Consider the following 72,089-nt stretch of genomic DNA (forward strand, 5'->3'; position numbering starts at 1 on the left):
GGTGGGAGGGATGGAGGAGGGGCCTCTTAGTGTAATAGCAATCAGTGTGTGACGGCTGGGGCGGGAGGGATGGGGAGGGGCCTCTTAGTGTAATAGCAATCAGTGTGTGATGGCTGGTGTGGGAGGGATGGGGAGGGGCCTCTTAGTGTAATAGCAATCAGTGTGTGATGGCTGGGGTGGGAGGGATGGAGGAGGGTCCTCTTAGTGTAATAGCGATCAGTGTGTGATGGCTGGGGTGGGAGGGATGGAGGAGGGGCCTCTTAGTGTAATAGCAATCAGTGTGTGATGGCTGGTGTGGGAGGGATGGGGAGGGGCCTCTTAGTGTAATAGCAATCAGTGTGTGATGGCTGGGGTGGGAGGGATGGAGGAGGGGCCTCTTAGTGTAATAGCGATCAGTGTGTGATGGCTGGGGTGGGAGGGATGGAGGAGGGGCCTCTTAGTGTAATAGCAATCAGTGTGTGACGGCTGGGGCGGGAGGGATGGGGAGGGGCCTCTTAGTCTAATAGCAATCAGTGTGTGACGGCTGGGGTGGCAGGGATGGGGGGCGCACTTTGGTGTTTCAGCCTTGGGTGCTGGAGGACCTTGTCCCTGCTCTGATCTGAGCTACAACGTTAGAGAGCAATACAGTACCTCCTCCCGAAGAGATGAGTAGATGGATAGTTGGTACCTTTAAACCGTATAGAAAGATCTTGATGTAATCCCAATTCTTCAGAGCGGGTGGAAAACTCCGCTCGGCAAGAACTCAGCAAGACCAGCTGACCCCCGAACTTCCTGTTTCCGGCTCCTATGCGTTCCACCAGTGGTTACGTCTCTACGCCAGTGAGAGCAGCAGCTCTTCCTGGCTAGGAGACAAAAATAGCAACAATAGTGCACACTGTGCGCAATGAAGGGCCACGCAGTGGAGTATAACTTACAAAATCGGAACTTGGTTTATTGCACATAATAAGTGTAGCCTCACTACCCGACTCGAGTTTCGGCCATTCTGCCTTCGTCAGGGGGCTTTCTAGCCAGGAAGCGCTGCTGCTCTCACTGGCGTAGAGATGTAACCACCGGTGGAACGCATAGGAGCCGGAAACAGTAAGCTCGGGGGTCAGCTGACCGGAGTGAGACGGTCTTGCTGAGTTCTTGCCGAGCGGAGTTTTCCACCCGCTCTGGAGAATCGGGATTACATCAAGATCACATTTGATGGTTTAACCCACAGAGACCCAAATATAGAAAAAAAAACTTCAAAAAATGTTTTCAACCTTTCACATGTTGTTGTTATAGGAGGCTTGTGATGCCTAAATCAGTGGTTTTTTTTTTCATTTTTAATATTTTAGTAACTTTTTGGGAGGATGTTGTAAAATTGCAACGCTGAGCTTGTAGAGTAGCAGAATTTCAATAGTATCACTCACACTCTGAACACATGTAAGGAACAATTAAAAGTTATTTTTTACTTTACAGTTTATAAAGACCCACATAAGTTTATGTATATGCACAATAACAACAGTATAATAAAGAAAAAAAATAATTTTTATTATCAATTTAATACAAAAAATGAGTATCATATAAAAAAACCCCCACTGGATCCAGACTATGGCCTCGATTCATCAAGTGTTACCGAACGCTCTCCGAATGCTTTATCCAGCGTTCGGTAATTTAGCGCAAGCATGTAGCGGAAGTTAGTATTCATGAATGACATCGCAGGCCAATATCGTGCGTGCGGTAATTGTGCGGTAAATTTTCCGAAACTAGTATTCAAGAAGCAGAAAGGGGGCATGTCAGGGCGGTAAATTCCAAGTACAGTATCGCCTGCACTGCCCTGTCGTTATTTATGTTTCTGCTGTCGGTGTATTTAACAGGAACCTGTACTGAGTAAAATTATTTGAAATAAACACATGATGTAGCTGCAAATGAATATTACATCCTTACCTTTCCTCTCAGAAGCTCACCGTTTTCTTCTTACAGTGATCCTGTAACGATTGGTGTCAGCACACAGAGGATCTCTGATTATTGGTGATCTGCAGTATCACCAATAATACAGACGCTATACCCGATTATGTGTGATCTGCAGAATCACCAATAATACCAGTATAGCTTAACACAGGACACCAGTGTGGTTAAGTGTTTGGTGCAACAGTAAGAAAGGTTATCTCCCGAGGAGCGGGAGATACAGACACTACTGCAGCCAAGGATTCCCTGAAGGATTGGGAATCAGATTGTACTGCAGCCAGTGGACTCCTATGAGGTAGAGCCCCCTGACTGAACTGCAAGAAGGACTTCCTGAGGAGCAGGTAGCCCTTGCAGCTACTTGACACCTGGAGGGTTAGTGTCACTAATAGTACAGTAAGACTGATCACTCGAGGGATGAGTGACAGCCAGAAGGGTCAGACAGGCCAGGTTGGCAACACACAAGCAGATAAGGTACAGAGACAGAAGGCTGATTCGGTAACCGGGTACAGGCAAGGTTGGCAACTGATAGACAGATGGGCGGAGGTACCGAATCAGAAATCAAGAGAGAGGTCAACAGAGCCAGAGGTCATAACAAATATCAATAAGCACAATCCTAGTCTGAGGTGTGAGGTCCTTGGTCTCGACACCCGGGAACTAGTCTAAAGTATAACACAGTATCCTATGCTAGGGTGTGAGTTCCTTGGTCTCAACACCCCGGAACTGGTCTAAAGTATAACACAGTAATGACACAGTAATCCTATACTTGGGTGTGAGGTCCTTGGTCTCAACACCCCGAAACTGGTCTAAAGTATAACACAGTAAACTTCAAGAGCGGAATCTAGCTAAGTGTGAATTCCCAGTTCCAACTGGTTCTAACACACTGTAGGATCTGACTGAGGTCTGAGTGCTCGCACGTTAGTATTCGCACCAGCAGACAACCGGCAACTGCCAACCAAGTACTATATATACTCACGGTGCTCCGCAGCGCCGCCCCAGCCACTCAGCCAATCAGAAGTCCAGCCGGGATCAGCTGATCTGCCTGATCAGCTGATACCTCTCCTGCTGGCATAAAGGTCCTGTCTTCTGGCGCGAGCACGCGTAGCTCTCCATCTGTGTGCACCAGAAGGCCCAGGCAAACTAGACACATGTTGCTGCGCGGAAACCGCCGGTCTGAACGCGGAGATAGCCGCCCTGCCGCTAGACCACGTGGCGGCATATCCGCTATTCCTTACAGTACCCCCCCGAGGAGTGGACTCCGGACACTTCCCACCTGGCTTCCCAGGATGTGAGTCATGAAATTCTTTCTTTAATTCTTCCGCATGCATGCGACAATCCGGCACCCAAGTTCTTTCCTCCACACCATATCCCTTCCAGTGGACCAGATACTGCACAGAATTTTGCACTAAGCGAGAGTCCAGAATCTTTTCAATCTCATATTCAGGTTGGTCATCAACCATCACAGGAGGTGGGGGGGGAGAGGAATCCACGTGCCCTGCCGGCTTCAACAGAGACACATGGAATGATCTCACACCTCTCATACTGGCTGGGAGATCAATTGCATAAGAGACATTATTCATCTTTCTGGTCACTGGGAATGGTCCTATGAATCTAGGTCCCAGTTTGGGTGATGGTTGCTTCAAGGTCAAATGCTGAGTATATACCCATACCATGTCTCCTGGAGAAAACTTCCATTCTACAGACCGCCTTTTATCTGCCTGTTTCTTCTGGGTCTGGAAAGCTTTCCCCAAGTTCCTCTTAACCATTCCCCAAATCTCCCTCAATGCTCTCTGCCAATCCTCCAAGGCCGGGAATGGTGTAGACGCCACAGGCAACGGGGCAAACTTGGGTGATCTTCCCGACACTACCTGAAATGGGGAAAATCCTGAAGAGGAACTCTTCAGATTGTTGTGCGCAAATTCCGCAAATGGTAAAAATTGTACCCAATTGGACTGAGCATCTGCGACATAACATCTGAGAAATTGCTCCAGGGACTGGTTAACTCTCTTGGTCTGGCCATTGGTCTGTAGGTGGTAGCCTGATGAGAAAGCAAGGTCCATATCCAGCTGATGGCAAAAGGCTTTCCAAAACTTTGATACAAATTGGACTCCCCGATCTGACACCACATTCTCCGGAATGCCATGCAGCCGGAAAACGTGCTGGATAAAGAGATCAGCCAACTCCTGGGCTAAGGGGAGTCCTTTTAATGTAACAAAATGGGCCATCTTACTGAATCTATCCACTACCACCCAAATGACTGTTTTGCCCTCCGACCTGGGGAGTTCTCCTACAAAATCCATGGACAGATGAGCCCATGGTTCACTTGGCACTGGTAAAGATTGTAAAGTACCCACAGGTGTCTGGCGAAAGGGCTTACTTCTAGCACATACTGCACATTCCCTCACAAACTCCTTACAATCTGTAGCTAATGTAGTCCACCAAGCACATCTGGCCAACAAATTCTGAGTTCTGGTGGCCCCAGGATGACCTGCATTCTTATGAGAATGAAACAGATGTAAGAGTTGCAGACGAAAAGGTAGTGGTACAAACATCCCCCCCCCCCTCGGGCTTCCCCTCTGGAACATCCTGTTGGTAAGGGCTCAGAGTGACCGTCCAATCTTTCCAGGTCTCAGTAGCTGCCAGGACTACCCTCTGAGGTAGAATGGTCTCAGGGGCTGAGGGTTGTACTGTCTCGGGCTCAAAACACCTGGACAAAGCGTCAGCTTTGATGTTTTTACTACCTGGGGTATACGTTATAACAAATCTGAATCTTGGAAAGAACAAAGACCACCGGGCCGACCAGGACTAAGTCTCTTGGTGCCCTCTATGTACTCCAGGTTTTTATGATCTGTATAAACTGTGATAGTATGCTCTGCCCCTTCCAGCAAATGTCGCCACTCTTCAAAAGCTAATTTAATAGCCAAAAGCTCCCGGTTGCCAATATCGTAGTTTTTCTCTGCGGGTGAAAACCTACGGGAAAAGTAAGCGCATGGGTGAAGTTGGCCCTGCAAACCAGAGCGCTGAGACAATACAGCTCCCACCCCAACCTCCGAGGCATCGACCTCCACAATAAAGGGGAAGGTGACATCCACATGTCTTAAAATGGGTGCAGAACAGAACCGTTTTTTCAGAGTAGAGAAAGCAGAATGTGCCTCTGCTGACCAGTGGTAAGTATCAGCTTCCTTCTTGGTGAGACTGGTGAGAGGTGAGACCACTGAGGAGTACCCCTTGATAAATCTCCTGTAGTAATTAGCAAAGCCCAAAAATCTTTAAAGTGCCTTCAATCCCACAGGCTGAGGCCACTCCAAAACAGCTGAGACTTTTCCTGGATCAATGGAGAGGCCAGACGTAGAGATAATATACCCCAAGAAGGCAACGGATGTTACCTCGAAGAGGCATTTTTCCAGTTTAGCATAAAGTGAATTCTGTCTTAATTTCTTTAACACAAACTTGACATGTTTTCGATGTTCCAACAGATTGGAAGAGAAGATCAGTATGTCGTCCAGATATACTAAGACGAACTTCCCCTGTACCTCCCTGAATACCTCATTTATTAACTCCTGGAAGACGACAGGAGCGTTACACAACCCGAAGGGCATCACCAGATATTCATAGTGCCCGTCGGGTGTGTTGAAGGCCGTCTTCCATTCGTCTCCATCTCTAATTCGAACTAGGTTGTATGCGCCCCTTAAATCCAGTTTAGAGAAAATCTTGGCGTTGGTAACCTGAGTGAACAAATCGTCAATCAAGGGCAACGGATAACGATTTTTTACTGTAATTTTGTTCAACCCTCGATAATCAATGCAGGGACGAAGGCCTCCATCTTTTTTTTTTTTTTTTTTTTTTTTTTTTTACAAAAAGGAATCCTGCCCCTGCTGGTGAACGAGAGGGACGGATGAAACCCTTGGCCAAGTTCTCTTTGATGTATTCCTGCATTGCTATTTTTTCAGGTCCAGATAGATTATAGAGGTAACCCCCTTGGGGGCATACAACCAGATCTTAAATCGATGGGACAATCGAAGGTACGGTGAGGGGGGAGTTTATCTGCCGATTTAGGACAGAATACATCATCAAATTCTGCGTACTGAGGTTGCACACCTTTAACCTGAATCTTGGTGTTTCCTACGGTTACTTTCGCTAAACAGTGATGATGACAATGGGTAGACCAGCTCTTTAGCTGACCTGTAGCCCAGTCAATATGAGGGGAGTGAAGTTGTGTAACCATAGCATACCAAGAATAATGGTGGAGGCTGTCATACGCAGGACCAGAAATTGTAAACTCTCTTTGTGTAGCACCCCTACATTACACACCAACTCAGGGGTCCGAGAAAGGGGTTTTCTACTTTGCAGAGGAGAGTCATCTACTGCAGTGACCAAAAGCTGTTGGTCTAACGGGAGTAAGGGAATCCCCAAATTTTTTGCAAATTCGTAATCTATAAAGTTGGCCGCTGAACCAGAGTCTATAAAGGCTTCAGTAGGAACAGTCTGACCCTCCCAAGTGACAGAACAGGGAAGGAGCAGACGATTATCGTTTAGAGGTAAAGACTGTGCGCCTAGGGCATTACCTCTGACTACACCTAGGCGGCAGCGTTTCCCGACTTTTTAGGACAATTCTGTACCTTGTGACCCTCCTCCGCACAGTACAAACAGAGTTTTTCTGTTTTCCTGCGATTCTTTTCCACCTGTGTCAATCTTGAATGTTCAATTTGCATTGGCTCAGGCGGAGGCGACACAGGTGGAGGAGAGGCGTAAGAGACATATCTTACAGTATTCTTACCCCGGGTCTGTTTTTGATAGCGTAAACGGCGATCGACCCGTACTGCTAAAGAGATTGCCTCATCAATGGATTTAGGTTCAGGATGTCCCAACATCAAATCAGAAACTGCATCTGATAAACCTGATAAAAAGCAGTCTAACAGTGCAAATGTTCCCCACCTAGCTGACACAGCCCACTTCCTGAATTCAGCTGCGTAAACTTCTACCGGATCTTTGCCCTGACGCAAAGTCTTAAGCTTCCGCTCAGCGGTAGAAGCAATGTCCGGATCATCATATATTATGGCCATAGCCTTAAAAAATTCCTGAACTGATGATAAAGCCTCATGCCCTGCATGGAGGCTGTATGCCTATGTTTGCGAATCCCCTGACAAAAGGGTCTTTATAAACGTAATTCTCTGTGTCTTAGTTCCCGACAAATTAGGTCTTAACTCAAAATAAGACAATACTCGATTTCTAAAGTTCTGAAAGTCAGATCTATGCCCAGAAAACTTTTCTGTACAGACATTCGCAAGTCTGTAACTGGAGGGGATCGCACTGCATTCACAGCCGTTTGGAGGACTTGTATGGACCCAGACAAAGCGGTGATCTGGGTCTGTTGACCATCCAACACCCTGATGAAATTTTCCACCGAGGTAGTTAGTCCATCAATTCGGCTGTGGAATGCGTCCATATTGTTTTTTGGGTCTGCCGTTCTGTAACGATTGGTGTCAGCACACAGAGGATCTCTGATTATTGGTGATCTGCAGTATCACCAATAATACAGACGCTATACCCGATTATGTGTGATCTGCAGAATCACCAATAATACCAGTATAGCTTAAAACAGGACACCAGTGTGGTTAAGTGTTTGGTGCAACAGTAAGAAAGGTTATCTCCCGAGGAGCGGGAGATACAGACACTACTGCAGCCAAGGATTCCCTGAAGGATTGGGAATCAGATTGTACTGCAGCCAGTGGACTCCTATGGGGTAGAGCCCCCTGACTGAACTGCAAGAAGGACTTCCTGAGGAGCAGGTAGCCCTTGCAGCTACTTGACACCTGGAGGGTTAGTGTCACTAGTAGTACAGTAAGACTGATCACTCGAGGGATGAGCGACAGCCAGAAGGGTCAGACAGGCCAGGTCGGCAACACACGAGCAGATAAGGTACAGAGACAGAAGGCTGATTCGGTAACCGGGTACAGGCAAGGTTGGCAACTGATAGACAGATGGGCGGAGGTACCGAATCAGAAAGCAAGAGAGAGGTCAACAGAGCCAGAGGTCATAACAAATATCAATAAGCACAATCCTAGTCTGAAGTGTGAGGTCCTTGGTCTCGACACCCGGGAACTAGTCTGAAGTATAACACAGTATCCTATGCTAGGGTGTGAGGTCCTTGGTCTCAACACCCGGGAACTGGTCTAAAGTATAACACAGTAATGACACAGTAATCCTATACTTGGGTGTGAGGTCCTTGGTCTCAACACCCCGAAACTGGTCTAAAGTATAACACAGTAAACTTCAAGAGCGGAATCTGGCTAAGTGTGAATTCCCAGTTCCAACTGGTTCTAACACACTGTAGGATCTGACTGAGGTCTGAGTGCTCACACGTTAGTATTCGCACCGGCAGACAACCGGCAACTGCCAACCAAGTACTATATATACTCACGGCGCTCCGCAGCGCCGCCCCAGCCACTCAGCCAATCAGAAGTCCAGCCGGGATCAGCTGATCTGCCTGATCAGCTGATACCTCTCCTGCTGGCATAAAGGTCCTGTCTTCTGGCGCGAGCACGCGTAGCTCTCCATCTGTGTGCACCAGAAGGCCCAGGCAAACTAGACACATGTTGCTGCGCGGAAACCGCCGGTCTGAACGCGGTCTAGCCCTGCTGCTAGACCGCGCGGCGGCATCTCCGCGGTCTGAACCCGGAAACTGCTGGTCTGAACGCGGTCTAGCCCTGCCACTAGACCGCGCGCCGGCATCTCCGCGGTCTAAACGGGGCATCTCCGCGGTCTGAACGCGGTCTAGCCCTGCCGCTAGACCGCGCTGCGGCATCTCTGCTATTCATTTCAGATCCCTTTCAGTTCTAACAAGATTGTCAGGACTGAAATATACCAGTTGTTGTCAGTTATATATCAGTTATATATCAGCTGCTGTCAGTTACAACTGAATGTGCAAGGTAATGTCCACGTTTCTCTATGGCTCAAGTGGGCAATATTACAGTTTAACAGTGTGCTGACCAGGAAGCTGTTATGGAGTAATGGCCTTTTGGCCCATGAATTTACTCTAAAAGCTCTATACAGTAGGTAGAGACATACCCAAGTTAAACAAATTAGCTAATTGCCAGCACCTAACCACAGGTATAAAAAACTCTAATTAAATTAGCTGTTAAAGCAGGTGGTAACAGGTGATAACAGTTGATACAACAGGGCACAAAAAAGGTTAGGAAGTCTGCCAGCAGGACCCTGTGATGTACAAATTGGGTGCCTGTTTACAGTGGATGCATCAAACAATGAAAATGTCATCAATTACCATATGTATTGGCAGGTCTGAGGGCTGCAGGAGATAGGCATTTGTGAAAGTTCCAATGACTTTCCTGTCAGGCAGGAACAGCCAGGTTTGATATTAAGGCCTGGTGCACACCAAAAACCGCTAGCAGATCCGCAAAACGCTAGCGCTTTTTGAAACGCTTTTTCTTATTTTTATGAAGCATTTCACCTAGTGTTTTGCGTTTTTGGGTAGCATTTTTGGTGTAGTAGATTTTATGTATTGTTACAGTAAAGCTGTTACTGAATAGCTTTTGTGACAAAAACGCCTGCAAAACTGATCTGAACTGGCGTTTTTCAGAGCGGTTTGCGTGTCTCCTATACTTAACATTGGAGCCAGAAACGCCTCTGCAATCAAAAAAATGCCTCAGCCCGGGAGTATGTGTTTCAGCAAAATGCCTCCTGCTCTGATGTGAACCACCCCATTGAAATACATTACCCACGCGTTTCCACGGCCGCAAGCGGCTGTAAAAACGCGGGAAAACCCGCTCGGTGTGCACCAGGCCTAATGCTGGGCATTCACGGCTCGATGCCCCCTTATCAATCGAGCCATCATCCGACGTGTCCAATCACCGCGGGGATCGATTCCGCGCTCGATACCCGCGGCCGGAGAATTGCGGCGAATCGAGCGGGAGATAAGAAGCGCCGGCGGGGACGTGGCGGGAGTCGATCCGGCGGCTAATCGGCAGCCAGATCGACAAGTGTATGCCCAGCATTAGTCCAAGTTTCATGTTTCAACTTCACACTTTCCATTGCACAACTCTTACAATCCGAAACAGTATGTATGCATGTTAGATTATTATGGCACATAATAATGGTACAAATTAACAAGCTGACACATCATTGCATTCCAGCAGTTCTGGAGGTGTGCTTAGCTTCTAAGGGTACAATGGTTAATTTGCATATATTCAGCAGTAATGCACTGGGAGACATCTCAAGCTCACTCCAACCTGAATTATCGCAAATTCTTTCTGTTTTAAGAAAACAAACTTTTGTTTTTCTTAACATCTCAGTAAGGGGGCTTTTAGGACCATTGTAGTCCCTTACACACTCCAATGAGTTCTGGGTCACCATGAGCTTGCTGGTTAGTCTGTACCTCTCGGTGTTACAAGCCCTACTCCATAGAGCCAAATTAATCCATGCCATGCACTGATGAGGATCAAACAATCCGAAACAGTCTGTATGCATGTTGGATTATTATGGCTCTGTACAAATTAACAAGCTGACACATCATTGCATTCCAGCAGTTCTGGAGGTGTGTTTAGCTTCTAAGGGTAACAATGGGTAATTTGCATATAGTCAGCAGTGTTGCTCTGGGAGACATCTCAAGCTCACTCCAACCTGAATTATCGCAAATTCTTTCTGTTTTAAGTAAGCAAACTTTTGTTTTTCTTAACAACTCTTATCAGGTAGACATATTATTCAATTAGTCATGCAAACACTTTCATCCTCGCCTCAAAGAAAACTATCACCTTCTCAAGTTTACTGTGCAGACCAAATCTTGCTACCACTATGACCCACTCTTGTAAAATGACAACATAGAAATAACCATCTCTAAATCTCTCAATATCAGTATATTTGATGATGTCACAAAATCTGCATGATCTACACACATTAATTATCACAGAAAAAAATATTTCAAACTTTTTATTTACTTGAGTCTTGATGTATCCCGTCCAAAACAACCAGATGATGTACTGCAAAGCAGGCAACAGAGTTGTATGACTTCATGGCCAGATAAACAGACCTATTTATCCATTCAATGTTGCAGAACTGAACAATAGGTCCTATTAGTGATATACATGAGGTTTTAAAAAGAAGAGAATGGGGGAGGGTTTTTTTTTAGCCTTAAATATGATGTAATATTACAACACTGGGTCTCTGTGCGTTAAAGGTACCAGCTATCCATCTACTCATCTCTTCGGGAGGAGCTACTGTATTGCTCTCTAACGTTATAGCTCAGATGCTGTGTAACATTGTCTCTGAGCCTTATTAACAGCATACCACACCTGAGCCTTATTAACAGCATACCACACCTGAGCCTTATTAACAGCATACCACACTTGAGTCTCCATTCATCTGGGACCTTGTTACAGCTGCCATTTATGCGCTGAGATTTGTGAATTCAATTGATTTTGTGTAATCATTTGTAATTTCACGCAGAGTTCGTGTAATTTCATGCCGACCTTCGCAGCAAATAGCAAAGCTGCCATACACGCTATTGTTGCTAAAATTGCTATATATGTTAAGGAGAATAGTCGTTTTTGTTGACACGTTGTTTTTAAGAAAATTGATTTTGAAAATGCGTAGGAAAGATGTCATTTAAACAGTTTAAAACCATTTTCCTTTACATATTTAACCACTTGAGGACCACAGTCTTTTCGCCCCTTAAGGACCAGAGCCTTTTTCTCCATTCAGACCACTGCAGCTTTCACGGTTTATTGCTCGGTCATACAACCTACCACCTAAATGAATTTTACCTCCTTTTCTTGTCACTAATACAGCTTTCTTTTGGTGCTATTTGATTGCTGCTGCGAGTTTTAGTTTTTATTATATTCACCAAAAAAGACATGAATTTTGTCAAAAAAAATATTTTTTTTACTTTCTGTGCTGACATTTTCAAATAAAGTAAAATTTCTGTATACATGCAGCACAAAAAATGTGGACAAATATGTTTTTGATTAAAAAAACCCATTCAGCCTATATTTATTGGTTTGGGTAAAAGTTGTAGCGTTTACAAACTATGGTGCAAAAAGTGATTTTTCCCATTTTGAAGCATCTCTGACTTTTCTGACCACCTGTCATGTTTCATGAGGGGCTAGAATTCCAGGATAGTATAAATACCCCCCAAATGACCCCATTTTGGAAAGAAGACATCCCAAAGTATTCACTGAGAGGCATGGTGAGTTCATAGAAGATTTTATTTTTTTGTCACAAGTTAGCGGAAAATGACACTTTGTGACAAAAAACAAAAAAGTTTCCATTTCTTCTAACTTGCGACAAAAAAAAAATGAAATCTGCCACGGACTCACCATGCCCCTCTCTGAATACCTTGAAGTGTCTACTTTCCAAAATAGGGTCATTTGTGGGGTGTGTTTACTGTCCTGTCATTTTGGGGGGTGCCTAATTGTAAGCACCCCTGTTAAGCCTAAACGTGCTCATTGGACTTTGGGCCCCTTAGCGCAGTTAGGCTGCAAAAAAGTGCCACACATGTGGTATTGCCGTACTCAGGAGAAGTAGTATAATGTGTTTTGGGGTGTATTTTTACACATACCGATGCTGGGTGGGCGAAATATCTCTGTAAATGACAATTTTTTTTTACACACAATTGTCCATTTACAGAGATCTTTCTCCCACTCAGCATGGGTATGTGTAAAAATACACCACAAAACACATTATACTACTTCTCCTGAGTACGGCAATACCACATGTGTGGCACTTTTTTGCACCCTAACTGCGCTAAGGGGCCCAAAGTCCAATGAGTACCTTTAGGATTTCACAGGTCATTTTGCGACATTTGGTTTCAAGACTACTCCTCACGATTTAGGGCCCCTAAAATGCCAGGGCAGTATAGGAACCCCACAAATGACCCCATTTTAGAAAGAAGAAGCCCCAAGGTATTCCGTTAGGAGGATGGTGAGTACATAGAAAGTTTTTTTTGTCACAAGTTAGCGGAAATTGACACTTTGTGAAAAAAACTATTAAAATCAATTTCCGCTTACTTGTGACAAAAAATAAAATCTTCTATGAACTCACCGTACTCCTAACGGAATACCTTGGGGTGTCTTCTTTCTAAAATGGGGTAATTTGTGGGGTTCCTATACTGCCCTGTCATTTTAGCGGCCCTAAACCGTGAGGAGTAGTCTTGAAACCAAATGTCGCAAAATGACATTTAAACACTGCACTTGGGAGGTGATCTGATGTCAGATCTACGGGGGATCTGATGGTGTGGGTGGGTGATCAAATTGCCCGCAAGGGGCAGGTTAGGGGCTGATTGATGGGTGGCAGTGACAGGGGGTGATTGACGGGTGATTGACAGGTGATTGACAGGTGATCAGGGGGGATAGATGCATACAGTACACGGGGGGGGGGGGGAGGTCTGGGGAGAATCTGAGGGGTGGGGGTGATCTGGAGGGAGCAGGGGGCAGTTTAGGGTTAAAAAAAATAGCGTTGACAGATAGTGACAGGGAGTGATTGATGGGTGATTAGGGGGGTGATTGGGTGCAAACAGGGGCACCTGCCACTTCCTGTGACCCCTCTCTCTCACATCTCAGCTTACCAAACGAACCATGGGGAGGAGCTAAAGCTACTTCCTCCCTCGGGCAATGATTTTACCGTGAGTAGGTTTGATGAAGAGGAATCGGGGAGAGATCAGGAAATGCCCAGGCTGAGTCTTGTTAAATTCAGCTGTTTTTCTTGTCATTGCTCCAAAATCAATTTTGAGCTGCAGTAAACACTAATAAATCTGTTTAAGACTTCAAATATGTTTTATTTATTGTATGTGGGTGGAGGGATTGGGAGAAAAGTAGAAAAATACTGAGAAAAACTCTCCATATTTTAATCCGAAAAGAGGCCTACTCACCTCCAACTGTACCTAAATCGCAGTGTTACATTGTACACCCCACCCCATTCAAAACACACAGCTCCTCCCATGTGTGTCTGCTTGTCCCAGACCTGCTTGCTCCTCCCACATGTGCCTGCTCTTCCCACACCTGCCTGCTCCTCCCATGTGTGCCTGTTCTTCCCACACCTGCTTGCTCCTCCCACGTGTGCCTGCTCTTCCCACACATGCCTGCTTCTTCCACATGTGCCTGCTCCTCTCACATATGCCTGCTCTTCCCAGGCCGCTTGCTCCTCCCACGTGTGCCTGCTCTTCCCATGTGTTCCTGCTCTTCCCACACCTGCCTGCTCCTCCCATGTCTGCCTGTTCTTTCCACATCTTCCATCTCCTCCCACGTGTGCCTACTCTTCCCTTCTTCCTGCTCCTGCCAGATCTGCCTGCTCCTCCCATGTGCGTCTGCTCTTCCCACCTGTGCCTGCTCTTCCAATGTGTTCCTGCTCTTCCCGTGCCTGCCTGCTCCTCCCACATGTGCCTGTTCTTTCCACATCCTCCAGCTCCTCGTACGTGTGCCTGTTCTTCCCTTCTTCCTGCTCCTCCCACATCCGCCTGCTCCTCCCAAGTGTCCCTGTTCTTCCCACACCTGCCTGCTCCTCCCACATGTGCCTGTTCTTTCCACATCTTCCAGCTCCTCCCACGTGTGCCTACTCTTCCCATGTCTGCCTGCTCTTCCCATGCCTGCCTGCTCTGCCCACGTGTGCCTGCTGTTCCCAGCCCTGCCCACTCCTCCAACATTTGCCTGCTTCTCCCACATCTGTGCTCTCCTCCCATGCCGGTGCAGTCTTCCCATGCCTGGTCGCTTTAGCCATTAAATATACAATCAATTATCCATCAATATTTTATCATGTTTCATATTCTTTTCAAATCTAACATCTAACCTATTGGAAATAGTGTATTGTGGCCTTAAAGTAAGCAAAGAAAAAAATGCCCATTTACTTACCTAAGGCTTCTTCCAGCCCCCTGAAGTCCTCGGACACTGTAACTCGGCGCTCAGCCATTCCTCCGCGGTCCCCCTGAAGAGTTGGGCAGCTAGTACGCATGCGCGGAGCTGGCCACATGCGTTCTCTATCACGCTCTTGCAGCCTGGGCCATTTTGTGCATGCGTCGTAGTAATTTTCGCTTACTGGGCAAGCACAGAGCCCTCCTGGCCATGGGCATGTGTAGGAGGAGGTGGCAGGAGGCCAAGCATCCATCAATGGATGGGAACACCGGAGGAATGGCAGAGAGCGGGAAGACGAGGGACCAGTAAACTTCAGCCCCAGATATGTAATTGGGCATTTTTTTTTAATTTGCTTTAGGTTCACTTTAAGGCCACAATACTCTGTTTCCAAGAGATTAGATGACAGATATAGATATGTCAAGACAGACAGAACAGCAAGCATAACTCAATATCAATTTAAGAGTTTATTGAACACAGTATGGTCACCGTCATATGACGCGTTTTGTGGGCATTTCCCGATTCCTCAGGGCAATAATAATCACAAAAAGTGCCGTTATCCAGAGAAAGTCAGACTCGAGTGCTTTGGCTATCTGTGTAGATATTGGTTGGTAATCATGAGCAGATCTCTGTACAGCATTACTAATTTTACTGGGTAATGAATGAGATCCGTTTCATAAAAAAAATTGTTGTGATGATATAAAGACAGAATTTTTCACTTCATAATCTTACCCAGTTGGATGGAATCATTTTTCTATTTTTTCGTTCTCCAGGACTTGATTGGTTACTTGAAGAGAAACTGGACAAGATGGAAATGTATTTATTTATTGCATAAGGGCGATCATTGAGAAACACTGGTGCACATCCTGCAGTTCATAGTAATGTCCGTAGCACTTGTATCAGCGCCAGCACAGCGCCCCCTGTGATGTACGCACTGCTGCGCGCCTGGTGTGATCCTGCTGTGACGTAATTGGTGATGGTCCCGTCATTGCACATGTTGCCCTGACAACAGTACAGCTTCTGGCTGGCCTGGAGGTTCATAAAAGATGACAGACCGTAGCACACATCTGTAGAGACGCAGCCCCGCATCAGCGTATTCCCCCGAGGAAACCCTGGACAAAGACAGAATGAGGCAAGCATTGGTGGAAACATAACAATACTTCTATTATAACTCTGCGGGGGTGGAGCTACAACGTATTAGCGTATTCCCCCGAGGAATCCCTGGACAAAGACAGAATGAGGCAAGCATTGGTGGAAACATAACAATACTTCTATTATACCGCCTAGCAGTTCAGCAGGGGCGGAGCTACATCGTATTAGCGTGTTCCCCCGAGGAAACCGTGGACAAAGACAGAATAAGGGAGGGATTGGTGGAAACATAACAATAATTCTATTATAACGCCTAGCAGTTCAGTGGGGGCGGAGCTACAACGTATTAGCGTGTTCCCCCGAGGAAACCCTGGACAAAGACAGAATGAGGAAGGCATTGGTGGAAACATAACAATACTTCTATTATAACTCCTAGCAGTTCAGCGGGGGCGGAGCTACAACGTATTAGCGTGTTCCCCCGAGGAAACCCTGGACAAAGACAGAATGAGGCAGGCATTGGTGGAAACATAACAATACTTCTATTATAACGCCTAGCAGTTCAGCGGGGGCGGAGCTACAACGTATTAGCGTGTTCCTCCGAGGAAACCCTGGACAAAGACAGAATGAGGCAGGCATTGGTGGAAACATAACAATACTTCTATTATAACGCCTAGCAGTTCAGCATGTTGGGAGCCGCCCACATCCAGGGCCAGTATCGGCAATTGTGGAGGCTCTCCCCATCCTCCCACCCTCTAAATCTTCCAAATAGGAAGATTGTAAATTAGTTAAAGAGGAATAACGTAATAAATGAAATGGCTTATTTTTTTATTTTACAGTATTCATTTGTAAATTATTTAGTCAGCAGGAAATTTGGGTGCCCGTGGCTAATGGACGATTTGTGTGCTGAAAGCAGAATATATAAATATTGTTTTTGACATTTTTCCCGTTTTAAAAATGATAAAGTTATAGTTTTTGAATTGTTTGGTCCTTTGTATATAGCAATTTTTCTTTTTATGAAAATTATTGTTTTTAAATTTAAATAGAAATATATACATATTAGAATTTTAGGCTTAGGCATCAAGAAGGGGAGCTTTTAGGGTCAGGCGTCAGGAAGGGAGTTTTAGAGTTAGGCGTCAGGAAGGGAGGTTTTGGCGTCAGGAGTCAGGAAGGGGGGTTAGGGTTAGGCATCAGGAAGGGGACTTCAGGGTTAGGCGTCAGGAAGGGGGGTTTTAGGGTTAGGCATCAGGAAGGGGGGTTTAGGGTTAGGCATCAGGAAGGGGACTTCAGGGTTAGGCGTCAGGAAGGGGGGTTTTAGGGTTAGGCATCAGGAAGGGGGGTTTAGGGTTAGGCATCAGGAAGGGGACTTCAGGGTTAGGCGTCAGGAAGGGGGGTTTTAGGGTTAGGCATCAGGAAGGGGACTTCAGGGTTAGGCGTCAGGAAGGGGGGTTTTAGGGTAAGGCATCAGGAAGGGGGGTTAGGGTGAGGTATCAGGAAGGGGGGGGGGGGTTAGGGTTAGGTGTCAGGAAGGAGGGTTTACGGTTAGGCGTCAGGACGGGGGGTTTAGGGTTAAGCGTCAGGAAGGGGGGTTTAGGGTTAGGTGTCAGGACGGGGGGTTAGAGTTAGGTGTCAGGAAGGAGGGTTTAGGGTTAGGTGTCAGTAGGGGGAGGGATTCTGTGAGAGATTAGGGTTAGGTTTAGCTGTAGTAAACTATCGGTAATATTTACCAGTAATATACCAGTAATATACCGGTAATATTTACTATTGTCGTTACCATTGTAAATATTTTTCGTTTTCATCTGGCGCCCGATTCACAAAGGTATTTTTCATTTAGTCTTTACCCAGTGCCCATTTTTCCTTGCGCCCCTATTTCATGCACTGGGGTATATTAACAAGTGAATGGGCGGGTAACCGTTACAATGTTATTTTTTTTATTCTTTCTTTTTCAGTATTGACATTAATGAGGTATTTACTTCACTTGTCGGTAATCTTAGTATTCCATAGTACTCCATGCGGTGACAGCCTTAGTGAATTGCCATTTCACAAAATGTTCAGTAGAATCATCTGTTTTCTTTTTTCCACATGTGAAAGAAAGCCATAGTGTCAGACATGGCCGGATTTCAGGCAAGGCCACAAAAGGCCATGATCTAGGGCGCCAGGAAAGCAGGGGGCGGGCTGTGGGCAGCAGGGTGACAGTAGCAGCTAGCCGGCCGAACATTCATCCTGCTACACAGAGTCTGCACATAGCAATGGCCGGCTTCCAAGAGCCGGATCTGACACTCAGGGGATGAAGGGGCAGCGAACAGGCAGTGATCTCTGAGCTTCCGGTCACTCACCGAATGTGCCGCTCACCCAAGAAATTGCAATCTAATCCCTGCCATCATGTCACTAACTGTCCTCAGAGGAGCTTATAATGTAATCACTGCAATCATGTCACAAACTGTCCTCAGAGGAGCTTACAATCTAACCCCTGCCATCATGGATGACCAAGGTAAGGCAGAGTTATTAAATGCTTTTTTTGCTTCTGTCTTCACAAAGGAAACAGCACTGTTGCAAATTACAGAGGCAGAAGAGTCTCAATCTTCTAACTGTAATATTAAATACTTAACGCAGGAAGAAGTAAAGGCAAGACTAAATAAATTCAAAATAGACAAGGCACCTGGCCCGGATGGCATGCATCCTCGGGGCCTAAGGGAATTAAGTTCAGTTATAGATAAACCCCTTTATCTTATCTTTTGTGACTCTCTTTCAACTGGCAGAGTCCCAGTGGATTGGCGTACAGCCCAAGTTTTCCCATTATTTAGGAAGGACAAAAAATCAGATCCAGGAAATTATAGACCTGTAAGCTTAACATCAGTTGTATGCAAACTATTTGAGGGGTTACTAAAAGATACTATACATGATTTCATAGTAGAAAATAATCTTATTTCTCAGCATCAACATGGGTCTACTAATGACAGGTCCTGTTTGACTAACATGCTCAGCTTTTATGAGGTAGTGAATGCTAATAATGATATTGGGAATGCTGTAGATGTGATATACTTGGACTTTGCAAAGGCCTTCGACACTGTTCCCCACAAAAGTCTGGTGCAAAAGTTGAGGATGCAAGGACTGGGGAAGAGTCTGTGTTCATGGATAGGGAACTGGCTAATGGACAGAAAACAAAGAGTTGGGGTCATTGGATCGTACTCAAAATGGGAGACTGTTAGCAGTGGGGTCCCTCAAGGGTCTGTACTGGGTCCAGTGCTCTTCAATTTATTTATTAATGACCTAGTAGATGCAGTAGTGAGCAATGTTGCTATTTTTGCAGAGGATACAAAATTGTGCAGAATCATCAACTTTCAGGAAGATAGTGTCATATTGCAACAGGATCTGGATAGGATGGCTATATGGGCACATAATTGGCAGATGAAATTCAATGTTGAAAAATGTAAAGTCATGCATTTTGGTCGTACCAATGGTCTAGCACCATACAAAATAAATGGGATACAGTTGGGGACATCAAACTTGGAGAAGGACTTAGGAGTACTCATCGAAGTTAAATAATCGTACTCAATGCCAAGCCGCTGCAGCTAAAGCTAACAAAATTTTGGGATGCATTAAAAGGGAAATAAAAACTCGAGATGCTAGCATAATATTGTCCCTGTTTAACTCTCTAGTAAGGCCACAACTGGAATATGGAATTCAGTTCTGGGCACCACATTACAAAAAAGATATTGCAGTTTTAGAGCAGGTGCAGAGACGAGCTACAAAATTGATACGTGGGATGGAAGGTCTCACTTACCAAGAAAGGTTAGATAAACTGGGTTTATTCAGTCTAGAGAAAAGACGCCTTAGAGGAGATCTAATTAACATGTATAAATACATCAGAGGGCAATATAATAGCTTGGCAGATGAGCTTTTTGTCCCTAGGCCTTCTCAAAGGACTAGAGGACATGATCTGCACATGGAGGAAAAACGTTTTAGCCATTTATTTAGGAAAGGGTTCTTTACAGTAAGAGTGATTAAGATGTGGAATGCATTGCCACAGGAAGTCGTTATGGCAAACTCTATACCTGCATTTAAAGGGGGCTTAGATGCTTTCCTTGCGTTGAAAGACATCCATGGCTACAATTACTAGGTAATGCCTAATGATGTTGATCCAGGGATTTTATCTGATTGCCATCTGGAGTCGGGAAGGAATTTTTCCCTTTTGGGGCTAATTGGACCATGCCTTGTAAGGGTTTTTTTCGCCTTCCTCTGGATCAACAGGGATATGTGAAGGAGCAGGCTGGTGTTGTACTTTGTACTGGTCGAACTCGATGGACGTATGTCTTTTTTCAACCAAAATAACTATGTAACTACCATGTCACTAACTGTCCTCAGAGTAGCTTATAATGTAATCACTGCAATCATGTCACTTACTGTCCTCAGAGGAGCTTATAATGTAATCACTGCCATCATGTCACTAACTGTCCTCAGAGGAGTTTACAATCTAACCCCTGCCATCATGTCACTAACTGTCCTCAGAGGAGTTTATAATCTAATCCATGCCATCATGTCACTAACTGTCCTCATATGATCTTATAATGTAATCACTGCCATCACATCACTTACTGTCCTCAGAGGAGCTTATAATGTAATCACTGCCATCATGTCACTTACTGTCCTCAGAGGAGTTTATGATGTAATCACTGCCATCATGTCACTGTCCTCAGAGGAGCTTATAATGTAATTACTGCCATCATTTTCCTAACTGTCCTCAGAGGAGTTTTTAATCTAATCCCTGCCATCATGTCACCAACTGTCCTCAGCGGAGCTTATAATGTAATCACTGCCATCATGTCATTAACTGTCCTCAGAGGAGTTTACAATCTAATCTCTGCCATCATGTCACTAACTGTCCTCAGAGGAGCTTATAATGTAATCACTGCCATCATGTCGTTAACTATCCTCAGAGGAGTTTACAATCTAATCCCTGCCATCATGTCACTAACTGTCCTCAGATGAGCCTACAATATAATCTCTGCCATCATGTCACTAACTGCCCTCAGAGGAGTTTACAATCTAATCCCTGCCATCATGTCACTAACTGCCCTCAGAGGAGTTTACAATCTAATCCCTGCCATCATGCCATTAACTGTCCTCAGAAGAGCCTACACTTTAATCCCTGCAGTGTTGAGGTGTGGGGGGAAGGGGGGGTGATGTTAGGATAATGTCGGTCCGGGGGCAGCTGGTGATAGTTGGCCTTGGGCAGTAAAACATACACATCCAGCCCTGGTGTCAGACAAGAGGTTAGATATATGACAGTGGAATGTATACATAGCATTACCTAGGGCATCCATACAGGAGGTCATATTTCCGGTACAAGAGACGGTGGTTGGTGTTTTACACTCTCCTGCGCCCGTCTCGTTACACCCGTAACACTTCATGCCGTTTGGAGTGTTGTCGACAGTGGCTGGGGGAAACAAGGAGTTTATTAGCAGCATCTTGTCCATGGCTTATGAGTCCAGCCTTACCCAGCATGTCTACCCCTGCTTCTGTATAGAATAGATGTCTTACCTAATTGTCTGAAATGTTCCTGAACATCCCCAGTATCTGTGCGATTGTCAATGTACCTGCCTGCCTAGGGAGCAACTGTGGACACTGCAGGTACTGGTTAATATATCATATAATGTATAGAGACCCTTAAAGGGAACCTGAAGTGAGAAGAATATGGAGGCTGCCATATGTATTTCTTTTTAAACAATACCAATTGCCTGGCAACCTGTTTGGCTGCAGTAGTGTCTAAACCACACACCAGAAACAAGCATGCATCTAATCCAATCAACCCTTAGTCCTGTATGCTTGTTCAGGGTCTATGGGTAAAAATATTAGAGGCAGAGGGTCAGCAGGGCTGCCAGTCAACTAGTATTGTTTAAAAGGAAATAAATATGTCAGCCTCCATATCCCTCTCACTTCAGGTGTCTTTTAACTAGTTACCCTCCCCTGGGACAAGTATCTACGTCCCTGAAAATCTCACTTGAGCTCCAAGGGGTGTCGATCCTCGCCCCTGTCTGCCTGCTCCCATCGCGTGTGTGCACATGCGCGATCCCGCGCCCCCGTGGTAGTGCACAGATTGGGGAATATTAACATACGTTCTTAAACCCAATCTAAGCGTTTAAAGTTGAAATGATTGCTGTTGCAGCGAGCAACAGTAATCATTCCATTGTGAATGGCAGTCACTGTAATTTCCTGTTGGCTGGAATGCAGCTTTAGCTACGTTCTAACCAGTAAAATGTATACATATTTTATCCTTATAACAAGCCCATTGTAAAAGAAATAACAAAACAAAATAAAACAAACAAAAAAGATGAAAGAGAAAGTTTAAAGGACCACTATCGTAAAAAAATGATGAAACAGTTTAAATAAATGTAAACACATAGAAATAAGAAGTATATTTCTTCCAGAGTAAAATGACTTATAAATTACTTCTCTCCTATGGTGCTGTCACTTACAGTAGTTAGAAAAAATCTGACGAAGCTGGTTTTTGACTAGTCCATCTTTTCATGGGGGATTCTCAGTATTTCATGTATCCTTAAAGCGGTATCGTCACCATAAAATCAAATTTCAACAGCAACTGGTCTGAGTGTATTAAGTGATAAAGATGCTAATCCTGCATTTAAAACTTTAAAAAAGTTTTCTGCTGTTATGATTTGGAGTTATCATATACCTTAGGAGCACTGGCTCTTTAGTAGTCGGTGCCATAGAATTGCATGCTGGGGGTTCTTTTTATCTATAATATATTCCTCCTCTTCCCTTTATTTCCCTGTCTGCTGCTTATCTGAAACCTGATCCCCTACTCACTTGTGTTTACAAGCAAGGCTGAGGCGATTCAGCGATTGGAGGAGACAAGAAAAAGAGTAAAGGGCAGAAATGACATCACGAGTTAGCCTTAACTGTGGGCAAAAGACATGGCCCCCACCACTAACAGAATTCTCGTCATTTACTATATAACATTCACTGAAATCAAAACGTGGACAGTACAATACATGTGTTATGTAAGTAGATCAAGTATTTATCTACTTATGTATGTGTTTTTTTTCCCTGGAATAGTATGGCTGATCCTACTGCTTTAACAAAAGCACTCCATGGAAAGGAGGTATACAAAGATGCAGGCTGCCCCTGTTTGCATTATTCTGGCAGCTGGATTGAGCAACTGTTGTTCATTTAGTGCTTTTTGAAAATAAAAAAAAAAACCTGAGAATCCCGCATGAGGAGATAGGATAGTCCAAAACCTATCAGTTCTGTCAGATTTCTACTACCTACTGTAAGTGACAGCAACATAGGAGAGAAATCATTTTTAGCACATTCACAGAAATGTACTTTTTATTTATGTGTTTTCATGTATTTTAATTTTTTTTTGTGATAGTGTTTTTTTTTAAAAGACGTTAGATAAATTGTTACATTAGGGACTTAGCTTGAGGATGCTATGAGGATGTATTACTGTCATTTTTTGCAAATAACAGCTTATATTATTGTTAGGGTACCCACAATCACATAATGGAAAAAATACACCTTTATTTCCAAATAGAATATTGTCCCCATACATTGTACTAGGAACTTCATTTATAGAGAGTCTGAGGTGTTTTTTCTCATTATTAATCAACCATCTTCAGCATTTGGATAGAGGGTAATTAGCACACCCCCATGGCAGAACAAGGTATTTATCTCCCTGAAATACCGGGGCAAAATTCCACGACTTTTGAAGTCGCAGATTTTGCTGCCCGGTAGAGGCAGAGCTGTGTGCAGTAGTTCTGCCTCTTATCCAGTTGATCTCCACCTCTCGCCGCCCCTCTCAGTGAAAGAAGACTGAGAGGGGCGGGGAGACAAGGAGATCGGCAGAGATTGACTGGATAAGAGGCAGAGCTACTGCACACAGCTCTGCCTCTACCAGGAAGCTAAATTCTGCAATCGCAGAATTTTGCCCCAGTATTTCATGGGGATAAATACCTTGTTCTGTCCCAGGGATGTGGCGAATCAGCTTGTATCTTAATGCTGAAGATGACTGATTAATAAAAAGAGAAAAAAATAACACTTCAGACTCTCTTTAAACGATGTAATAAGCGGGACAAATGGGAAAATAAAATGGGCGGGGTTTAATTACAGCAGCATTTTTTATTTTAAAACTATATTAGCTGAAAACTGAGAAATATTTTTTTCTTTTTATTTACCATATTTTTCACCGTATAAGACGCTCTGGCATATAAGACGCACCCAGATTTAGAGGGCAAAAATCAGGAAAAAAAGAAAAAACTAAACCTAGATGTGTCTATGATGCAGGGGTGTCTTAAGGACTTTTTACCCCCCTTTCCAGTTACACTACATACTATTACACCACATAAGGGGACAATGTAATGATTGGTTGTTCCCATGTTGCCTGCCTATGTTCCTCTATGTGGTCAGTGTAGTGATTGGCTGTTCCTGTGTCCCCCTGTGCTGGTCCTGTGCCTGCTGTGTCCCCCTGTTCTGCCTGCCATGTCCCCCTGTTGTGCCTGTGGCCCCCTGTGTCAGTGTCCCCCTATTGTGCCAGTGTCCCCCTGTTGTGCCAGTGTCCCCTGTGGCAGTGTCCCCTGTGCATGCCATGTCCCCCTGTTGTGCCAGTGTCCCTTGTGCCTGTGGCCCCCTGTTGTGCCAGTTCCCCCTGTGCCTGCCATGTCCCCCTGTGCCTGCCATGTCCCCCTGTTGTACCTGTGCCCCCCTGTTGTGCCAGTGTCCCTTGTGCCAATGGCCCCCTGTTGTGCCAGTTCCCCCTGTGCCTGCCATGTCCCTCTATTGTGCCTGTGCCCCCCTGTTGTGCTAGTGTCCCCCTCTGTTAGTGTCCTCCAGTGCCGGTGCCCCCCCCCCCCTGTGCAGGCAGCGTGAGTACACTTAATACATTACCTGCTCCTGCCGCCGCGCTCCTGGCTCCAATCCTGCCCGATCCTCTTCTTCCATCTACCGCTGCCCGCTGCTGCCCCCGCCGAACATCGCTGGCTGGATCTAATTAGCCGTGCAGGGATACGTGATCAGCACACCATGAGCGCCGGGGTCACGCATACGCATGCGTGACCCGGCGCACGCTGATCTCGTATCCCTGCGCAGCTAATTAGGACCGGCCAGCGTTGTTCGGTGGCATGCGTGTGATGATAGCGTATCCCTGCGGCTAATTAGGACCGGCCAGCGAAGTTCGGCGGTGGCAGCAGCGGGCAGCGGAAGAAAAGGATCGGGCAGGACTGGAGCCAGGAGCGCGACGGCAGGAGCAGGTAATGTATATTCTACTTCCCTGCGCACCTCTGCACCCCAAAATCCGTACCTTCGCCGCATAAGACGCACTCACTTTTCCCATAACATTTTGGGGAAGAAAGCGTGCGTCTTATACGGCGGAAAATACGGTACTTTAAAGACGCGCTTAAGCCAAACTTTTTTTTTCAAAGCAGATAGTGTGCACAATAGAGGAGGCTGATAAGAGACTTACGGCTGTGTCTGTTCTCTTATCAAGTCCTCCGTTTCCCATAAATCCTCCCTGACAGCCGGCCCTGTCGGTGCCTGACGGCGAATGACCCAGGATTATAATCATGTAAATCTTCCCTCCCTCGCTGGGTCCTACTGCCGCCCGCGCCGCTGAATATACTATAAATATTTTTTTTTACCCAACAGATTTCATCCTCGCTGGAGTGCTCTGCTATCTGAGGATTGCGAAACTCAGCCGGCCACTAAATGAAGTGTCTGCGCATGCTCTGGCTATGCCTCGGGAACAGCGTTTTGTGGACACTATGCTCGTGCACTGAAACAGACAAGGCAGTGCACGAGCGAGCGTAGCAACGAGGCAGGAAGAGACATGACGCTAACAAGCGCTGGCTGACCCAGAAATAGTTCCGGCCAGCAGCACCATTTTGAATAAATTATAAATATTTAACCTGCCGGTAACAACGAAAATAAACGCTCCACAGCGGCACAACATAGGCGAAATTGCAGGGCTGATACACAGCTTTAAGGTAATATCTCCATATTGGAAAATGATCTTGGCTTAAGGTTCACTTTAAAGTGGGATTGTCTAATTTCAACAGCAACTGGTCTGAGTGTATTAAGTGATAAAGATGCTAATCCTGCATTCAAAACTTTCAAAACTTTTTCTGCTGTTATGGTTTGGAGTTATCCCATACTTAAGGAGCACTGGCCCTTTAGTAGTCAGTGCCAAACAGTTGCATGCTGGGGGTTCTTTTTATCTATAATATATTGCTCCTCTTCCATTTATTTCCCTGCCTAGCTGCTTATCTGAAACACAATCCCCTGCTCACTTGTGCTTACAAGCAAGGCTGAGGTGACTCAGCGATTGGAGGAGAAAAGAAAAAAAGTAAAGGGCAGAAATGACATCAGGATTTAGCCTAAACCGTGGGCAAAAGAAATGGTTCCCACCAGGAACAGAGTTCTTTTCATTTACTATATAATTCACTGAAATAAAAATGTGGACTGTACAATACATGTGTAATGTAAGTAGATCAAGTATTAATCTACTTGTATATGTGTTTTTTCCCTGGCATAGTATGGCTAATCCTACTGCTTTAAGATGCATATAGAATTAAATAATTTTTAGCAAAAAATAACACCCAAAAAAGCCAAATTTGTGTAAAAAAAAACCAATTAAGGCCAGAAACCCACTAGGAGCGATTTTCTGAGCACTTTGTGATTTGAAAGCTCTTGCTAATGTAATGCTATGAGTGTGATCCCACTGGAGCCATGTGATTTTATAAAAATCCCCCATAGCATTGCATGAGCAAGAGCTTTTTACAATCACCAGCAATTACAAATCGCTTCTAGTGGGTTTCTGGCCTGATGGTTCATTACAGTGTGATAAGTAGCGATAAAGTTATTGGCGAATAAATGGACACAGTGAAATGTGAATATTGCTCTGGTGTTTAAGGGGAAAAACCCTTAGAAGTGAAGTGGTTACAATGTCAGTGTCTGTTGGTGGATTACCTGTTTTGACTCCCTGGTTGCAGTTGGGGGCTCCGCAGCACGACACCTCTGAATAGATCCTTCCAGCTCCCGTGTTATAATACAGCTTCCGGCCGCATAGATTGCCAGTGCCGCACCCTTTCACCACCACGTCTGACCTGGAGGCTGCCGGGAGAGGAGAGTCAGTACAGAGAATACACACATGGCGACTGGCTTACATCTTACAGTGGATCTCACCATTGATGCCGCTGACACCAGTGACATAGGCGGTGCTGATGGTCATACAGCGATCCTGCAGTCCCACACACTGGAGGGAAGTCAGGTTGGAGCTGGCGCAGGATATGGAGTTCCCCTCGCATGACAGGCATTTGAAATTGGCGACAGGCGTATAAGCTGGAAGCAAAACCAATCCGTGTTATTGAAGGAAAACGTTACAGTATCGGTTCAGTGAAATGGCGTGACTACAGGGGGTGACAATGGAAGCTATCATTTCATGCATGGTTTTAATGTTAGACCTGAACTTGTCCCTAAAGTCTGATCTTACCCTTCATCACTAGTTAACGGTGAAACTAAGGAGACTATTCCATCAGTCCCACACTTTTCATATTTGATGCAGCCGTTTCAGAGAAATGCCCTTTGTATACGTCAGTCACATGACCAGTGATCCCTCCAGCAAGGCTGGAGCTGGCGACAGAGTGGGTGTTGCCCAGCTAAAGTGCAGCCCTTACTCTCCAGCCCCTCCCACTGAAACATTGCAGCTAGGGAGATTCTTATCACTGTGAGCTGTAGCTGCATTGCTGTCCACAAATTCTAGCCCCTTATCAGAAGGAGGAGGTAGGTGAGGTCAGATGATCTATACTTACAGAGAGGCACTTGCTGCTGCCCCCTGTGCAAATTACAAGTTCCCAAAGTACAGTTTATTTGCTCTGAAAGCTGCCATTGCATTTTATTCGTAGCTGCATTACTCATATATTGTAATGTACCCAGTGATTTTTTCTGAGCTGTGTCTGAATTGACAAATAAATTGAATAAGGGCAAAAGTATGTTAGTGCTTTGTAAAGAACACATCATAGTAATGAATGAAGGGGGAGGGGGGGGGGGGGGTGGAAGGTGGGCTGCTGTATGCAGAAATTATGTCTGGTATACATGAGACTGGGGGGCTGCAATACATTGCTGCTTACCATAGAATGTGTCGTTGTTACACAGAGGTACATTGCTCCTTACTATAGAATGTGTCGCTGTTACACAGAGGTACATTGCTCCTTACCATACAATGTGTCGTTGTTACACAGAGGTACATTGCTCCTTACCATAGAATGTGTCGCTGTTACACAGAGGTACATTGCTCCTTACCATACAATGTGTCGTTGTTACACAGAGGTACATTGCTCCTTACCATAGAATGTGTCGTTGTTACACAGAGGTACATTGCTCCTTACCAAAGAATGTGTTGCTGTTACACAGAGGTGCATTGCTCCTTACCATAGAATGTGTCGCTGTTACACAGAGGTACATTGCTCCTTACCATAGAATGTGTCGCTGTTACACAGAGGTGCATTGCTCCTTACCATAGAATGTGTCGTTTTTACACAGAGGTACATTACTCCTTACCATAGAATATGTCATTGTTACACAGAGGTACATTGTTCCTTAGCATAGAATATGCTGTTGTTACACAGAGGTGCATTGCTCCTTACCATAGAATGTGTCGCTGTTACACAGAGGTACATTGCTCCTTACCATAGAATGTGTCGCTGTTACACAGAGGTGCATTGCTCCTTACCATAGAATGTGTCGTTTTTACACAGAGGTACATTACTCCTTACCATAGAATATGTCATTGTTACACAGAGGTACATTGTTCCTTAGCATAGAATATGCTGTTGTTACACAGAGGTACATTGCTCCTTACCATAGAATGTGTCGTTGTTACACAGAGGTACATTGCTTCTTACCATAGAATGTGTCGTTGTTACACAGAGGTACATTGCTCCTTACCATAGAATGTGTCGTTGTTACACAAAGGTACATTGCTCCTTACCATAAAATGTGTAGCTGTTACACAGAGGTACATTGCTCCTTACCATAGAATGTGTCGCTGTTACACAGAGGTACATTGCTCCTTACCATAGAATGTGTCGTTGTTACACAGAGGTACATTGCTCCTTACCATAGAATGTGTCATTGTTACACAAAGGTACATTGCTCCTTACCATAGAATGTGTCGTTGTTACACAGAGGTACATTGCTCCTTACCATAGAATGTGTTGTTGTTACACAGAGGTACATTGCTCCTTACCATAGAATGTGTTGTTGTTACACAGAGGTACATTGCTCCTTACCATAGAATGTGTCATTGTTACACAAAGGTACATTGCTCCTTACCATAGAATGTGTCGCTGTTACACAGAGGTGCATTGCTCCTTACTATAGAATGTGTCGTTTTTACACAGAGGTACATTGCTCCTTACCATAGAATGTGTCGTTGTTACACAGAGGTACATTGCTCCTTACCATAGAATGTGTCGTTGTTACACAGAGGTACATTGCTCCTTACCATAGAATGTGTCGTTGTTACACAGAGGTACATTGCTCCTTACCATAGAATGTGTCGCTGTTACACAGAGGTACATTGCTCCTTACCATAGAAAGTGTCGCTGTTACACAGAGGTACATTGCTCCTTACCATAGAATGTGTCGTTGTTACACAGAGGTACATTGCTCCTTACCATAGAATGTGTCATTGTTACACAAAGGTACATTGCTCCTTACCATAGAATGTGTCGCTGTTACACAGAGGTACATTGCTCCCTACCATAGAATGTGACGCTGTTACACAGAGGTACATTGCTCCTTACCATAGAATGTGTCGTTGTTACACAGAGGTATTTTGCTCCTTACCATAGAATGTGTCGTTGTTTCACAGAGGTACATTGCTCCTTACCATAGAATGTGTCGTTGTTACACAGAGGTACATTGCTCCTTACCATAGAATGTGTCGTTGTTTCACAGAGGTACATTGCTCCTTACCATAGAATGTGTCGCTGTTACACAGAGGTACATTGCTCCTTACCATAGAATGTGTCGTTGTTTCACAGAGGTACATTGCCCCTTACCATAGAATGTGTCGTTGTTTCACAGAGGTACATTGCTCCTTACCATAGAATGTGTCGTTGTTACACAGAGGTACATTGCCCCTTACCATAGAATGTGTTGTTGTTACACAGAGGTACATTGCTCCTTACCATAGAATTGGTTGTTGTTACACAGAGGTACATTGCTCCTTACCATAGAATGTGTCGTTGTTACACAGAGGTACATTGCTCCTTACCATAGAATGTGTCGTTGTTACACAGAGGTACATTGCTCCTTACCATAGAATGTGTCGTTGTTTCACAGAGGTACATTGTTCCTTACCATAGAATGTGTCGTTGTTTCACAGAGGTACATTGCTCCTTACCATAGAATGTGTCGTTGTTACACAGAGGTACATTGCCCCTTACCATAGAATGTGTTGTTGTTACACAGAGGTACATTGCTCCTTACCATAGAATTGGTTGTTGTTACACAGAGGTACATTGCTCCTTACCATAGAATGTGTCGTTGTTACACAGAGGTACATTGCTTCTTACCATAGAATGTGTCATTGTTACACAGAGGTACATTGCTCCTTACCATAGAATGTGTCATTGTTACACAGATGTACATTGCTCCTTACCATAGAATGTGTCGTTGTTACACAGAGGTACATTGCTCCTTACCATAGAATGTGTCGCTGTTACACAGAGGTACATTGCTCCTTACCATAGAATGTGTCATTGTTACACAGAGGTACATTGCTCCTTACCATAGAATGTGTTGTTGTTACGCAGAGGTACATTGCTCCTTACCATAGAATTGGTTGTTGTTACACAGAGGTACATTGCTCCTTACCATAGAATGTGACGCTGTTACACAGAGGTACATTGCTCCTTACCATACAATGTGTCGTTGTTACACAGAGGTACATTGCTCCTTACCATAGAATGTGTTGTTGTTACGCAGAGGTACATTGCTCCTTACCATACAATGTGTCGTTGTTACACAAAGGTACATTGCTCCTTACCATAGAATGTGTTGTTGTTACACAGAGGTACATTGCTCCTTACCATAGAATGTGTTGTTGTTACGCAGAGGTACATTGCTCCTTACCATAGAATGTGTCGTTGTTACACAGAGGTACATTGCTCCTTACCATAGAATGTGTCGTTGTTACACAGAGGTACATTGCTCCTTACCATAGAATGTGTCATTGTTACACAGAGGTACATTGCTCCTTACCATAGAATGTGTCGTTGTTACACAGAGGTACATTGCTCCTTACCATAGAATGTGTCGTTGTTACACAGAGGTACATTGCTCCTTACCATAGAATGTGTCGTTGTTACACAGAGGTACATTGCTCCTTACCATAGAATGTGTCGTTGTTACACAGAGGTACATTGCCCCTTACCATAGAATGTGTCGTTGTTACACAGAGGTACATTGCTCCTTACCATAGAATGTGTCGCTGTTACACAGAGGTACATTGCTCCTTACCATAGAATGTGTCGTTGTTACACAAAGGTACATTGCTCCTTACCATAGAATGTGTCGCGGTTACACAGAGGTACATTGCTCCTTACCATAGAATGTGTCGCCGTTACACAGAGGTACATTGCTCCTTACCATAGAATGTGTCACGGTTACACAGAAGTACATTGTTCCTTACCATAGAATATGCTGTTGTTACACAGAGGTACATTGCTCCTTACTATAGAATGTGTCGCTGTTACACAGAGGTACATTGCTCCTTACCATAGAATGTGTCGTTGTTACACAAAGGTACATTGCTCCTTACCATAGAATGTGTCGTTGTTACACAAAGGTACATTGCTCCTTACCATAGAATGTGTTGTTGTTACACAGAGGTACATTGTTCCTTACCATAGAATGTGTCGTTGTTACACAGAGGTACATTGCTCCTTACCATAGAATGTGTCGTTGTTACACAGAGGTACATTGCTCCTTACCATAGAATGTGTCGCTGTTACACAGAGGTACATTGCTCCTTACCATAGAATGTGTCGCTGTTACACAGAGGTACATTGCTCCTTACCATAAAATGTGTCGTTGTTACACAAAGGTACATTGCTCCTTACCATAGAATGTGTCGTTGTTACACAAAGGTACATTGCTCCTTACCATAGAATGTGTTGTTGTTACACAGAGGTACATTGTTCCTTACCATAGAATGTGTCGTTGTTACACAGAGGTACATTGCTCCCTACCATAGAATGTGTCATTGTTACACAGAGGTACATTGCTCCTTACCATAGAATGTGTCGTTGTTACACAGAGGTACATTGCTCCTTACCATAGAATGTGTCGTTGTTACACAGATCCGATAAGCAGCACTCAGAGCTGATATAGGTCCTCTTGAATGCCTGGTCCAGATAGACTGACTGATTACATCGGAGACCCTGGGAGCAGCCCTTGTACATCCATTCACTGGTGGTGCCATTTGCTGCAAGAAGAAGGCAGACAGTTCCCCTTCATTATCAACAGCCAAACTAGATTAACAATGGCAAAAGTCTAAAGGTGCATACACAACACGCACTACAAGAGGAAACGATGGGTCCGTCGGACCCTCCCGCTGGGCGGTCTTTTAGACGACAGTAGCGTGTGTGTACGCGCTGTCGGCGGACTGATAAGGCTGTTTCTGAACGATCCGCTCAGAACTGGGTGTGGATTGAGAGCTTGACCAGTTCACCTTGATTTAATTCCATGTGCAAATGGAATTCACGCAGCGAGCAGAGGAAGGAAGGTAAGCTTTCCCGCTCACTGCATACATTTACATTTGCGCAAATAGCTGGAGGGGGAGCGGGGATGGGGGGACCCAGATGAGAGAGGGGGGCCGACCCCCTCACCTCCGTGCCCGCTGCCCCCTGTCCTGCCTGCTTCCCCCTCTAGCCTGTACCTGGGGACAACTATGCTGAGGGGAGGAGCAGGCAGTAGGTGATCCAGATCTCCCTCCGTTTCTGTGCCCATGTAGAGGGAGATCTGTTTTTGCATTGCCTGCCACTACCCCTCCATGTATCCAGGCTCTGTGCGGGGTCCGTGAAGTCCAGACAAGTCCGGACCGTCTGTATCGAGTGGGGAAAGGTCTGGGTTAGGCTTCGGGCAGGGCTGGGCATTAGGACAGGCAATCCACAGGAGAGAAGCCCCAAAACACGACTGAAAACACCATCCCATCATGAAAATTGCAGAACAGGGGTAACTGGCTGCTTTGCCAGAATTCTGCTTATCGAGACTCACCTGTAACGATTGTGGAGTTCTCTCCGTGATCAACGCACAAGACGTGCGCTGACACTGCGGAAATCCTCCACAAGCTTATAATTTGAGGGAACCCAGCAAAAGGTGCAATGCACCTGTAGAGGGAAACTCCTGTTGGCAGGTGGAGCTGTGGAGTGCAGAGGAACAGCTCCTCTGCCCTGCCACACACGCCAGACAGGAATTGCACGAAGGGAAGAAACGCAGGGCAAGATAGCCCTGAAAGAGAGAGATCAAAGCGACAGAGGGTATGTGTGTCCACCAATCTAGTCGCCACCCTGCGACGATGAACACACAACCATGAAGATCAGGTGAGAAGGCAATCGCCAGAGATGGCGGTTGCTAACAGCGACACAAGACCGAATAAGCACAGATGAGGAATGTATGTATGTCCACCAATCTAGCCGCCACCTGCGATGGCGGACACACAACAGAGGAAACCAAGTGAGAACGCAATCGCAAGAGAAGCGATTGTGAAAGAGAATGAGCACAGGGACAGAATGTATGTATGTGCCCCAATCAAGTCGCCAACCCGCGACGGTGCACACACAACAGCAGAAACGAAGTAGGAACACAATCGCGAGGGAGGCGATTGCCAGAGGTGACACAAGGCTTAAGCAAGACAGGGCATGCGAGTAGCAAAGGCACAGCAATCATACAAAGAGTAGATAAGGAAAATAACAAACGCTAACTAAACGCGAACACCGCACTCATTCGCAACAGCGAACGCGTTTTACTGCGCGGTCTCCGCGTGTTAAGCACAACAGAGACAAGCACGCCTAACGAACCAGACAAACATGAAACAGAGGACGCGAGCGCTTGCTTAACAGTTTCCTCACCGAGCCTCCAGCAAGCGTTCGTATCAGACAAGACAGATACACAAAAACAGGAATAAGTGAGAGATACGATCCACTGCTCTTTCCGCCAGAGCAAGTGCGATCCCAGTATAGCAAGAGAGCTTAGCAGGATCCACTGCTCTTTCCGTCAGAGCAAGTGTGATCCAAGTACAGCAAGAGAGTAGAAGATCAGAAGGATCCACAGCCGCTACTGCTAGAGGCTAGTGTGATCCAAGCACGACAGACAGACAGAACAGGCAATACAAATAATACAATCCTGACTGCTCTAGCAAGGATGCCTAGTGCAGTCCCAGGAATTACTCTAAGCAGTGGCGTAGCAATGGGGATAGCCGCCATAGCGTTGCTACGGGGCCCCGCGGCAGCGCTACGTCACAGGGGGCCCGCAGCTGCCCAAGAGGACTTTTTTTTTTGTTTTGTTTATTTATTTTTTTTGTTTCGCCGGGCCCCCCTCCCTCACCTCAGTGCCCCCCCCCCCTCCTTTTATCAGCGGCGGGAGGTGAGTCATATACAGAAGGCTCCGGCGGGGGTAAGCAGCCACTAGAGGTTCAGCTGCTTCCGGGCTACGGTGTCCCCACTGTATTGCTGCTCGCACCACTTCCTGGTCTATTGCGAGCAGCAATACAGTGGGGACACCGTAGCCCGGAGGCAGCTGAACCTCTAGTGGCTGATTACTCCGACGGAGCCTTCTGTATATGACGCACCTCCCGCCGCTGATAAAAGGAGGAAGGACCCCAGGTGAGGCAGCTACCTCCCCTCCCGCACGGCTACCTAACTGCCCACCCTCCCACCTGGCTACCTAACTGCCCACCCTCCCACCTGGCTACCTAACTGCCCACCACCTAACTGCCCACCCAGCTACCTAACTGCCCACCCTCCCACCCGGCTACCTAACTGCCCACCCGGCTACCTAACTGCCCACTACCTAACTGCCCACCCGGCTACCTAACTGAGGGCTACCTAACTGCCCACCCACCCACCCGGCTACCTAACTGCCCACCCACCCACCCGGCTACCTAACTGCCCACCTGGCTACCTAACTGCCCACCCTCCCACCTGGCTACCTAACTGCCCACCCGGCTACCTAACTGCCCACCCAGCTACCTAGCTGCCCACCCGGCTACCTAACTGCCCACTACCTAACTATCCACCCTCCCACCAGGCTACCTAACTGCTCACCCTCCCACCTGGCTACCTAACTGCCCACCCTGCCACCTAACTGCCTACCCTGCCACCCAGCTACCTAACTGCCCACCGGGCTACCTAACTGCCCACCTGGCTACCTAACTGCCCACACTCCCACCTGGATATCTAACTGCCCACCCGGCTACCTAACTGCCCACCCAGCTACCTAGCTGCCCACCTGGCTACCTATCTGCCTACCCTGCCACCCAGCTACCTAACTGCCCACCCAGCTGTCTAACTGCCTACCCTGCCACCCAGCTACCTATCTGCCTACCCTGCCACCCAGCTACCTAACTGCCCACCCGGTTACCTAACTGCCCACCCTGCCACCTGGCTACCTAACTTCCCACCGGCTACCTAACTGCCCACCTTTCTACCTAACTTCCCACCCGGCTACCTAACTGCCCACCCGTCTACCTATCTGCCTACCCTCCCACTCGTCTACCTATCTCCCTACCCTCCCACCCAGCTACCTAACTGCCTACCCAGTGCATTGCCTGCACCGCAAATAGTGTGCCAGCCTGCCCAACCACCCTCCCTCCAGGTAATTAATGTTAGCCCACTATAGACCTAACTACATATACTGCATTTTGTGGGGAAATCTGGCGACAATCTGATTGCATTTTGTGGGGAAATCTGGCGACAATCTGATTGCAATTTGTGGGGAAATCTGCCAACAATCTGGTTGCATATTGTAGGGAAATCTGCCGACAATCTGGTTGCATATTGTAGGGAAATCTGCCGACAATCTGGTTGCATATTGTGTGGAAATCTGCCGACAATCTTGTTGCATATTGTGTGGAAATCTGCCGACAATCTGGTTGCATATTGTGTGGAAATCTGCCGACAATCTGGTTGCATATTGTAGGGAAATCTGCCGACAATCTGGTTGCATATTGTAGGGAAATCTGCCGACAATCTGGTTGCATATTGTAGGGAAATCTGCCGACAATCTGGTTGCATTTTGTGGGGAAATCAGATTGTCCCACAAAATGTTTGGGTGGGAGGTCCGAGGTCTGTGGGGTTGGAAGGTCGAGGGGGGGGGGGGGGGGGGGGGCCCATAATTTTTTTTTTGCTATGGGGCCCAGTCATTTCTAGCTACGCCCCTGACTCTAAGCTAATCTTCAAACAATAAGCATGGCTGACACTCCAGGAGTGTTTCATAAGACAAACCCTTATGACCAGCGAAGTACTGTGGAATCACATAGTATATATAGAGCCAGCCTACAAAGGATGTGGCTAGGCAATTTGCATGACAAAGGTATGCAAATTCCTCAGCAGCAGCAAGCTGCAAAACTGACAAAAGGTCTCTTTTCCAGAGACCTGCAGAAGGCAGACCTGAACAGTGGTCAAAAAGCTGCGCGGATCATTACATCACCACGGCCAATCCATACATAACCCCAAGAGAGACCCCAAGGTATACCATGCATGGAGCCCACAAATCGTTCTTAGATTCACTCAGTCCTGGAGGGAAACATAAACACCGGCATGAATATTTTATCCTTACCTATGACTGCGAAGGACTGGGTCATGCAGCTGGTTTGGTTAATAGTGCAATTCTGTTGGGTTACCGGGCAATTAAATGGTGATCCTTGGCATTGCTGACATCTAAGGGACAGGCCTGCGGGAGAATTTGTTACAAAATTAATAAAAATCAACTCTTCCAGAATGCTTCTCCTTAAAGAGACACTGAAGCGAAAAAAAAATTATGATATAATGAATAGGTTGTCTAATACGGATAATTACTAGAATTTTAGTAGCAAAGAAAATATTCAAATATTTTTATTTTCAGTTATACAGTGTTTTTTATAACATTGCATCATTCTCTAATATTTTAAGTTTAGACACTACTCAGCAGTCTAAATGGGTTCAAAAGTTCATTAGCCTGCTCTGGAAAATCTTCCCTGCAGAGGGAAAAAAAGATACATTATCTTTTAAAGCTTATTATCTCAAGTGTCTTGCAGAGTTCTCTGCGACTTTGAAAGTCGTGGAGCTCAAGGGCTAATTTGCATAGATAACAACTGGAGTTTCTTAGCTCTTCCTTTACTGGAAACAATATTAGACTTGTGTCTCTGCTGCAAATGTTTTTTTTCTTAGCTGTACTACACATACAAATCATTATGTCACAATTTTTTTTTCGCTTCAGTGTCTCTTTAAGAAGGCGTGTTTCTTACTGGTGGAGGTAAAAACCAGAGTGATCATGTGACCAAAACGTCAACACAGAGCAATCATGTGATCAAAACATCAATACAGAGCGATCATGTGACCAGAACTTCAATAGGTAGAGGTAGCAACCACAGCAAGAGAGCATCCAGGTAACTTAAACATGCTTGCTATATTTACTTCCAAATGCATTTAAGAATGGGAAGACGAACTACAGCTATAACTGCAGGGTTTTAACCCTAAGGCCCCATTCACACTAGAGCATTTTGCTGGCGATTTTGGCAAAACGCTCAAGCGCTAGCGCTTTGTAAAGCGCTAGTGCAATAATAACCTATGGGCCTGTTCTCACTTGGGCGATTTGCGTTAATCGGCGTCGATTAACGCTAATCGCCCCCCAAAAATTTGTATCCTGCACCATTTTCAGGCGATTTCCTGTCAATCGCGTTTAGTGCTATAGAAGCGCTAATCGCGATCACGGAAAATCGCCCCAAGTGTGAATGGCGTTAATCGCCAAAAAACGCCAGAGCAAAACGCTAGCAAAAGCACTAGCGTTTTGTAAGTGTGAATGGGGCCTAACAGACCAGAGCAATTTTCTCCTTTTAGCGCTCTTCCGTTTCATTCGCCGATAAGTTTATCACTAACGATTTACACCTTTTTTTTTGCCACGAATTAAGCTTTTTGTGGGCAATACTTGTTTTCAGCAATTACTTTATTTTCTACTAGCCGTCCCGCGTCGTAGCATACGCCGCATCTTCTATCTATCTAATAGAGTACGTGCCTCAACCTTGAAGCAAGAAGAATAAAGGTGGGTACACACATCAGATAAAAGTCTTTGGAAAAATGAATGATCACAGACCAATCTTACCCCCTTCCATGTAGTATCAGAGCCACACCTACACAGTCTATTCTATGGAGCTGCACTCCCCATCAGACAGAGATCTTACCCCCTTCCATGTAGTATAAGAGCCACACCTACACAGTCTATTCTATGGAGCTGAACTCCCCATCAGACAGAAATCTTACCCCCTTCCATGTAGTATGAGAGCCACACCTACACAGTCTATTCTATGGAGCTGCACTCCCCATCAGAAAGAAATCTTACCCCCTTCCATGTAGTATCAGAGCCACACCTACACAGTCTATTCTATGGAGCTGAACTCCCCATCAGACAGAAATCTTACCCCCTTCCATGTAGTATGAGAGCCACACCTACACAGTCTATTCTATGGAGCTGAACTCCCCATCAGACAGAAATCTTACCCCCTTCCATGTAGTATGAGAGCCACACCTACACAGTCTATTCTATGGAGCTGCACTCCCCATCAGAAAGAAATCTTACCCCCTTCCATGTAGTATGAGAGCCATACCTACACAGTCTATTCTATGGAGCTGCACTCCCCATCAGACAGAAATCTTACCCCCTTCCATGTAGTATGAGAGCCATACCTACACAGTCTATTCTATGGAGCTGCACTCCCCATCAGACAGAAATCTTACCCCCTTCCATGTAGTATGAGAGCCACACCTTCACAGTCTATTCTATGGAGCTGCACTCCCCATCAGACAGAGATCTTACCCCCTTCCATGTAGTATGAGAGCCACACCTACACAGTCTATTCTATTGAGCTGCACTCCCCATCAGATAGAAATCTTACCCCCTTCCATGTAGTATGAGAGCCATACTCTACACAGTCTATTCTATGGAGCTGCACTCCCCATCAGATAGAAATCTTACCCCCTTCCATGTAGTATGAGAGCCATACTCTACACAGTCTATTCTATGGAGCTGCACTCCCCATCAGACAGAAATCTTACCCCCTTCCATGTAGTATGAGAGCCACACCTACACAGTCTATTCTATGGAGCTGCACTCCCCATCAGACAGAAATCTTACCCCCTTCCATGTAGTATCAGAGCCACACCTACACAGTCTATTCTATTGAGCTGCACTCCACATTAGGTAGAAATCTTTGCAAGATGCTGCACACAAAGTTGCTGTACACATTCAAAAGATCATTATCTGCAAAAGATCCGTTCCTGCAAAAGATCAGTACCTACAAAATACATTCATAGTCTATATTTCCATGCGGATTATTGTGGACATTTTTCCGCATAAGGGCATAAGCATCCGCATACAATGAATTTTCGATGCTGGTCGAAAACACAAATATTTCTGAAGATTTTCGTGAAAATTCGCCAAAAAACGAAAACAGGATTTTCGATGCGAAAATGACTTAGGCGAAAATTCGCAAGCAACACTGCTACATGCTACATTAGCACTATCCAAGAGCGCCACAGGGAGGATTCCCAATCAGGGATGCTCAAATTCGGCTTCGGGAGATATTCGGATTTTTGCTATCTGGATATCTCCCAGTAATGCTGTGCGGGCTGGGTGGGGGGGTCAAGCTTACCTCTCTGACGTCTTCTTCGGTCGTCCCTCAGCGCCTCCCCCGATGCGGTCCAAGCGGCCGTCACCTGATTACAAACACTTCCTCCTTCCGGGTTGAAGGAGGAAGTGTTTGTAATCACGTGACGCGCATGGAGCGCATCGTGGGAGGCGCCGAGGGACGACCGAAGAAGACGTCAGAGAGGTAAGCTTGACCCCCCCGCCCAGCCCGCACAGCATTACTGGGAGATATCCGGATAGCAAAAATCCGGATATCTCCCGAAGCCGAATTTGAGCATCCCTATTCCCAATGCCCCCTTTTTATACAACCGGAGGGACCGCGGGAACCACAGCGGCACCCCGGAGGGGGAGGCTAGGTGCCGCACGCAACCCCCCCCCCCCAAGCGTGGCCAGCGCCAGGGAGAGCCGTCTGCACCCACCTCCCAATATTAAAAACAGGCACTTACCTTAACGTCCATTGCGTTCTGCTACATGCGCATTAATTTTCTCATGGAAAGCATTTTGTGCAGTTTGTATCCTTTGGAGGCAGGTGGTGGATGGCTTGCTCCGGTGGTGTGAGCCCTGGAGTGAGTTGTCTGCACCTGTCCTCCCCCCCCCCCCCCCCCTCTGGAGTGCTGTATGTGAGCCAGCCCTGAGCTCTAAAGCTCGGGGTGACCCATGCTTCACTCCTTTCTCATGTGGTGCCCCCAAGTTAATGCGCATGTAGCAGAACGCAATGGACGTTAAGGTAAGTGCCTGTTTTTAATATTGGGAGGTGGGTGTGGACGGCTCTCCCCGACGCTGGCCACGCTTGGGGGGGGGGGGGTCGCCTGCGCCTCCCCCTCCGGGGTGTCGCTGTGGTTCCCAGGCAGTGAGAGAGCCTGGGACCCTGTGGTCCCCCCGGTTGTATAAAAGGGGGGCATTGGGAATCCTCCCCGTGGCGCTCCTGGATAGTGCTAATGTAGCATGTAGCAGTGTTGCTTGCGAATTTTCGCCTCGAAAATCCTGTTTTCGTTTTTTGCCGAATTTTCACGAAAATCTTCAGAAATATTTGCGTTTTCGACCAGCATCGAAAATTCATTGTATGCGGATGCTTATGCCCTTATGCGTAAAAATGTCCACAATAATCCGCATGGAAATTCAATCTATGCGGACGTTTATACGGAAAAATGCCGGCAATAATGCGCAAGAAACTTCTCTGAATGCGGGCGCTAATGCCCTTATGTGGAAAATGTCCGCAATCATACGCAAGTAATGCGAAAATGACTGGCCTTAGGCGAAAATTAACGTGAAAAAATTAAATGGAAAATTTGCCTGTCAAAACGAAATTAGGCGAAAATTCGGTAAAAATTTATCGAAACAAATTTTTGCATTTTCGCTCATCACTGGCATGTAGCAGGGCGACTGCTTTGCAGTATTGGTTTTTTGACCCTGCATAGTTTGGCATGCAAAAGCAAATGCATATTTGCATGAGCATTGCCTCATGAATAGTCAATTAGGCCAGATTTGCAAAGCCAGACTTGCTAGGGTAGGCCTCTTTTCCACGGACAGTTGATAGGCAGTAACATGCCTCTCAAACTCTTACAACTGCTCACTACTGCCTGGTAACAGCTTGCTGCTGCCTGGAAACTGCTTGTTGCTGCCTGGTATCTGCTCACTGCTGCTTGGTAACTGCTTGCTGCTGCCTGGTAACTGCTTGCTGCTGCCTGGTAACTGCTTGCTGCTGCCTGGTAACTGCTTACTGCTGCCTGGTAACTGCTTGCTGAGCACACAGCTCAACAGTCCGTGGAAAAGAAGCCTAAAACTTGGTGATTGAGCACGCATACATTTTCTCATGCAAAGTACTTCTTCTTCTTGCTCGAAGGTTGAGGCACTTACTCTATTATATATATAGATGTATTTTATAGGGGGGAAAAACAAGAAAAAACCCCCACTATTTCTCCAATTCCATCCACTATAGTTTTAAAATAAGCAATGCTACTATAAATAAAGCCCACCCATTTTATTTGCCCATTAGTCCCGGCTATCTCAACATTTTAATTATGTTCCTAGTACACTGTATGGCAACAATATATTATTTGGAAATATAGGTGTCATTTTTCTGTTTTTGTTTTTTTTGTGTCCGGTCCATAATTACATGCCCTTACGAACTACAATAACAGTAATATACCCTCATGACATCCATATTTAAAAAAATAAATTGTTTCTTGTTTTATTTTTTACAAGTGTTTGGAGGTTGGGGCCTTTGGAAGAGATTTATTTTATTAATTTTTAATCATAAGTGCATGCGGTGTATGTAATTTTAATTACGATCATGGTTTACTAGGAAGTGTTCACTTTTTTTTTTTTACATTTTACATGCATTTACTGCTTCCTTTATTATGAATGGACATGGACGCTGATCGGGGTCATGTCCATTCATTCCCGGTATTGTGATTGGTCAGGGGAATGCTTGTTCCCCTTCACCAATCACGGATCTCTGAGTCCAAATGGGTATGAGCAGCGGGCGTGTGCAGAGCGGCAGCGGGCAATGCATTAAACCATCCTGGAGCTGTTAAGAGGCTCCAGCACAATGTTCTATTGCCGCTAACAGGTTAAGATGAAGTCCATAAGCGAAGATGTAAGCTCAATAAAAAGATAAACCAAACCCCAACATTGTCTAACAACAACCACACCAAAATAGTGCCGTGGGTAGTTGCCAATATTTCATTTGGGGAACTTAAGGAACCGGGGGGAGGGGGGGAGGGGAAGAAGAAACAGAGAACACCAGGAATGCTAATATATTATAGCATTAGGAACGCCTAAAAGTTGACATACAAACATAACTCCAAATACTACTTACTGGGTTGCTAAAAGGCAACCACCCTAACATGCAACCGGAGATGGAGTTTTTAGTGAAATTTTATTGATTGCATCATGCAATTTACTGATCACTTTGATTATTTACACAATTAATTGATTAATTTTTTTGACAAGTTATCGATTCATTTTGTTCGATTACTGGCTCGGGAAATACACTGAATCCATGTACCGTTTTTATCCATGATGAACATTGAGCTGTGAGCCCCCTATGTTATTTGATATCAGACAATGTGACCATGACCTGAAGAAGTGGGTAAGACCAGCGAAACGCGTTGTCCTTTTAAAGGGAACCACGCGTCACTTTTTTTTCCTGGGTTCTAATAGCTATGGGAGCTGCTATGTTCCCCCTCCCCTTCTAGCTGCCTATTATTTATCCAGAGGAAGGAGTGAAGATAGCATCTGTGATTTCTCTAAACTCTTTGAAGCACAGTGTCCTATCTCACCTCCCCTGCTGATGAAAGCTTTTGTTTGTTCTTTGATAATTTGTGCAATAAAAGAATTACATTACACTTTAAGTGTCCAATAAAATTGTGTTTTTCTTATACTCAACTCCTCACTCAAGGTAAGATTGATTATTTAAACAATATAATATAATGCAATCAGGGGCATAGCAATAAGGGGTGCAGAGGTTGCAACTGCATCAGGGCCCTTGGGCCTAAGGGGCCCTTCCTCAACCACAGTATTAGCTCTCTATTGGTCCTGTGCTCATAATAATCACTTCTATAGATGCTTTGAATAGTGGTAATCATTAACAAACTGCTCCCCATTCCCTGCTTGCACCTCTGACACTGTCAGGGTCGGACTGGGTCACCAGGAACACGGGAGAATTCCCGGTAGGCCTAGCCCTTTTACTTTAAATGGGCCCTCCCAGGCCCTGCACTGAGCTGCAGGAGAGGAGGGGGTCCCTGGAGGCCCCCTGTTCGGTACTCCCACCTCCAGAAAGGAAAATTGCGGCGGCTGGGCCGGGAACTACTTACTTCTTCCGCGTTCCAGGCGCCGGGGATCTGCGTTACTGCGTGTCACGTCTTCCGTCTCCAATGCCTCTCACTGTACTTCCTGATTAGTGGAAGTACGGTGAGCGGCATTGGAGACGGAAGACGTGACACTCAGAGACTCTGCGGCAGAACACCTCTGGAACCAGGACGAGATGAGTCATTCCACGTCCGCTGCCGCCACTGCATTAAAACTGGAGGGGGAGCACAGAAGGAGGAAAGAAAGCCCAGATGAGGGAGGGGGGAGTTGGGCCCGCTCTCCACTGCTGTTTACCAGCAAGCTCCCCCTCCAGGCTACCTATACAGGGGACACATATAGCTAACTTCCTATACTGGGGACACATATAGCTGGCTAGTGGCTACCTATACTGGAGGCAACTATACTCAGGCCCTAAGCCCTTCATATGGCACTTGTCTCATACTCTAAGGCCGCCTAGCATTGCAGGCAGTAGCAGCACCCAGCAAAGCACTCAGCCCTCCCCAGCCAGCCCCGGCTACCTAATACTGATATATATGGGCACATGGCTACCTAATTTTTTTATATAGGGCCCATTTGACTAATAAAATATTTTATTTTGAGTGACCTGGTTATTTATTTTGTTCATTGCAAGGCATCTGACTACTTAATTATTTTATCTGGAGGTCTACTTAAAGCCAGTGGTTACCTATTTAAAAATAAAAAAGTCAGATAGTCACCTAAGGAGAGGGAAGGCTCGGTCCTAATGAGCCTTCCCTCTCCTCTCCCGGTGCCCTCGGTGCTGCGCTGGCTCCCCCGTTCGCGTCCGCCGCCACAGGGACTTCGGAGGTCTTCGGGAGCACTCGGGCTTCCGAAGACAGGTCGCTCCATACTACATACGCGCAAGCGCGTCATAGAGGGCGCTTGCGCATGCGTAGTATGGAGCGGCCGCGTCATCGGGAGCCCGAGTGCTCCCGAAGGCTTCCGAAAGCTCCCGAAGGCATGCGGAAGTGGCAGTATTTGACCGAACTGGGGGATCCTGTGCGGGACCGGGCACCGGGAGCAGGGCCGGATTTCTGAGCAGGCTTCCGAGGCCGGTGACTAGGGCGGAGACTTTTTTGCTACTTCAAGGGGCGGGTGGGGAGGTGCGCACACTATTCTCTATTCCAACAGTACAGCTTCATGCACATCGTTCAGAGCTGCAGCTGAAAGCAAAGAGAGCACTCGCCTGCTCTTCATGCTTCTTATTAGCTGCAGCGTCTGCTTGTAGCCTGTCAGGTTATCTGGCTCTCCCCTGCCCTTATATGACACTGTGACCTGGCAGGGGAGAGGTGATCTGCAGCGGCCCCTCCCCCGCCCCTCTCCACAGACACAAACACAGCAGGAGGGAGCCAGCCAGGAGGAGGGAAAGCTGCCTGTGCTCCATCACCAGCACTAGAGATGGCAAGAAGTGTGCAGGGATGTGAACTTGCACAGTGGTGTGCAAAGGTACCATGCTCATGTTAGGGCAGGGGCGTAGCAATAGGGGGTGCAGCGGTAGCGACCGCATCGGGGCCCTTGGGCCAGAGGGGCAGTATTAGTTCTCTATTGGTCCTGTGCTCATAACAATCACTTCTATATATACTATGAATAGTGGTAATCATTAACACACTGTTCCCCATCCCCTTCTTGCACCTCTGACACTGTAGTTGTCATTGGCAGGTTTTGGTGCACCTTATCAATTGTTATGTATAGAGTGCCTGGGGGGCCCCATTGTAAAACTTGCACTGGGGCCCACAGCTCCTTAGCTACACCACTGTGCTGGGGCATATTTTTTTTTTTAACTAGTCTTTTGAATGGGGTCACGCAAAGTATATGAAGTGTGCTGCAATCCTACACAGTGCTGGCCACCACTACATCAAGTTAATCATGTTCTGCTTTGTAGAAAATTATGATGACTGTCTTTTGGGAACTCCACAATTTTTTTTAAGTAATGTCTGTATCTCACATCTTACACAAAGCTAAACTGGAGATATTATTGTGGATGCTACAGAGGCAGTGAGGCAGGAGAAGGGATGATTCAGATGAGTTTCTGTGGATGGTTGGTGGCAGCTCGTTTATCTAATGTTAGCTTGTGTTAAAACACTTTTCAGCTACCAAGCAGAAGAAAAGCATTCAGCATCGGTGCCTGGCAATTCGTCATGGCGTTGTGCTTTGAGCCCCTGTCTCCCATCTTGCACTCCCCCTCTGTACTTTACACTTTTCTCACTAGTTTTACTTTCTAGTTATGGTCTAATGTCCTACCATATTTTTAAAGTGGTTCTGTGGTGGTCTGGTGACATGACTATGTACTCTGTAAAGTGCCTCAGATGACAGTGCTGTACACATACTTATTAAAGTAGTTCTGTGGTGGTCTGGAAAAACAAAAAGTGTCACTTACCTGGGGCTTCTAACAGCCCCCTACAGATATCCTGTCCTGCGCTGTCACAGTGACGAATCCTCTGTTTCCCGCCGCAGGTCACCGTCTCATGCGGGTATTTGTCTAACAAGACGAATGTCAAAGCGGCTGTGCAGCCATGGCCGCGCGCTTTCTCCCGCTTGCGTCTCCAGGAGCTTACTACGCAGGCGCTGTACGAAAAAACTTTGTACTGTGCATGCACAGTAAGCTCCCGGAGACAGGAGCGAGGACGTGCACAGCCACGGCTGCGCAGTTGTTGTGACATTGTGAAGTTTTTTTTCGAGCGACCATGGCTGCACAGCCGCTTTGACATTCGTCTTGTTAGACAAATACCCGCATTAGACGGTGACCTGCGGTGGGAAACAGAGGATTCGTCACTGACAGCGCAGGACACGATATCTGTAGGGGGCTGTTAGAAGCCCCAGGTAAGTGACACTTTGTTTTTCCAGACCACCACAGAACCACTTTCATAAGTATGTGTACAGCACTGTCATCTGAGGCACTTTACAGAGTACATAGTCATGTCACTGACTGCCCTCAGAGGAGCTCACAATCTAATCCTACCATAGTCATAGTCTAATGTCCTACCATATTATTATTATGTATTTATATAGCAGTGACATCTCCTGCAGCACATTACAGAGTGCATAGTCATGTCACTGACTGTCCCCAGAGGAGCTCACACTCTAATCCTACCATAGTCATAGTGTAATGTCCTCCCATATTATTATTATGTATTTATATAGCACTGACATCTTCTGCAGCACATTACAGAGTGCATAGTCATGTCACTGACTGTCTTCGGAGGAGCTCACAATCTAATCCTACCATAGTCATAGTCTAATGTCCTACCATATTATTATTATGTATTTATATAGTAGTAGCAGTAGGGTATTGTACCGTGTTAGCCATCAGTAAAAGCAAGAAGTTTTAAATCAGGATGATACCATTTATTGGCTAACTACAAATGAATAAGAATGAACAAGCTTTCGGCCTTGCAGCCTTCGTCAGGTTTAAATCCTGTTAGTTTGCAAGCTGGTGGTACAGACAGCTTATATACATGCAACATCAAAAGGGAAAACAGATATTTTTTTCAAGCATAAATACATCATGAAGATGCCTTAATACAAACAGACCATCTAAATGGGGTAAGATAAGGATCCTTGTTTGTTCGCGATTCGCTCCACAGTATGCAAATCTATTCATGGCCAAAATCGAAGAGGAATACCTCAATGCATGTGGCATAAAACCCTTGGCCTACTTCCGCTTCATTGATGATATTTTAATCATCTGGTCCGCAAGTGAGGATGATCTTCTCCAGTTCCACAGGAACTTCAATGCCTTCCATCCTACAATCAAATTGAAACTTACCTACTCTCACACAGAGATTAACTTTCTGGACACCACCATATACATCAGGGGTAACAACATATAAACCTCTGTGTATCGCAAACCTACAGACCGTCCCACATACCTAAGATATGACAGTTTTCATCCCAAGCACATTAAGAACTCTATAATTTACAGCCAAGCTATAAGGTACAACCCGATTTGTTCTGACAGGATGGACAGAGACAAGCACCTGGATCACCTTAAGAACACTTTCATTAAACAAGGTTACAGTCCTCCCATGGCTGAGGCCCAAATCAGGAAAGCCAGCAACATCCCCAGGACTGAACTCCTGAAATATAAGCAAAACCAGAAAGAGGAACGTGTCCCTTTGGTTGTCACCTACAACCCACACCTGGAAAACTTAAGGAGGATTGCTAAGGAACTTCATCCCATTTTACACAAGGATCACAGACTGAGAACGATATTCCCTAAACCTCCACTCTTGTCATATCGGCAACCACACAATCTAAAACAGATGATTGTCAGGAGCTCTTTGAATAGGCTTCAACAAAACGGAACATCACCCTGCCGACAAAAAATATGTGGGACCTGCAGACACATTTACTCCACTGACAGGGTAACGATACCAGGTTCACAACAGGAGTACAGAGTACAAGGTACATTTTCCTGTGGGTCCACCAATCTGGTATATCTGATCATGTGTGCTAAATGCCCCAATGTTATGTACGTGGGAGAAACTGGACAAACTCTGCGCAAACGTATGAATGGACACAGGCACACTATTAAAGATACCAAATCTGGACTCCCAGTTGCTACACTATTTCGGTCCAACGGACACAGCATGGATGATCTTCGTGTCACTGCCCTGAAGGGTGGCTTCAAAACGTCAAATGACCGATTAATAGCAGAAACAAAATGTATAAATTGTTTCAAAGCTGTGCAGAAGGGTCTGAATGAGGACAACAACTTTCTATATTGGTATGAGATTGATGATATATGAACTGTCTCAGCCACCCTAGCTGAACTTGTGAACTAAGAATTTACGATACCTCTGGGTCAATCCTAATACCAGGTCTGTGAGCAATAAAGTAAACAAGGATCCTTATCTTACCCCATTTAGATGGTCTGTTTGTATTAAGGCATCTTCATGATGTATTTATGCTTGAAAAAAATATCTGTTTTCCCTTTTGATGTTGCATGTATATAAGCTGTCTGTACCACCAGCTTGCAAACTAACAGGATTTAAACCTGACGAAGGCTGCAAGGCCGAAAGCTTGTTCATTCTTATTCATTTGTAGTTAGCCAATAAATGGTATCATCCTGATTTAAAACTTCTTGTATTTATATACCACTGACATCTTCTGCAGCACATTGCAGAGTATATAGTCATGTCACTGACTGTCCTCAGAGGAGCTCACACTCTAATCCTACCATAGTCATAGTCTAATGTCCTCCCATATTATTATTATGTATTTATACAGCACTGACATCTTCTGCAGCACTTTACAGAGTACACAGTCATGTCACTGACTGTCCTCAGAGGAGCTCACACTCTAATCCTACCATAGTCATAGTATAATGTTCTACCATATTATTATTTCTGTAGCACTAACATCTTCTGCAGCACTTTACAGAGTACACAGTCATGTCACTAAAGGTACATACATCAAGTGATTCTGATTCAATCGATAAAGCAATAAAATTTATTAAGCGATCAACTTAGGCCCGGTGCACACCAAAAACCGCTAGCGGATCCGCAAAATGCTAGCAGATTTTGAAACGCTTTTTCTTCTTTTTCTGCAGCGTTTCAGCTAGCGTTTTGCGGTTTTGTGTAGCGTTTTTGGTGTAGTAGATTTCATGTATTGTTACAGTAAAGCTGTTACTGAACAGCTACTGTAACAAAAACCGCCTGGCAAACCGCTCTGAAGTGCCGTTTTTCAGAGCGGTTTGCGTTTTTCCTATACTTAACATTGAGGCAGAAACGCCTCCGCAATCCAAAATCTGCAGCAGCCCGGGAGTATGCGTTTCTGCAAAACGCCTCCCGCTCTGGTGTGCACCAGCCCATTGAAATACATTACCCTAGCGGATCCGCACCCGCAAGCAGATCGCAAACTGCAGCAGAACCGCTCTGGTGTGCACTAGGCCTTAGTGTGGTTGATCAAAAGTCAATTGACTAGTGGCCCACACACTACAAGCGATATTCTAGGTGATTCACCTTCACTAGTCGATCTGACCGATGTTGTACCACCATGCTCTGAATGATAGGTGAACGGTAGCTGATCCCTGTGCGAACAACTGATATTTTGCACATCCTGCTCGATCGACTCTCTTTCGATTCTATAAAATGATGGACTCAAATGGCTGATTGTTTAGCAAATAGCTAAATGTATAGCTACCTTAAATGTCCTTAGTTAATTTAATCACCCTAATCTCTTGATCTGTAACCCTAACTTGATACTTAATGTTATCCATTTTCCCATATCCCATTCTCAAATTCATAGCCTCACCCTAATTTTCCCAAGTTCCTAGCCTGTAATTTCCCTTTACCGCCTTTTTGTTACTTTTACCTTACATTAACTCCTCTATATCCCTAACCTCTCCACTTTTCCTTGTTTGTTAAACTTTTTCTAACCCCACTGTTGTCGGGGGGGCTGGTGTTAGTGGGCCTTGGGCGGTAAAAAGTACAAATCCGGCCCTGACCGGGAGAGGAGAGGGAAGGCTTATTAGGACCGAGCTTTCCCTCTCCTTAGGTGAGTATCTGACTTTTCGATTTTTAAATAGGTAAACATTCACTTTAATATTTTTATCTAGCGGCATTTGACTTCTTAATGAATTATCATGATGCATGTAACTACTTGATTTTTTTATCTAAAGTTTATCTGGTCGGACCTAATCTCTGTCAATAACACCACTACTTATTTTGTGTATTTTTGGGTCTGCCCATGACCCATCATGACCACGCCCATGTTCCAGTGCATGGCCACTCCCATTTATTTGCTGCGCGCGCCGCAGAGCTCACAATCTATTCCCTACCATAGTCGAATGTCCGACCAAAATATGTTTTTATATAGCACTGTCATCTGCGCAAAATTTCTAAAGTACAAGCGTATGTGAGCCCAAAATATGGGGGGGGGGGGAGGGATGGTGGGCTCCAGGCTGAAACATTCCTGGTGGGCCGTTAGTGTCCCAGTCCGGCCCTGGACACTGTAGTTGGCAGGTTTTAGTGCGCTGTATCAATCATTATGTGTACAATGCTTGGGGGGGGGGGGGGGGGGAGGGGGGCGCATTGTAAAACTTGCATGAGGGGCCCACAGCACCTTAGCTACGCCACTGAATACAATTTTGGGGGGCCAATCCTCCCACCTATCACAATATTTCAAAATACTGCTAAGGCAGTATGTACAGCATAATCCCTATCAAGAATAACATTGCAAAATAGATAGCTACAGTAGATAGATAGATAGACAGACAGACAGACAGACAGACAGACAGACAGACAGACAGACAGACAGACAGACAGACAGACAGACAGACAGACAGATAGATAGATAGATAGATAGATAGATAGATAGATAGATAGATAGATAGATAGATAGATAGATAGATAGATAGATAGATAGATAGATAGATAGATAGATAGACAGGCAGACAGATAGACAGACAGGCAGACAGACATATACTGTAGGTAGATAGATAGATAGATAGATAGATAGATAGATAGATAGATAGATAGATAGACAGGCAGACAGATAGACAGACAGGCAGACAGACATATACTGTAGGTAGATAGATAGATAGATAGATAGATAGATAGATAGACAGACAGACAGACAGACAGACAGACAGACAGGCAGACAGACATATACTGTAGGTAGATAGATAGATAGATAGATAGATAGATAGATAGATAGATAGATAGACAGACAGACAGACAGACAGACAGACAGACAGACAGACAGACAGACAGACAGACATATACTGTAGATAGATAGACAGATAGACAGACAGACAGACAGACAGGCAGACAGGCAGACAGACAGACAGACAGACAGACAGACAGACAGACAGACAGACAGACAGACAGATAGATAGATAGATAGATAGATAGATAGATAGATAGATAGATAGATAGATAGATAGATAGATATTATTATTGATGTATAAAGCGCCAACATATTCCGTGGCGCTGTACAAAGCAAGAAGCAAGCATGGGGTACATAATAATACAGATAATGGCATACACCAATATACAGACACTGCCACAAAATACAGAATGGGTAATTTCAGTGACAAAAGTAACATGATGGATAAAATGTACAACAAATAACAAGACACAAAATGAGTAACTAACTCCAAGACACAAAAGGGGAGAGAGCTCTGCCCTTGGGAGCTAACAATCTAAAGGAATGGGGGGATGACCAATACCAAACTTGTTATACTGGTTTATTGTTATGGAAGCACCAATCTGCCTGTGACGGGATGTTGCTGAACTACTAGAACTAGCATGCCCTGCTAGAGCATTCTGGGACTTGTTGTTCTGCAGCAGCTAGACAGGTGAAGATTGATCTCCAGTTAAAGAATAACACAATAATCTCTCTAGTTTACTCACCGGCGTGGAGAAGCGCGCAGAGAAGAGGAAGAAGGAGTAACCTGCTCATTTTGGAGAATTCTCTTTATTTTTTGTTCGCCTCTGTGTTAGACTTGCTGTGCCTGGCGGCCGCACCTGTCCCTTCCCCCGCCCTGTCACCGTCCCTTCCCTGCTCTGACACATTCAGCCTTTCTGCACCGGCCACATATTTTAGCCTCTTGTTACCCAATAGAGACAATCAGAAATAGGAGGTTGTTAAAAAAGGAGAGAGTAAAGCTCCCTACTGACATTTAGTGGTTGTCGCACAGTGCAGCAGTTATAAGGTGAACAGCAACTGGATGCATGCAGGTGTCCCCGACCTCTGCTAGGCGTACATGCAGGTGCCCCCGACCTCTGCCAGGTGTACATGCAGGTGTCCCCGACCTCTGCCAGACGTACATGCAGGTGCCCCCGACCTCTGCCAGGCGTACATGCAGGTGCCCCCGACCTCTGCCAGGCATACATGCAGGTGCCCCCGACCTCTGCCAGGTGTACATGCAGGTGTCCCCGACCTCTGCCAGGTGTACATGCAGGTGCCCCCGACCTCTGCCAGGTGTACATGCAGGTGTCCCCGACCTCTGCCAGGTGTACATGCAGGTGCCCCCGACCTCTGCCAGGCATACATGCAGGTGCCCCCGACCTCTGCCAGGTGTACATGCAGGTGCCCCCGACCTCTGCCAGGCATACATGCAGGTGCCCCCGACCTCTGCCAGGCATACATGCAGGTGTCCCCGACCTCTGCCAGGCGTACATGCAGGTGCCCCCGACCACTGCCAGGCGTACATGCAGGTGTCCCCGACCTCTGCCAGGTGTACATGCAGGTGTCCCCGACCTCTGCCAGGTGTACATGCAGGTGCCCCCGACCTCTGCCAGGTGTACATGCAGGTGCTCCCGACCACTGCCAGGCGTACATGCAGGTGTCCCCGACCTCTGCCAGGTGTACATGCAGGTGCTCCCGACCTCTGCCAGGTGTACATGCAGGTGCCCCCGACCACTGCCAGGCATACATGCAGGTGTCCCCGACCTCTGCCAGGTGTACATGCAGGTGCCCCCGACCTCTGCCAGGCATACATGCAGGTGCCCCCGACCACTGCCAGGCATACATGCAGGTGCCCCCGACCTCTGCCAGGCGTACATGCAGGTGCCCCCGACCTCTGCCAGGTGTACATGCAGGTGTCCCCGACCTCTGCTAGGCGTACATGCAGGTGTCCCCGACCTCTGCCAGGCGTACATGCAGGTGCCCCCGACCTCTGCTAGGCGTACATGCAGGTGTCCCCGACCTCTGCCAGGCGTACATGCAGGTGCCCCCGACCTCTGCCAGGTGTACATGCAGGTGTCCCCGACCTCTGCTAGGCATACATGCAGGGCCCCCCGACCTCTGCTAGGCGTACATGCAGGTGTCCCCGACCTCTGCTAGGCGTACATGCAGGTGTCCCCGACCTCTGCCAGGCGTACATGCAGGTGCCCCCGACCACTGCCAGGCGTACATGCAGGTGTCCCCGACCTCTGCCAGGTGTACATGCAGGTGCCCCCGACCACTGCCAGGCATACATGCAGGTGCCCCCGACCTCTGCCAGGCGTACATGCAGGTGTCCCCGACCTCTGCCAGGTGTACATGCAGGTGCCCCCGACCTCTGCCAGGCATACATGCAGGTGCCCCCGACCTCTGCTAGGCGTACATGCAGGTGCCCCCGACCTCTGCCAGGTGTACATGCAGGTGTTTTTCTCCTGACACACTCAAAGTGCCAGAACTGCAGCCACTAGGGGCACACTCAGTAGGCAGAAGCTGTGTTAGGGAATGTTGCCCAAGGACTCTTTACTGAATAGGTGCTAGCTTACTGAATAGGAAGAGCTGAGATATAAAACCAGATCTCCTGTGTCAGAGGCAAAGCCCGTAACCATTACACCATCCAGCCACTAATGACTTTAGTAAGTATTATATTAATGACTAGCTGATTGCCCGGCGTTGCCCGGGTATGTATTTGGCTAGTGTTGGCTCCGCCCACTTTTTCTAACCCTAACACACAATTACTCAATGACCAAGTTTGTGAGCTTTGCGGTCTTTGGAAACAATAATTTGCATTGAAATGAAAAAAATCTGATTGGCTGTTTGTGGCTCCACCCCTTTTCTGAATTTGAACCCCAGTCACCCAATGACCAACTGTAGCAGGTTTGAGGCCTGTGCCATTAACAGTGCAAGAATGGCAGCAATTAAATATTCCCCTTGAGAAGCAATAGGTGAAGTTTGATTCACTTTTGTAGGCTCCACCCACTTTTCTGAATATTTAACCCAGTCACCCAGTGACCAACTGTGCAAAGTTTGAGAACCCTACCATTAACAGTGTAAGTATGGCTGCAGTTTACATTTTCCCAGTGAAATTTGCATTTGTCTCCACCCACTAATGACGTGGAACTGCCTGTGTATGTATTTGACCGGTTTTGGCTCCGCCCACTTTTTCTAACCCTAATGCACGAACACTCAATGACCAAGTTTGTGAACTTCGGGGTCTTTGGCATCAATAATTTGTATATTCCCATAGAAATTAAACAAATCAGATTGGCTGTCTGTGGCTGCACTCCTCTCCAACATTTGAACCCCAGTCACCCAATGACCAACTATAGCAGGTTTGAGGCATCTGCTACAGCCCCGTTTCTATGGGTGTGTGATACGTGCAATCGCCCGGGGTGCTTTATTGTGCGGCAGGAGGGGGGGCGCCGGAGCGGGGGAACGGACATAATAGTTATAACTCACCTTCTTCATCCGTTCCCCGCAGTTTCAATATCTTTCCTCTCCCGGCGTCCGTCGCCTGGTAACAGCGCCCCCTGTGATGACATACCGCATGTCATCACAGGAAGCACTGTGACTAATGAGATAGATGCCGGGAAAGGAAGGACATTGAAGCAGCGCGGGTTCGGCGGAAGCAGGTGAGTTATTACTATTATGTTCGCTCCCCCCGCTCCTGCGCCCAACTCATACCGCCCATACCAACTAACCTAAACTGTGGGAACCTACCTAACTAACCTAAACTGCAGGAACCTACCTATTTATCCTACACTGCAGGAACCTACCTACCTAACTAACCTATACTGCGGGAACCTACCTAACTAACCTATACTGCGGGAACCTACCTAACTAACCTATACTGCGGGAACCTACCTAACTAACCTATACTGCGGGAACCTACCTAACTAACCTATACTGCGGGAACCTACCTAGCCAAGCTATACTGTAGGAACCTACCTAACTATCCTATACTGCGGGAACCTACCTAACTAACCTATACTGCGGGAACCTACCTAACTAACCTATACTGCGGGAACCTACCTAACTAACCTATACTGCAAGAACCTACCTAGCCAAGCTATACTGTGGGAACCTACCTAACTATCCTATACTGCGGGAACTTACCTAACTAACCTATACTGCGGGAACCTACCTAACTAACCTATACTGCGGGAACCTACCTAGCCAAGCTATACTGCGGGAACCTACCTAACTATCCTAAACTGCAGGAACCTACCTATCTAACCCATACTGGGGGGACCTACCTATCTAACCTATACTGGGGGAACCTACCTATTGAACCTATACTGGGGGAACCTACCTATCTAAACTATACTGGGGGCACCTACCTATCTAACCCACACTGGTGGCAACTATACGGGCTACCCTATACTGGAGGCACCAACGTAGATAACCTATAAAGCAGGCACCTACCTATCTAACCTACACTGGGGGCAACTATGCAGGCTACCCTATACTGGAGGCACCTACGTAGCTAACCTGTTCAACCTGTACTGCGGGCACCTATGCCTGGCTCCATGGGGGTGGGGTGGGGGGCGATTTTTACACCCTCGCCCTGGGTGAAATTTAGCCTAGAAACTGCTCTGATCTGCTAATACCAGTGTAAAAATGGCAGCAATTTAAATATTCCTTTTGAAAATCAACAGGTGAATTTTGACTATTTTGGCTATTTTGGCTATTATAGGCTCCACCCACTTCCCTGAATATTAATCTCAGTCACCCAGTGACCATCTTGGCAAAGTTTGAGATCCCTGCCATTAACAGTGAAGAAGGGCTGCAGTTTACATTTTCCCATTGAAATTTGTTTTGGCTCCGCCCACTTTTTGTAAACTGGACACACAGTCACTCAATGACCATGTTTGTGAGCTTTGGGTCCTTGGCATCAATAATTTGTATTTTCCCAGTGAAATGAAACATCTGATTGGCTGTTTGTGGCTCTATCACAGGCATGGGCAAACTTGGCCCTCCAGCTGTTAAGGAACTACAAATCCCACAATGCATTTGCCTTTATGAGTCATGACTGTGGCTGTCAGACTCCTGCAATGCATTGTGGGACTTGTAGTTCCTCAACAGCTGGAGGGCCAAGTTTGCCCATGCCTCCTCTATCCCCTTTTCTGAATTTGAACCCCAGTGACCCAATGATCAACTGTACCAGGTTTGAGGCTTGTGCCATTAACAGTGCAAGAATGGCAGCAATTTTAATATTCCCTTTGAAAATCAACAGGTGAATTTTGATTGTTTTTTTTAGGCTCCACCCACTTTTCTGTATAATAATCTGTGCCATTAACAGTGCAAGAATGGCAGCAATGTAAATATTCCCCTTGAAAATCAAAAGATGAATTTTGATTGGCTGCTGTACACTCCACCCACTTTCCTAAATATTAATCCTAGTCACCCAGTGGCCAACTGTGTCAAGTTTGAGAACCCTGCCAATAATAGAATGGCTGAAATCAATCTAACAAATCTGATTGGCTGTTTGTGGCTCCACCGCCTTTAGTGAATTTGGTCCCCAGTCACCCAATTACTGACTGTATCAGGTTTGAGGCCTCTGCCATTAACAGTGTAAGAATGGTAGCAATGTAAATATTCCCCATGAAAATCAATAGCTGAATTTTGATTGGCTGTTGTAGGCTCCACCCACATTTCTGAATAATAATCCCAGGCACCCAGTGGCCAATTGTATCAAGTTTGGGAACCCTGCCATGTAAAAAATTAAGTTTCTGGCACCGCCCACTTTTTGTAACCTTGACATATAGTCACTCAATTACCAAGTTTATCAGCTTTGGGATCCTTGGTATCAATACTTTGTATATCTGATTGGCTGTTTGTGGCTCCGCCCCTTTCTGAATTTGAACCCCAGTCACCCAGTGCCCAGCTGTACCAGGTTTGAGGCATCTGCTATTAACAGTATAAGAATGGTTGCAGTTTAAATATTCCCTTTGACAATCAAAAGTTGAATTTTGATTGGCTGTTGTAGGCTCTACCCACTTCCCAAAATCTTAATCACATTCACTCAATGACCAACTGTGCAAAGTTTGACAACCCTGCCATTAACAGTGTAAGAATGGCTGCAGTTTATATTTTCCCAGTAAAATGTGTTTTTGGCTCCACCCACTTTGTGTAACCTTGTCACACAGTCACTCAATGACCAATTTTGTGAGCTTTCAGGTTCCTGGCATCAAAATTGTGTGAATGGAAGCAGTTTATCCAGCAAAGAAATCTGATTGGCTGTTTGTGGCCCCGCCCCTTTAGTGAATTTGGACCCCAGTCACCTAATGACTGACTGCAGCAAGTCTGAAGCCTCTGCCATAAACAGTGTAAGAATGGCAGCAGTTTAAATATTCCCCTTTAAACGCAATAGGTGAATTTTGATTGGCTGTTGTAGGCTCCACCCACTTTCCAAAATCTTAATCTTATTCACCCAGTGGCGAAGTGTGGCAAGTTTGAGAACCCTGCGATTAACAGTGTAAGAATGGCTGCATTTTTTCCCATTTAAAAGGAATGGCTGAATTTTGATTGGCTGTTTTATGCTCCACCCGCTTTTCCTGGATTTGTAACCTCGGTCACCAAGTGACCAACTGTGCCAAGTGTGGGGACTCTGGCTTGATTACTGTGAGAATGGCAGCCTTTTACATTTTTTCCATTGACTTGAATGGGTGGAATCTGATTTGCTGTTTGTAGCTCCGCCCAGGTGGGCAGGGGGGCCGCGAGACCCCCAGAACCTATCATCCCAGGTAGTAAGGAACCTGTATACCAAGTTTCGTTCAAATCGGTCAAGGGGTTTTCGAGTGATCGCGGCACATACACACACACACACATACACACACACACACACACACACACACACACACACATACATCCGATTTTATATATATAGATATGGTAGGACATTAGGCTATGACTGTGGTAGGATTAGAGTGTGAGCTCCTCTGAGGGACAGTCAGTGAAAGGACTATGTACTCTGTAAAGTGCTGCAGAAGATGTCAGTGCTATATAAATACATAATAATAATATGGTAGGACATTAGGCTATGACAGGATTAGAGTGTGAGCTCCTCTGAGGACAGTCAGTGACATTGGCTATCATTCATAAAGAGGCTGTCGGTAAGGGGAATCAGTGCGGGAAAACACCGCTGGCGGTATTTTAGACTTCTGGGTGGGCATTCACAGAAAAGTATCCATGTGCGGTAGCACTGCGGAGATTCCCCGAACTAGGCTGGCGATAGGCAGGCGGTAGGCAGGTGGAGACACGGAAGCTGCAGAGTTGATACATTTCTCCGTGTTCCGCTCTGCTGCAGCTGCCTGGGAGGTCTGTGTGTCTCCATTCACTTGCATTGGTATCGCCACATCAGAGGGAGCGGGACTTCCCGACCTGACACCGCTTGCGGTGTTCTTCATGAATGAACATTTTGCTACATTTGTTCCGATAATCACCGCACAAGGCGGTGATTTATCACTCTGCTCGGTAGAGTCATTTTTTCATGCGGAAAGAGCCTTTATGAATGCTGACTTTGCCGAGTGGTCGGTAAAGTCAGCTGTTTTTAGCATTTCCGCATGCGGAAATGCTTTATGAATGATAGCCAATGCCTATGTACTCTGTAAAGTGCTGCAGAAGATGTCAGTGCTATATAAATACATAATAATAATATGGTAGGACATTAGACTATGACTATGGTAGGATTAGACTGTGAGATCCTCTGAGGACAGTCAGTGACATGACTATATACTCTGTAATGTGCTGCAGAAGATGTCAGTGCTATATAAATACATAATAACAATATGGTAGGACATTAGACTATGACTATGGCAGGATTAGATTGTGAGCTCCTCTGAGGACAGTCAGTGACATGACTATATACTCTGTAATGTGCTGCAGAAGATGTCAGTGCTATATAAATACATAATAATAATATGGTAGGACATTAGACTATGACTATGGCAGGATTAGATTGTGAGCTCCTCTGAGGACAGTCAGTGACATGACTATGTACTCTGTAATGTGCTGCAGAGGATGTCAGTGCTATATAAATACATAATAATAATAATATGGTAGGACATTAGACTATGACTATGGTAGGATTAGATTGTGAGCTCCTCTGAGGACAGTCAGTGACATGACTATGTACTCTGTAATGTGCTGCAGAAGATGTCAGTGCTATATAAATACATAATAATAATATGGTAGGACATTAGACTATGGTAGGATTAGATTGTGAGCTCCTCTGAGGACAGTCGGTGACGTCACATGACTATGTACTCTGTAAAGTGCTGCAGAAGATGTCAGTGCTATATAAATACACTAGCTGGACGCCCGGCGTTGCCCGGGTATGTATTTGTAGTGCTGGGACGAAATTACGCATGAGCGTAATTACGCATCGTAATTCAATGTAAATTTACGCGTAAGTGCTACGCGTAACTTACGGTCTTACGCGTAATTATTTACGCGTAAGCAGTTAAGTGGTATCGTAATTACGCTGTCTACCGTAATTGCTAGGTATGCGTAATTTTACGAAGACTTACGCGTAATTTTACGCGTAATTACTAACGTAAAAACTCCCCTTTTCTAAGAGTAGCCAATCAGTCAACATCCTAAGCAACCAATAGTATCTTCTCCCGCCCTTCAGTATATAAGCGTACGTTTTGACGCATACGAATAATGTGTACGCAATAGCTGTCACATTGACGGCTATTGCGTACACATCGTCCGTATGCGTAAAAAAATACGCATTAATGGGTATTACGGCACTACGCGTAACATCATAGTGTAAGCGCCTACATTACGGTATCCTTACACGTAACTGCGTAAGTTAACGCGTAATTACAGTGATGAACCATAGATAATTTCCTACGCCCTAACCGTAATTGCGTAACAGCATAAAATTACGCGTAATGATCCGTAAGCGTAGATTTTTCCATTACGACCAGCACTGTGTATTTGGCTAGTGTTGGCTCCGCCCACTTTTCCTAACACACAATTACTTAATGACCAAGTGTGTGAGCTTTGCGGTCTTTGGCTTCAATAATTTGCAATTAAATAAAATGAATCTGATTGGATGTGGCTCCACCCCTTTTCTGAATTTGAACCCCAATCACCCAATGGCCAACTGTACCAGGTACAGTGCAAGAATGGCAGCAATTACATATTCCCCTTAAAAATCAATAGGTGGCTTTCATAGGCTCCACCCACTTTTCTGAATATTAATCCCAGTCACCCAGTGACCAACTGTGCAAAGTGTGAGAGCCCTACCATTAACAGGGTAAGAATGGCTGCAGTTTACATTTGTGCAATGAAATTTGTATTTTTATCCACCCACTTATTTCCTAACATTGTTCAGGTATGTATTTGACTGGTGTTGGCTCCGCCTACTATTTCTAACCCTAACACACAATTACTCAATAACCAAGTTTGTGAGCTTTGCGGTTTTTGGCATCAATAATTTGCATTGAGATTAAACAAATCTGATTGGCTGTTTGTGGCTCCACCCCTTTGTCTGAATATAACCCCAGTCACCCAATGACCAACTGTACCAGGTTTAAGGCTTGTACCATTAACAGTGCAAGAATGGCAGCAATTACATATTCCCTCTTGAAAATCAATAGGTGAATTTTGATTGGCTTTTGTAGGCTCCACCCACTTCTCTGAATATTAATCCCAGTCACCCAGTGACCAACTGTGCAAAGTTTGAGAACCCTACCATTAAAAGTGTAAGAATTGCTGCAGTTCACATTTTCTCAGTTAAATTTGCATGTGTCTCCGCCTACTGATGACCCAGCATTTCCCAATTATGTATTTTGCAGGTGCTGGCTGCGCCCACTTCTCCTAACCCTAACACACAATTACTCAATTACTCAATGACCAAGTTTGTGAGCTTTGCTGTCTTTGGCATCAATAACCTGCATTAAAACAACTCATATTGGCTGTTTGTGGCTCCACCCCCTTTTATAAATTTAAACCCCAGTCACCCAATGATCAACTGTACCAGGTTTGAGGCTTGTGCCATTAACAGTGCAAGAATGGCAGCAATGTAAATATTCCCTCTTGAAAATCAATAGGTTAATTTTGATTGGCTTTTATAGACCCCACCCACTTTTCTGAATATTAATCCCAGTCACCCAGTAACCAACTGTGCAAAGTTTGAGAACCCTGCCATTAACAGTGTAAGAATGGCTGCTGTTTACATTTTCCAGTGAAATTTGTATTTGTCTCCGCCCACTTATGACCCGGCATTGCCCATTTATGTATTTGGCTGGTGTTGGCTGTGCCTACTTTTCTAACTCTAACACACAATTAATCAATTACCAAGTTTGTGATCTTTGCGGTGTTTGGCATCAATAATTTGCATTGAAATGAAACAAATTTAATTGGCTATTTGTGGCTCCACCCCCTTTCTGAAATTGAACCCCAGTCACCCAATGATCAACTGTACCAGGTTTGAGGCTTGTGCCATTAACAGTGCAAGAATGGCAGCAATGTAAATATTCCCCTTGAAAATCAATAGGTGAATTTTGATTGGCTTTTATAGACCCCACCCACCTTTCTGAATATTAATCCCAGTCACCCAGCGACCAACTGTGCAAAGTTTGAGAACCCTGCCATTAACAGTGTAAGAATTGCTGCAGTTTACATTTTCCAGTGAAATTTGTATTTGTATCCGCCCCCTTTTTGGTTATGGGAATAAAAAGTATCCTATACTTTATTCCAGGTAATGTACTATGTGTGTGCCAAATTTCATTCAAATCCATTCAGCCATTTTTGCGTGATCGAGTAACAAACATCCAAACATCCAAACATCTGAACTTTCCCATTTATTATACTAGCTGGTCGCCCGGCGTTGCCCGGGGATGTAATTGGCTAGTGTTAGCTCTGTCCACTTTTTCTAATCCTAACACACAATTACCTAGTTTGTGAGCTTTGCGGTCTTTGGCATCAATAATTGGCTGTGGCTCCACTACTTTGAAAATCAATAGGTGAATTTTGATTAGCTTTTGTAGGCTCCACCTACTTTTCTGAATATTAATCCCAGTCACCCAGTGTGCAAAGTTTAAGAACCCTGCCATTGACAGACAGTGTAAGAATGACTGCAGTTTACATTCTGGCAGATAAATTTTTATTTTTCTCCACCCACTGATGTCCTGATGTTTCCTGGGTATGTATTTGGCTGCTGTTGGCTGTGGCCACTTTTTCTAACCCTAACACACAATTGTCAATAGTCAATGACCAAGTTTGTGAGATTTGTGGTCTTTGGCATGAATAATTTTCATTGAAATGAAACACATCTGATTCGCTGTTTGTAGCCCCACCCCTTTTCTAAATATTTAACCCCAGTCACCCAATGATCAACTGTACCAGGTTTGAGGCTTGTGCCATTAACAGTGCAAAAATGGCAGCAATTAAATATTTGCCTTGAAAATCAATAGGTGAATTGTGATTGGTTTTTGTAGGCTCTACCCACTTTTCTGAATATTAATCCCAGTCACCCAGTGACCAACTGTGCAAAGTTTTAGAACCCCACAATTAATAGTGTAAGAATGGCTGCAGTTTACATTTTCCCAGTGAAATTTGTGTTTGTCTCCGCCCACAGAAGACTCGGCATTGCCCAGGTATGTATTTGGCGGGTGCTAGCTCCGCCCACTTTTTCTAACCCAAACACAAAATTACTTGATGACCAAGTTTGTGAGCTTTGAGGTCTTTGGCATCAATAATTTGCATTGAAATAAAATAAATCTGATTGGCTGTGGCTCCACCCCTTTTCTAAATTTGAACCCCAATCACCCAATGGCCAACTGTACCAGGTACAGGTGATTAACAGTGCAAGAGGCTTGTGCCATTAACAGTGCAAAAATGGCATCAATTAAATATTCCCCTTAAAGATTAATAGGTGGATTTTGATTGGCTTTTGTAGGCTCCACCCACTTTTCTGAATATTAATCTCAGTCACCCAGTGACCAACTGTCTAAAGTTTGAGAACCCTACCATTACCATTAATAGTGTAAGAATTGCTGCAGTTTACATTTTCTCAGTGAAATTTGTATTTGTCTCCGCCTACTGATGACCCAGCATTGCCCGATTATGTATTTGGCTGGTGTTGGCTGCGCCCACTTTTCCTAACCCTAACACACAATTACTCAATTACTCAATGACCAAGTTTGTGAGCTTTGCAGTCTTTGGCATCAATAACCTGCATTAAAATGAAACAAATCAGATTGGCTGTTTGGGGCTCCACCCCCTTATATAAATTTAAACCCCAGTCACGCAATGATCAACTGTACCAGGTTTGAGGCTTGTGCCATTAACAGTGCAAGAATGGCAGCAATGAAATATTCCCCTGAAAAATCAATAGGTAATTTTTGATTGGGTTTTGTAGGCTCCACCCACTTTTCTGAATATTAATCCCAGTCACCCAGTGGCCAATTGTGCAAAGTTTGAGAACCCTGCCATTAACAGTGTACGAATGGCTGCAGTTTACATTTACCAGTGAAATTTGTATTTGTCTCCGCCCCCTTTTTGGTTATGGGAATAAAATTATTATGACCCAGCGTTGCCCGCTTATGTATTTGGCTAGTGTTGGCTGTGCCCACTTTTCTAACCCTAACACGCAATTAATCAATTACTCAATTACCAAGTTTGTGATCTTTGTGGTGTTTGGCATCAATAATTTGCATTGGAATGAAACAATGAATGAAACATCTTAATCTTATTCACCCAGTGGCGAAGTGTGGCAAGTTTGAGAACCCTGCGATTAACAGTGTAAGAATGGCTGCATTTTTTCCCATTTAAAAGGAATGGCTGAATTTTGATTGGCTGTTTTATGCTCCACCCGCTTTTCCTGGATTTGTAACCTCGGTCACCAAGTGACCAACTGTGCCAAGTGTGGGGACTCTGGCTTGATTACTGTGAGAATGGCAGCCTTTTACATTTTTTCCATTGACTTGAATGGGTGGAATCTGATTTGCTGTTTGTAGCTCCGCCCAGGTGGGCAGGGGGGCCGCGAGACCCCCAGAACCTATCATCCCAGGTAGTAAGGAACCTGTATACCAAGTTTCGTTCAAATCGGTCAAGGGGTTTTCGAGTGATCGCGGCACATACACACACACACACATACACACACACACACACACACACACACACACACATACATCCGATTTTATATATATAGATATGGTAGGACATTAGGCTATGACTGTGGTAGGATTAGAGTGTGAGCTCCTCTGAGGGACAGTCAGTGAAAGGACTATGTACTCTGTAAAGTGCTGCAGAAGATGTCAGTGCTATATAAATACATAATAATAATATGGTAGGACATTAGGCTATGACAGGATTAGAGTGTGAGCTCCTCTGAGGACAGTCAGTGACATTGCCTATGTACTCTGTAAAGTGCTGCAGAAGATGTCAGTGCTATATAAATACATAATAATAATATGGTAGGACATTAGACTATGACTATGGTAGGATTAGACTGTGAGATCCTCTGAGGACAGTCAGTGACATGACTATATACTCTGTAATGTGCTGCAGAAGATGTCAGTGCTATATAAATACATAATAACAATATGGTAGGACATTAGACTATGACTATGGCAGGATTAGATTGTGAGCTCCTCTGAGGACAGTCAGTGACATGACTATATACTCTGTAATGTGCTGCAGAAGATGTCAGTGCTATATAAATACATAATAATAATATGGTAGGACATTAGACTATGACTATGGCAGGATTAGATTGTGAGCTCCTCTGAGGACAGTCAGTGACATGACTATGTACTCTGTAATGTGCTGCAGAGGATGTCAGTGCTATATAAATACATAATAATAATAATATGGTAGGACATTAGACTATGACTATGGTAGGATTAGATTGTGAGCTCCTCTGAGGACAGTCAGTGACATGACTATGTACTCTGTAATGTGCTGCAGAAGATGTCAGTGCTATATAAATACATAATAATAATATGGTAGGACATTAGACTATGGTAGGATTAGATTGTGAGCTCCTCTGAGGACAGTCGGTGACGTCACATGACTATGTACTCTGTAAAGTGCTGCAGAAGATGTCAGTGCTATATAAATACACTAGCTGGACGCCCGGCGTTGCCCGGGTATGTATTTGTAGTGCTGGGACGAAATTACGCATGAGCGTAATTACGCATCGTAATTCAATGTAAATTTACGCGTAAGTGCTACGCGTAACTTACGGTCTTACGCGTAATTATTTACGCGTAAGCAGTTAAGTGGTATCGTAATTACGCTGTCTACCGTAATTGCTAGGTATGCGTAATTTTACGAAGACTTACGCGTAATTTTACGCGTAATTACTAACGTAAAAACTCCCCTTTTCTAAGAGTAGCCAATCAGTCAACATCCTAAGCAACCAATAGTATCTTCTCCCGCCCTTCAGTATATAAGCGTACGTTTTGACGCATACGAATAATGTGTACGCAATAGCTGTCACATTGACGGCTATTGCGTACACATCGTCCGTATGCGTAAAAAAATACGCATTAATGGGTATTACGGCACTACGCGTAACATCATAGTGTAAGCGCCTACATTACGGTATCCTTACACGTAACTGCGTAAGTTAACGCGTAATTACAGTGATGAACCATAGATAATTTCCTACGCCCTAACCGTAATTGCGTAACAGCATAAAATTACGCGTAATGATCCGTAAGCGTAGATTTTTCCATTACGACCAGCACTGTGTATTTGGCTAGTGTTGGCTCCGCCCACTTTTCCTAACACACAATTACTTAATGACCAAGTGTGTGAGCTTTGCGGTCTTTGGCTTCAATAATTTGCAATGAAATAAAATGAATCTGATTGGATGTGGCTCCACCCCTTTTCTGAATTTGAACCCCAATCACCCAATGGCCAACTGTACCAGGTACAGGTGATTAACAGTGCAAGAATGGCAGCAATTACATATTCCCCTTAAAAATCAATAGGTGGCTTTCATAGGCTCCACCCACTTTTCTGAATATTAATCCCAGTCACCCAGTGACCAACTGTGCAAAGTGTGAGAGCCCTACCATTAACAGGGTAAGAATGGCTGCAGTTTACATTTGTGCAATGAAATTTGTATTTTTATCCACCCACTTATTTCCTAACATTGTTCAGGTATGTATTTGACTGGTGTTGGCTCCGCCTACTATTTCTAACCCTAACACACAATTACTCAATAACCAAGTTTGTGAGCTTTGCGGTTTTTGGCATCAATAATTTGCATTGAGATTAAACAAATCTGATTGGCTGTTTGTGGCTCCACCCCTTTGTCTGAATATAACCCCAGTCACCCAATGACCAACTGTACCAGGTTTAAGGCTTGTACCATTAACAGTGCAAGAATGGCAGCAATTACATATTCCCTCTTGAAAATCAATAGGTGAATTTTGATTGGCTTTTGTAGGCTCCACCCACTTCTCTGAATATTAATCCCAGTCACCCAGTGACCAACTGTGCAAAGTTTGAGAACCCTACCATTAAAAGTGTAAGAATTGCTGCAGTTCACATTTTCTCAGTTAAATTTGCATGTGTCTCCGCCTACTGATGACCCAGCATTTCCCAATTATGTATTTTGCAGGTGCTGGCTGCGCCCACTTCTCCTAACCCTAACACACAATTACTCAATTACTCAATGACCAAGTTTGTGAGCTTTGCTGTCTTTGGCATCAATAACCTGCATTAAAACAACTCATATTGGCTGTTTGTGGCTCCACCCCCTTTTATAAATTTAAACCCCAGTCACCCAATGATCAACTGTACCAGGTTTGAGGCTTGTGCCATTAACAGTGCAAGAATGGCAGCAATGTAAATATTCCCTCTTGAAAATCAATAGGTTAATTTTGATTGGCTTTTATAGACCCCACCCACTTTTCTGAATATTAATCCCAGTCACCCAGTAACCAACTGTGCAAAGTTTGAGAACCCTGCCATTAACAGTGTAAGAATGGCTGCTGTTTACATTTTCCAGTGAAATTTGTATTTGTCTCCGCCCACTTATGACCCGGCATTGCCCATTTATGTATTTGGCTGGTGTTGGCTGTGCCTACTTTTCTAACTCTAACACACAATTAATCAATTACCAAGTTTGTGATCTTTGCGGTGTTTGGCATCAATAATTTGCATTGAAATGAAACAAATTTAATTGGCTATTTGTGGCTCCACCCCCTTTCTGAAATTGAACCCCAGTCACCCAATGATCAACTGTACCAGGTTTGAGGCTTGTGCCATTAACAGTGCAAGAATGGCAGCAATGTAAATATTCCCCTTGAAAATCAATAGGTGAATTTTGATTGGCTTTTATAGACCCCACCCACCTTTCTGAATATTAATCCCAGTCACCCAGCGACCAACTGTGCAAAGTTTGAGAACCCTGCCATTAACAGTGTAAGAATTGCTGCAGTTTATATTTTCCAGTGAAATTTGTATTTGTATCCGCCCCCTTTTTGGTTATGGGAATAAAAAGTATCCTATACTTTATTCCAGGTAATGTACTATGTGTGTGCCAAATTTCATTCAAATCCATTCAGCCATTTTTGCGTGATCGAGTAACAAACATCCAAACATCTGAACTTTCCCATTTATTATACTAGCTGGTCGCCCGGCGTTGCCCGGGGATGTAATTGGCTAGTGTTAGCTCTGTCCACTTTTTCTAATCCTAACACACAATTACCTAGTTTGTGAGCTTTGCGGTCTTTGGCATCAATAATTGGCTGTGGCTCCACTACTTTGAAAATCAATAGGTGAATTTTGATTAGCTTTTGTAGGCTCCACCTACTTTTCTGAATATTAATCCCAGTCACCCAGTGTGCAAAGTTTAAGAACCCTGCCATTGACAGACAGTGTAAGAATGACTGCAGTTTACATTCTGGCAGATAAATTTTTATTTTTCTCCACCCACTGATGTCCTGATGTTTCCCGGGTATGTATTTGGCTGCTGTTGGCTGTGGCCACTTTTTCTAACCCTAACACACAATTGTCAATAGTCAATGACCAAGTTTGTGAGATTTGTGGTCTTTGGCATGAATAATTTTCATTGAAATGAAACACATCTGATTCGCTGTTTGTAGCCCCACCCCTTTTCTAAATATTTAACCCCAGTCACCCAATGATCAACTGTACCAGGTTTGAGGCTTGTGCCATTAACAGTGCAAAAATGGCAGCAATTAAATATTTGCCTTGAAAATCAATAGGTGAATTGTGATTGGTTTTTGTAGGCTCTACCCACTTTTCTGAATATTAATCCCAGTCACCCAGTGACCAACTGTGCAAAGTTTTAGAACCCCACAATTAATAGTGTAAGAATGGCTGCAGTTTACATTTTCCCAGTGAAATTTGTGTTTGTCTCCGCCCACAGAAGACTCGGCATTGCCCAGGTATGTATTTGGCGGGTGCTAGCTCCGCCCACTTTTTCTAACCCAAACACAAAATTACTTGATGACCAAGTTTGTGAGCTTTGAGGTCTTTGGCATCAATAATTTGCATTGAAATAAAATAAATCTGATTGGCTGTGGCTCCACCCCTTTTCTAAATTTGAACCCCAATCACCCAATGGCCAACTGTACCAGGTACAGGTGATTAACAGTGCAAGAGGCTTGTGCCATTAACAGTGCAAAAATGGCATCAATTAAATATTCCCCTTAAAGATTAATAGGTGGATTTTGATTGGCTTTTGTAGGCTCCACCCACTTTTCTGAATATTAATCTCAGTCACCCAGTGACCAACTGTCTAAAGTTTGAGAACCCTACCATTACCATTAATAGTGTAAGAATTGCTGCAGTTTACATTTTCTCAGTGAAATTTGTATTTGTCTCCGCCTACTGATGACCCAGCATTGCCCGATTATGTATTTGGCTGGTGTTGGCTGCGCCCACTTTTCCTAACCCTAACACACAATTACTCAATTACTCAATGACCAAGTTTGTGAGCTTTGCAGTCTTTGGCATCAATAACCTGCATTAAAATGAAACAAATCAGATTGGCTGTTTGGGGCTCCACCCCCTTATATAAATTTAAACCCCAGTCATGCAATGATCAACTGTACCAGGTTTGAGGCTTGTGCCATTAACAGTGCAAGAATGGCAGCAATGAAATATTCCCCTGAAAAATCAATAGGTAATTTTTGATTGGGTTTTGTAGGCTCCACCCACTTTTCTGAATATTAATCCCAGTCACCCAGTGGCCAATTGTGCAAAGTTTGAGAACCCTGCCATTAACAGTGTACGACTGGCTGCAGTTTACATTTACCAGTGAAATTTGTATTTGTCTCCGCCCCCTTTTTGGTTATGGGAATAAAATTATTATGACCCAGCGTTGCCCGCTTATGTATTTGGCTAGTGTTGGCTGTGCCCACTTTTCTAACCCTAACACGCAATTAATCAATTACTCAATTACCAAGTTTGTGATCTTTGTGGTGTTTGGCATCAATAATTTGCATTGGAATGAAACAAATCTGATTGGCTATTTGTGGCCCCACCCCATTTCTGAAATTGAACCCTAGTCACCCAATGATCAACTATACCAGGTTTGAGGCTTGTGCCATTAACAGTGCAAGAATGGCAGAAATGTAAATATTCCCCTTGAAAATCAATAGGTGAATTTTGATTGGCTTTTATAGGCTCCAACCACTTTTCTGAATAATAATCCCAGTCACCCAACGACCAATTGTGCAAAGTTTGAGAACCCTACCATTAACAGTGTAAGAAAAGCAAAAGTTTGATTTCTTAAAACAGAAAGAATTTGCAATAATTCAGGTTGGAGTGAGCATGAGATGTCTTCTAGTGCATCACTGCTAAAAATATGCTAATTAACCATTGTTACCCTTAGAAGCTAAATACACCTCCAGAACCGCTGGAATACAATGATGTGTCAGCTTGTTAAATTGTTCAGAGCCATAATAATCCAACACGCATACAGACTGTTTTGGATTGTTTGATCCTTATCAGTGCATGGCATACATTAATTTGGCTCTATGCAGTAGGGCTTGTAACACCGAGAGGGACATGCTACCCAGCAAACTCATGGTGACCCAGAACTCATTGGAGTGTGTAAGGGACTACAATGGTCCTAAAAGCCCCCTTACTAAGATGTTAAGAAAAACAAACGTTTGCTTTCTTAAAACAGAAAGAATTTGCAGTAATTCAGGTTGGAGTGAGCTTGAGATGTCTCCCAGAGCATCACTGCTGAATATATGCAAATTAACCATTCTACCCTTAGAAGCTAAACACACCTCCAGTGTAAGGCCCAGTGCACACCGAGCGGTTTTTGGAGCGATCCGCCGGCCGCATCCGCCTCTAAAAACGCTTGTCTAATGTATTGCAATGGGATGGTGCACACCGGCGGTTTGCGATTTTTGCCAAGCCGCAAACGCGCCTCCTGCTGCGCGTTTGCGGTTTCCGTAAGCGTTTCGTCCTCAATGTAAAGTATAGGAAAAACGCAAACCGCTCTGAAAAACGCTAGTTCAGAGCGGTTTGCCAGGCATTTTTGTTACAGTAGCTGTTCAATAACAGCTTTTACTGTAACAATATGTGTAATCTGCTACACAAAAGCGCACGCAAAACCGCTAGGTATGTTTAGAAAACCTCTCTAAACATACCTAGAATCGCTCTGAAATCAGCTCCCAAAACTGCTAGCGTATTGCGGATCTGCTAGCGGTTTTGGTGTGCACTGGGCCTAACAGTGTATGGCTGCAGTTTACATTTTCCAGTGAAATTTGTATTTGTCTCTTTTTGGTTATGGGAATAAAAAGTATCCTATACTTTATTCCAGGTAATGTACTATGTGTGTGGCCAAATTTCATTCAAATCCGTTCAGCCGTTTTTGCGTGATCGAGTAACAAACATCCAAACTTCCAAACATCCAAACATCCGAACTTTCCCATTTATTTATTATATTAGTAGGATTAGTAGGATAATAATATGGTAGGACATTAGAATAAGACTATGGTAGGATTAGATTGTGAGCTCCCTTGAGGACAGTCAGTGACATGACTATGTACTCTGTAATGTGCTGCAGAAGATGTCAGTGCTATATAAATACATAATAATAACTAGCCGACCCGCAGCGTAGCATACGCCGCATAAGAGGGTAGAGGGCAGGAAGGGGGTATTGGGCACAGCGGTGGGGAGGGGGGTTGGACCCCCCTCAACTGCGTCCCCCATGTGTGCTCTACCTCCGGACCCAAACCAAACATTTTTTTAATTAAAAATATTTAGTTGCACCACTCTGACACATACAAAGATAAATAAACACTCCTTCAAACCTATGATCATTTCAGTGCATGCTTTTCACCCTTCTCTTTTCATAGTTAGGGTTATACTGGTGGCAGCTAGTGTTGGGCGAACATCTAGATGTTCGGGTTCGGGCCGAACAGGCCGAACATGGCCGCGATGTTCGGGTGTTCGACCCGAACTCCGAACATAATGGAAGTCAATGGGGACCCGAACTTTTGTGCTTTGTAAAGCCTCCTTACATGCTACATACCCCAAATTTACAGGGTATGTGCACCTTGGGAGTGGGTACAAGAGGAAAAAAAATTTTAGCAAAAAGAGCTTATAGTTTTTGAGAAAATCGATTTTAAAGTTTCAAAGGGAAAACTGTCTTTTAAATGCGGGAAATGTCTGTTTTCTTTGCACAGGTAACATGCTTTTTGTCGGCATGCAGTCATAAATGTAATACATATAAGAGGTTCCAGGAAAAGGGACCGGTAACGCTAACCCAGCAGCAGCACACGTGATGGAACAAGAGGAGGGTGGCGCAGGAGGAGAAGGCCACGCTTTGAGACACAACAACCCAGG

General features: G+C 45.0%; 1 protein-coding gene across 2 annotated transcripts; it reads right to left on the reverse strand.

Moving 5' to 3' along the window:
* Window positions 1–15,272: 15,272 nt before the first annotated feature.
* On the reverse strand, window positions 15,273–52,021 carry LOC137523114 (urokinase plasminogen activator surface receptor-like). 2 transcript variants are annotated; one of them, XM_068243334.1, is made up of 7 exons: window positions 51,971–52,021; window positions 36,720–36,833; window positions 32,218–32,367; window positions 27,060–27,215; window positions 26,844–26,987; window positions 21,178–21,303; window positions 15,273–15,892 (listed from the first exon to the last, which is right to left on the reverse strand). In XM_068243334.1, the coding sequence occupies exons 1-7, from the start codon at window positions 52,017–52,019 to the stop codon at window positions 15,654–15,656; spliced, it is 978 nt and encodes a 325-aa protein (XP_068099435.1). In that variant the 5' UTR covers window positions 52,020–52,021; the 3' UTR covers window positions 15,273–15,653. The 2 variants fall into 2 exon arrangements, with proteins under 2 accessions (XP_068099435.1, XP_068099437.1); XM_068243336.1 differs by lacking the exon at window positions 32,218–32,367.
* Between the last annotated feature and the right edge of the window lie 20,068 nt (window positions 52,022–72,089).

The sequence above is a fragment of the Hyperolius riggenbachi genome, chromosome 6, assembly GCF_040937935.1.
Source record: "Hyperolius riggenbachi isolate aHypRig1 chromosome 6, aHypRig1.pri, whole genome shotgun sequence".
In the NCBI taxonomy this organism is placed as follows: domain Eukaryota; kingdom Metazoa; phylum Chordata; class Amphibia; order Anura; family Hyperoliidae; genus Hyperolius; species Hyperolius riggenbachi.

Excerpts from the sequence above, each read along its gene's own strand:
- LOC137523114 (XM_068243334.1), bottom strand. The coding sequence starts at position 52,019 with ATGAGCAGGTTACTCCTTCTTCCTCTTCTCTGCGCGCTTCTCCACGCC. Across the intron at positions 27,216-32,217 it reads TAACAACGACACATTCTATG|CTTATACGCCTGTCGCCAAT; the intron begins GTAAGGAGCAAT and ends TTTTGCTTCCAG. Across the intron at positions 26,988-27,059 it reads TGGTGTCAGCGGCATCAATG|CCTCCAGGTCAGACGTGGTG; the intron begins GTGAGATCCACT and ends CTCTCCCGGCAG.